Source organism: Cajanus cajan, chromosome 10, assembly GCF_000230855.2.
Source record: "Cajanus cajan strain Asha chromosome 10, NIPB_CcT2T_4, whole genome shotgun sequence".
NCBI classification, from domain to species: Eukaryota; Viridiplantae; Streptophyta; class Magnoliopsida; order Fabales; family Fabaceae; genus Cajanus; species Cajanus cajan.
In genome coordinates, this window is record NC_138526.1 from 25,094,187 (window position 1) to 25,166,275 (window position 72,089).

At 40.3% G+C, this 72,089-nt stretch overlaps 2 protein-coding genes across 2 annotated transcripts; one reads left to right on the top strand and one right to left on the bottom strand.

Moving 5' to 3' along the window:
- Positions 1-1,481: 1,481 nt before the first annotated feature.
- On the bottom strand, positions 1,482-41,056 carry LOC145952391 (uncharacterized). The gene is made up of 4 exons (XM_083064747.1): positions 41,048-41,056; positions 14,567-15,799; positions 1,694-1,751; positions 1,482-1,534 (listed from the first exon to the last, which is right to left on the bottom strand). Exons 1-4 carry the CDS (start codon positions 41,054-41,056, stop codon positions 1,482-1,484), a joined length of 1,353 nt encoding a protein of 450 aa, XP_082920873.1.
- Positions 41,057-51,639: 10,583 nt separating this feature from the next.
- On the top strand, positions 51,640-55,702 carry LOC145952392 (uncharacterized). The gene is made up of 5 exons (XM_083064748.1): positions 51,640-51,882; positions 51,973-52,263; positions 52,382-52,866; positions 53,239-55,176; positions 55,360-55,702. Exons 1-5 carry the CDS (start codon positions 51,640-51,642, stop codon positions 55,700-55,702), a joined length of 3,300 nt encoding a protein of 1,099 aa, XP_082920874.1.
- The last annotated feature ends 16,387 nt before the right edge of the window (positions 55,703-72,089 follow it).

Genomic DNA, 72,089 nt, shown 5'->3' on the forward strand with positions numbered 1-72,089 from the left:
TACTTGATATGTATAAATATGTATGAACTAGATAGATTATATTTGTCATCATCAAAAAGGGGGAGATTGTTAAGTTAGATGAAGCGCGTTCGCAATTCCCACCAAGATTTTGAATATGACAAATATAATAAATATTGTTATTTCTAACATGTGCATTAGTTAGACAAAAATTTCAAGCAATGAAGTATGATCAAGCATAATCTAGTTAGACAAAACATCAGACGATAGAAACGCCAGTATCAAGACTAAAGTTGATTCAAGCACAAATCAAAATACAAGATAAGTCAAGTCTATCAGCGGAAGCCTGAGGCATCAGACGCAAGTTGGCCAGACATCAACATGAAGTGACCATTAGAAAGAACCAAATAAACTAGAAGGCGAAGTTATCACTCCCACACCCAAACGAAAAGGGTAGTCAAGATTAGACGAAGTATCTTGTAACCAGACGATGTCAAAAATACTGAAGCTCGTCTGAAGTCCACTAATCACATTGAAAGAAATCATACAAGAAACACAAGAGGACATCAACGTGGATACAGAAAGGAGAAAAATAGGCAAGCGTGGAATCACAAGTCAAAGCTAAATACGCCAAAGAAAGGACACCTGCTTTTCAGAAAAAGACAGCAACACAATAGCTAAACTAATGAGGAAAGTACAAATATACCTAGATCATGATTGAAGTCATATATTGAAGTAATCAACTACACAAAGAGACTCTACAAATACAAGCAAATATTTAATGCAACATCAAAAACATTAAATGAGAAGATTTACATATGAACAAGCCTCCATTTGCAACTACACTCCAACGGGAAAATTTGAATTCAAATAATGGGAAGAATTATCAAATGGCTATAAGTATCAATGAAAAGAAAAAGAAGATAGAATAAAGAAGTAGAGAAAACGTGCAATACGAAAAAGAAAGCAAAGATCATAAGCTATATTTCTTCTCAAAGTATTTCCTATATATCTGTGTAAAAACTAAGATAGCTTATCTTAGTAAGTGTTGCTAATAGTCCATCCTCTCTATGAGAGTAAACAAACACTTAGACACTTATCTTTGTAAAACTAAGGTTACGCACCTTAGTGAGTGTAGAAACTACCCTATCCTCTTTGTGAGAGTTGCAAACACACTCAACACCCTCGATTGCTATAAAGCCTGAAGAGGCTGGTAGAAAGAATACTTGTGAACAAGAAGTGGTTGAGAATACTAGCGCTAGTAAGTGAAGCTAGCAGGCTAGAAGTGGTCAAGAATACTTGGAGAATTAGAAGTGGTTAAGAATACTAGCGTTGACAAGAGAGGTTGACGAGCCAGAAGTGATTGAGAATACTTGTAATCGTTTGTGATTAGTTAAACCCTTTAGTTGAAAGAGACTAGACGTAGCTCAGATTTAGTGAACCAGTATAACCATTTATGTACTCTCTTTATTTTTCAACATTACCTACTTTGTCTTTCTTCTACTTTGTTTTTCAACAAATCATTAGACAGAAACACACTTGACCTTCTGAAACAATTTTTTATTGGACGATAAACCTGTCAGAAGGAAAACCAATTTACTTAACCTGTTTCTTAAAGTAGAAGATCAGTTTTGCTAAACAAGCTTAAGTTTTTTTTTAAGATTGGAACACCCTGCTTAAAAATTGTTCTTGCGAAGCGACTTTCAAAAATATTCCTTCGAACACGAACACATACATTCAACCCCCCTTCTATGTGTATTTTCGCTAACCTCAAATATAGGGTCCATTTTCAACTGCATCCCATATAGCAATGTCAATTGCTTCAACGAAAATCCTCATTCTAATTTTCCAATAGACATAATTCTCTCCATTAAAAATAGGAGGTCTATGAATAGAAACTCCCTCACCATAGGGCAGGTTATTGTTAGCCATTTTTGAAATCTTGATTTTCTTTCAAGAACCTTGCTTTAGATGCCAATTCTTAGAAAGGAATGGAACAATCCAAGAAGAGGGGGTGAATCGGATTTATTAACACTTAAAAAATTTATCAGAGTTTAAAGATCTTAATTTCTTTAAAACTTTTCTAAAGTCAATTTCCAATGAAGTATATTGACCCTCTTAGTATATGGGAATGACTTCTATATGATTTCTTGATTAATCTTTATTTAATCAGTTTAAAAATAAGTTAACATGCAATGTTTATATTCCAATTTAAACCATTTTAATCATAAAATTACATTAATCACAAGAAACCATCTTAAAATTCAAATAAAGATTACTTAATATAAATTATAAGAGTGAGAGAAGAATGCAAATTTATTTATCCTGGTTCAGCCACTCCACATGTGACCTACATCTAGTCCTTGATCATAACCTGATCAAGATTTTTTTCCCTATCTTAATGAATAAGTTTTACAAGCATACCACACATGCACACACTTCTACACACTATACACAAGAAAGTACTTCTTGTAGAAACCCACTACAAGAACTCCTTACCACTTAAGAAACCTACTCAAGATTTTTACCACAATACACAAAAGGATTTAAGGTCAGACTGTGAATCCTTGACAAATCTTAGTTCCCCTTTCCAAGAATATAGTGATGGTGATGAATTTTCTCAAAACATCTCACAAAGTTTTTTCTTCTTCGCTCCACAAAGAAAACTCTCCAAGAAGATCACAAAGATCAAAAGTATATCACAAAGTTTTCACAATATCACTTGCTTCTTTTCTTCTCTTAGTTTCTAAATGAGAGAACCCGTTTTATAAAGTTTTCACTCAGATAATCAACTATTTTTAAGGATAATCAATTATTTTGTTCTTTAAGATTTCTGGAAATCATTCAAGAACAGAATAATCGAATATTTTTTAGGATAATCGATTATTCTAGAGAGGACATTCTGGGATAATTGATTATTTCACAGATAATCGATTATTATAGCAAGGTTTCTCAACTATTGAAAAACAGAGCATAAATAATCGATTACAGTTAGAGTGATCTTCCATAGCAATTAGCATAATAATCTTTGAAGTTCTTGAATTTCTTTTCAAGACGACATCTTTCTTACTTTCAAACTTGCTCTTAAGATTGTTTGGAAAAATTTGATTTGAACTTCACTCAAAATGTTTTTCATATCAGAAAATGTTTTATTTTTCCTAGATTTGATCTCTCTAATCATATGTGTCGTCATCCTTTTAAGTTTATGAAAAGAGTTATATTTATAGAGCAAACAAGATTTCAACACTAAAATCTTGTAACAGTATTAATTGATTACCATAGTAGGTAATATATTACCAACCTTTAATGAAATTGAAATCAAATTGAAAATAAACATTGTGGTAATCGATAACAATTTCTGGTAATCGATTAACTCGTGTTCCAAAAACTACAAAACTCAATTTTGTGCAGAGGTAATTGATTACTGATATGGGTAATTGATTAATCTGATGTTTTTTCAACATGTTTCACTTGTTTTCACTCAAAAGTAACCATGGTAATCTATTACTTCAATTGGTAATCTATTATCATAGAGAGGACTTTGAATTCCACTTTAATGCTAAGTTTCAATAATTTATTACCTCAAATGGTAATCTATTACCTAACTTAATCTTGAATTCTTTTGAATGAACCAAGTTTCATTTTATGTCAAAACACTTTGAAATCTCTTACATTATGTTTTCACATGAAATGAGAAACATTGAGTTTTATGTTTACTAAGACAAGATGTAATTTTTTAATTAATTCATCATGATAAGCAAACACATTAAAGTCTAAGTCTAATTAACAATCAATACAATATCCTTTTCACATAGACCATAAAATACAAAAATGAACCAAAGTAAATCAAAGCTAAACAAAGCTAAATCTAGATACATCAAAACTAAAACTTCTTCAATCTTCACAAAGATCTTCAAGAGGGGTTTTAAACTCAACAAGGAAAAGTAAGGACTATTTGACTGTCAATCAAGTTACCGTGTCTTTGCAAGAGGATGTCCAAGTTTACATGCTTTTAGCCTCTTTATGTTTTGAGAGTAGTGTTATAGTGAATGAACTACCAGTAGTGTGTGAATTCCCTAATGTCTTCTTTGAGGACATGTGTAGTCTACCACCTGAGAGAAAGGTATAATTTTCTATTAATCTAGTACTGAGTACGAGGCCTATTTCAACTGCACCTTATAGGATGTCACATGTAGAGCTAGTTGAGCTTAAGAAATAATTAGAGCACTTAGGAAGCACCTATTTTCTTAGTTAAGAAGAAAAATGGTAGCATGAGGTTGTGTGTAGATTGTTGAGATTCATGGAGTGGTGAATCAACTCAAACTTGGAGAAAAAAGGTTTTGATGATAACAAAGTATGGATTCTGAGAATCAAAGCTGACCAAGGACATCAACAAGTCAAAAACAAAGTCAAGAAGAAAATATGGCTATTATGTTGTGTAATAGGAGTAGCTCATAAGTTGTATTGTTTTGATTGAACTTATTTTGCATGTGTGTGCTTTGTGCATGGGTTAATATTTATCTAATATGACTAAGAGTGAGTATGATGATGAGTTAGAAACTTGAAAAGTTATTTTGAGACATAAAACAGAGTTTTGAAAACTGACTCAAAATAATCGATTATCATTAAATATAATCGATTATTTCAGCAACAGGTAAAAATGATGCCTTGCTATAATAATCGATTATTTGTGAAATAATCAATTATCCCAGGAATCACTCTCTGGAATAATCGATTATCCTACAAAATAATCGATTAATCTGTTCTTGGTTGATTTCCAGAAATCATGAAGAAAAAAATAATTGACTTTGTTGACCAATACCTATGTTGTGTTAAATCAGTTTTTGGTATTGTTCTGAGCATATAAGGAGTATGCATAAAGCTCATACTGTGTGTTGTGGACATTCATAGCTTGATTTGTTTTTGATGATGTCCAAAGAGGGAGAAAGGTTTTGTGTTGGTTTGTTTTGCAGGTTTTGAATGAAAAAAGGGGCAAAGCAAAATGGACAAAATGGCTTAGCTTAGCTTGGTTTGTCATCATCAAAAATGGGGAGATTGTTGAGATTGGGGGAGACTGAGATTGTTGAGATCACCTATGAAGATTAAAGGTTTTGATGATAACAAATGTGTTGAACAAAGCTGACCAAGGACATCAATAACTTAGAAGTCAAAAACAAAGTCAAAGGAAAATGTTATGTAATAGGAGTAGTTTATAGATTGCTTTGTTTGAGTTTATTTGTTTTGTGTGTGTGCTTTGTGCTTTGGCTAATCTGTATCTAATCTGATTAGGGAATGTATGATGATGAGTTTAAAAGGTTAAGAAGTTATTTTGAGACTTAAAATAAAGTTTTGAAAACTAACTCAAAATAATCGATTATTATTAAATATAATCGATTATTCCAGCAACAAGGCAAAAAGGATGCCTTGCTGCAATAATCGATTATTTGTGAAATAATCGATTATCCTAGAAATGACTCTCTGAAATAATCGATTATCCAGCAAAATAATCGATTAAATTGTTCTTGGTTGATTTCCAGAAATCATGAAGAACAAAATAATCGATTATTCTTTAAAATAATCGATTATCTGGTTCTGAAAAACTTATAAATAGTTTGACCATTTTGAAACTTCAGAACAGAGTTAGAATTGAGAATCAAAATTAGAAAAACGTGTTTGTGAAGTCTTTGTAACAATCTTGGAGAGTTTTCTTTGTGAATTCAAGAAGAAAAATGTTTTTGAAAAGATATGAGAAAAGATCATCATCATCACATTCTTGAAAGGAAAGAGATTAAGATTTGCTTCTGAACTCCAGGTGAATTCGTTCCTTAATTCTTTGTGAATACTTGTAAATCTTGAGTAGGTTTCTCAAGTGGTAAGGAATTCTTGTAGTGGGTTTCTACAAGGGGTGCTTTCTTGAGGTCAAGAAAGTGGTTATCTTGAATGTAGGAGTGTATGTATGTGTGGTATGCTTGTAAACCTTCTTCATTAAGATAGTGGAACAAATCTTGATCAGGTTATGATTGAGGACTGGATGTAGGTCACATGTGAAGTGGCTGAACCAGGATAAAAGACTTGTGCAATCTTCTCTTACCCTTATCTTTTACTTTGTGTAATATCTTGATTGTATATTGAAAAGATTGTTCTTGATTAACATGTTTGCATGAGCAACATTGGTTTTAACTAAGCATTACATATTGTTCTATTGGTAAATCAAGAAAGCATAGAGGATTCATTCTTCATTAACAAGTCTTTAAGAAACTTCATTGAAAATTCATTTTTAGAAAAGTTTAAATTGAAATAAAGATCCTAAAAACTCTGAAAATTTTTAAAGTGTCATAGAATCCAATTCACCCCCCTCTTGGATTGTGCCATTCTTTTCTAACAAGAAAAAGAGCCCAATATGACTATCGAGCAAAGAACATCATTACATTTGCATTGTCTATTGATGAATTTTTTAGAATTTCTCAATGCAAATCTGCTAACAATTGGTATCTAGAGCAAGGTTCTTGAGAGTTATTCAAGATTTTAAAAATGGCCAATAACAACCTACCCTATGGTGAGGGTGTGTCTATTCATAGACCTCCTATTTTCAATGGTGAAAACTATGTCTACTGGAAAATTAGGATGAGAATTTTCATTGAAGAAATTGATATTGTTGTATGGGATGCAATTGAAAATGGACCCTATATCCCAATGACAAAAGATGATGATGAGAAGAGAGAAAAACATTGGAGTGAGTGGAGTGATGATGAAAGAAAAAGAGCCCAATATGACTATAGAGCCAAAAACATTATTACATCTGCATTGTTTATTGATGAATTCTTTAGAATATCACAATGCAAATCTGCTAAAGAAATGTGGGATACTTTGCAAGTCACTCATGAAGGAACAAGTGATGTAAAGAGATCTAGAAAGCATACTCTCATAAGAGAATATGAATTGTTGAGAATGAACAATGGTGAATCTATTTCTAATTTTCAAAAGAGATTTACACACTTGATAAATCACCGTGTTGACCTTGGTAGGAAATTTGAAAAAGAAGAGTTGAATTTGAAAGTGCTGAAATGCTTGGACAGATCATGGCAAGCAAAGGTGACAGCCATAGAAGAATCAAAGGACTTGACCTCTTTGACCCTTGCTACTCTCTTTGGGAAGCTAAGAGAGCATAAGCAAAAGCTGCACATATTTGAGGAAAATGAATAGCAGGACAAGAAGGGCAAAGGAGTGTCGCTAAAGGCCTTGAAATCTGCCAAAGGCAAAGAGGTGTGTGAAGAATCAAGCTCCGATGATTCCGAAACTGAGAACTTCAACTTGCTGGTGAATAAGTTCAAAAAAATTTTAAGGAAAAAGAGGATTTCCCCCTACAAGTTCAATAAAAAGACTAATAAGAAAGAGGAAGCAAGTACATCCTCCTATAATTGCTTTGAGTGTGGAAAACCGGGACATATAAAAGCTGAGTGTCCAAACCTCTTGAAGAAGCAACAAGAGGAGAAGAAAATGAAGAAAAATGGCAAAGGGAAGAGAGCCTACATTGCTTGGGAAGACAATGACTCAAGCACAACAAGTGATGAATCTGAATTTGAAGAGAACAACTTATGTTTGATGGCTGGAGCTGACCAAGACACAATTGTAAGTGACTCTGACCTTGAATCTAATCCAGACTATGATCAACTCCAAGAAGCTTTTATACAAATTCATAAAGAGGCTGTGAAATTAGATGCCTTAAATTCAAAGCTTAAAAACAAGCTGAAATGGTATGAAAATGCTTTAATTAAAGCTGAACAAGAGCTTGAAGATTTGAAACATGAGCATGAAAATCTTCAGACTATTTTCAACTTTAGTGAAGCTCATTGTGAAACCTCCACCTCCTCAAAAGATGTTTGTGAAAATTGCAAGACTTTTGAAAAAGAAAATGCTGATTTAAAAACCACTCTTGCAAAGTTCACAAATGGAAATGCAAATTTGAATATTCTTTTGGGAAAACAAAGAAAAACTTTTGATAGGAGTGGACTTGGTTTTAATCAAAGCATGAGCATGCCATTCAAGTCAAAGAAAGGAGTTTTTAAGAAAAACCAAGATTTTAGAAAATTAAAAAGCAATTTCTCTAGACAAACAACTTGCTATTATTGTTGTAAAAGAGGTCACACAATAAGGAATTACTACTCAAGGAAATATGGAGTTCCAAATGGAGAAATGGTTTGGATTAATAAAAGCAAAAGGCTGAGAACTAACCTACAAGGACCCTTCACATGGGTACCTAAATTTTTTCTCTGAATCTTTGTTGTAGGAATGCTTGAGGGCCAAGAACTTGCTATGGTATCTTGATAGTGGCTGCTCAAGGCATATGACTGGAGATCCTTCAAAATTCTCAAGTCTGAAATTGAAGAATGAAGGGTATGTTACCTATGGTGACAACAACAAAGGGAGAATTCTTGGTCATGGTAATATTGGTAACCCCTCCTCCCAAACATTGATTGAGAATGTATTGCTTGTTGATGGGCTGAAACATAATTTGCTGAGCATAAGTCAACTTAGTGACAAAGGTTTTAAAATTGAATTTGATAATACTTGTTGCTTGATATGTGATAAAAAGACAAAGGAAATCAGAATCATTGGAAAAAGAATTGACAACATATACATGCTTGACTTAGAACACTCGATAGCAATTTCTAATACTAAGTGCTTAATAACCAAAGAAGACAATATTTGGCTTTGGCATAGGAGAGCTGCACATATTCACATGGATCATTTAAATAAAATGAGTAGGAAGGAATTAGTGGTAGGATTACCTAAACTCAAGTTTAGTAAGGACAAACTATGTGATGCTTGTCAAAAGGGCAAACAAGTGAAGGCTAGCTTTAAAAGCAAAAATCAGATTTCCACAACTAGACCTTTGCAATTGATTCACATGGATTTGTTTGGTCCTTCAAGAACCATGCATCTAGGTGGGAACTGTCGCCACCTGCCGAAACGGACCTTGGCAATCGCGACGATGGTTGGACTCTTTTTAAAGTTTTGAAAAGTGGTGGAGTGATAGAACGACTTATTCTCAAACTGAGACCTTGTCGAGCTACCAATTTTATTAAATGATTCACCAATCCATATTAATCCCAAGCGGGACCCTCTATGGATTAGTGGTTTTCGCAAAAATTAGGGTTCTTGGAGTCGCCACCAATATTTTACTCAAAACATTGGAAAAAGATTTAAGGCAATTGATTTTATAAATCAACTTTGGCCATTACAACCAGAGTTGGGTAAGGGAGTCGGTTACGTGTGGGGAAGGTGTTAGCACCCCCACAGCGCCCCATTAGGGTTCCCTATGACGGATTATTTATTAAATAATAGCGCAAAATTACTAAATTACCCCTATTTATTATAAGCGATTGTAAATTAAATATCTACATGATGATAAATTTAAATATGCAACAATCAGAAAGCGGTAAAAGAAGGGATTTTTAGAAAAGAAACCTCTTGAAGCGTGCTTTTTATATATCAATGAAGTCTAGGAGGCTTTTTGGCATTCCCTCCCTCTACAAGCTCGCTCGCTCCTTCCTAAAAAATAATTTTTGACTATGGAAATCCAAAAGATTTCCCTTCAACTAAGTTCAAATCTCCAAGCTAAATGCTCGGAATTCCAGAACTTCGTCGGATCGACTCCCAGAGAGATTTCTAGGGCAGAACACTGTCGCCACCGGCCCGAAACGGGCTTTCGGCATTCGCGAAGGATGGTTGGACTCGTTTATTTGTTTAAAAATATGGATTGCTAGAATGACGTATTCTCAAACTGAGACCTTGTCAAACGAGCAATTTTATTAAATGATTCACCAATCCATGTTAATCCCAAGCGGGACCCTCCATGGATTAGTGGTTTTCGCAAAAAGGAGGGGTTCGTGGAGTCGCCACCAATGTTTTACTCAAAACATTGGAAAAAGGGATAAGGCAATTGATTTTTACAAATCAACTTTGGCCATTACAACCAGAGTTGGGTAAGGGAGTCGGTTACGCGTGGGGAAGGTGTTAGCACCCCACAGCGCCCCTTTCGGGTTCCCTATGACAGATTATTTTCTAAAATGATAGCGTAAAATTACTAAATTACCCCTATTTATTCTAAGCAATTATAAATTAACTATCTACATGTTGACAGTTTAAATATGCACACAGAAAGCAGTAAAAGGAAGGATTTAAGAAGAAACCTCTTGAAGCGTGCTTTTATATATTGAGTGAAACTGGGAAGCTTTTTGGCGTTCCCTCGCTCTACAAGCTCGCTCGCTCCTTCCTAAAAAACTTTTAACTATGGAAATCCGGAGGATTTCCCTTCGACTAGGTTCGATCCTCAAGCAAAATGGCTCGGGGCTCAAGAACTTTGTCGGATCAACTCTCCGAGTGATTTCTAGGGCAGAACACTACTCAAAAACCCCAGAATACTCAAGGAGAGGGTTAAAACTCTGTAAAAAAGTGTGGAATGACGTCCAATTGACGTCATATTTATAGGGAATAGGCGCAATACGGCCTACAGAAGCAATACGGCCGTATTGAAATTTTTGAACTTCAATACGGTCGTATTGAGTTCAATACGGCCGTATTGAAATTCAGAAATTTCAATGCGCCCGTATTGAGTTCACTGCGGCTGTATTGAAGCTTCAATACGGCCGTATTGGTTTCAGTACGGCCGTATTGAAGTTTTAGAAACTTCAATACGCCGTATTGAGTTCACTGCGGCCGTATTGAAGCTTCAATACGGCCGTATTAAGTTCAGTACGGCCGTATTGGGCTTCATTCCCTCCACTTCCTTATTTTGAGCTATTCTAAGACCTCTAGACCTACAGAGAACCCTCCTAGGGTCTTCCAGGAGTCCTTCTGGCTGATCTTCCTTCAGTCTTCGAGAGTCTTCAAGCTTTATTTCCGACCCGGACAATTTTAGGGGTCTACAGCTGCCCCCCCTTTACTTAGTCGGACGGCCTTTTGGTGTACCGGCTGACAAGTAAAGGAGTTGACCCAATTGTCCGGGTGATGCGCCGACCTTCTGACTTGTAGCGTCTTCCGGTGGAAAATTGTCGAGTAGCCTCTCCAGGTTTTGCTTTGCTTGTTGCCCAAGCTGGAAGCTGTGAGTACCGCCTCTCCAGGCTTAGCTTCACTCTTTGTTCGAGCCGGAAGCTAAGTACCCTTGTGACAATGGTAGCAGTGTGAGTTTCGCCCCTCCAGGCTTAGTCTCGCTCTTTGTTCGAGCCGGAAACTAAGCACCTTTGTGACGACGGTGAGCAGTGTGAGTTTCGCCTCTCCAGGCTTAGTCTCGCTCTTTGTTCGAGCCGGAAACTAAGCACCTTTGTGACGACGGTGAGCAGTGTGAGTTTCGCCTCTCCTGGCTTTGCTTTGCTTGCTGCCCAAGCTGGAAGCTGTGAGTACCCGCCTCTCCAGGCTTAGCTTCACTCTTTGTTTGAGCCGGAAGCTACATACCTCCATGTTTGTGACGACGGGGTAGCGTGAATATTTCCTTTTCAGGGATTTGTGATGATTTTGTCTCCACAGTCCACGATGCTGCTTCGACGGTTGTTTTTTGATTTTTGTGCCACTGAGGGCCGGATAACGCAGGGATCCGTCTAGGGGATGTGCAGTTACTCATAGGTTTTTTGTGTCCCAACTTTCCATTGCGTAGTTGGTGCCCACTGGGGAATTTCTGATTCCTTAGGGATGCAGACACAAAGATGCTCTTTCTGATGTGAGCGGTGCCTTATGATTGGCTGACTTCCTTTCGACGTTGGTGGAGTATCCCGGTTATCCTTGTTCGGGTAACTCTTTTTGATTTTCTGATTTTTTGCTGCCTCTGTATAGGCTGTTATCCGCTGGGGATTCTGGATGTTGATTTTGATTAGCCTCTTCTGTTAGGCATATTACCTTGATGTTCAATGATTGGCTGAGAGCCTGATTCCACTTCGGGAATGATTATTGATCTTTTTATGATTTTTCCGTTTGAAGGAGTGCCTCTTATGTAGGCGATTGGGGATTTAGGGATCTTATGTATCCCAGAGTATTATTTAGGAAGCCTCTGCAGGCTTAGCCTCACTCAACGCTTGAGCTGGAGAGCTATCTTCACTGAGGAAGTTTAAGTCCTTTGACTTGGATATTCTGCTTGGGAGATCGTACTTCCATTGGGGATTTTGACGATCTTGCTTGATAGCTCTTGCTGGGGATTTTGAATCCAAGAGTATGAGCTGAGGTTCCCTCTGGGGAGTATTATTTCTGCGAGCCTCTCCAAGCTCATTTATTCTTTGATGTGGAGGATGAGGAGTATTTTGGTAAGCCTCTCCAGGCTCAGTTATTCTGTACAAACTGATGAGTATTGTTTCGGCAAGCCTCTCCAGGCTCGGTTATTCTGCGGGATCTTTTTGTTGGATTTTCTATATCCTTGCCTTTTTCATTTTCGGCTTTTTCTGTATTTTGCCTTTTCTTCTGATTTGGCTTTTTCTGTATTTTGCCTTTTTATGTTTTTGGCTTTTGCTGTACAGAAATTAAAAGTGCCAAAGAAATTAAATTCAGTTATTATGAGAGAGTATTATTTCGGCAAGCCTCTCCAGGCTCAGTTATTCTGAGAGTATTCTTTCGGCAAGCCTCTCCAGGCTCAGTTATTCTGAGAGTATTCTTTCGGCAAGCCTCTCCAGGCTCAGTTATTCTGTGAGTATTCTTTCGGCAAGCCTCTCCAGGCTCAGTTATTCTGTATGATGCTGTTGATTTTCTGAATCTTTGTATTTTGCTTGCTGCTGTCATACACAAGCAATTTTCTATTTTTCTATTTTATGTAATTGCCTCATGATAAGGTCTTTGAATGTACAACTAATGTGTGTGTGATGCACAAATGCAATACAATTTTTTATTTTTGTTCATTTATTTAGAAAAGTGAGTGGCTCTCCCTATCCTTTTCTTCTTGGAGGACTTTCTGTCATTGACGCGAGGGAGTATTTTTGTGAGCCTTTATGTAGGAGATTATGGATTTTACAGGAACCCCTCCAATTTTCTTTTATTGACCGATTATTAATGGAATTTCGTACAAGTTTATGAAAAACCAATTCAGAGGCATAATCACATGGTCAAGAAAGAAAAGAAACAAATGGATATTTTTATTGATATTCACAAGTGTTTTTACAGAAAGGTTTACAAAAGGATTTTCTGAAGAATGGCTGGCCGAGGTGGGCTATACATTTTTGGCTTAAACAATTATATCTGTGATTGCTGCTCTTCCCGTTTCCCTAGTTGTTTCGGGTGAGATGCCTGAGCCAGGAGTGTAGATACTGCAAGACGCTTGCTTCTAGAAGATTATCACTTGGACCGCCTTTCGGTTTTCGGTTCAAGTGATCGTTGCTTGCTTTACTTTTTGCATCTTATTCTTTTGCCCCTAATTTTTGCCTAGGACATGTCCTAGCGGGGATAATTTTGCCTTTGTTTTGCGTAGTACCCTTGTACTGGCGGGCTTTTTGTTTTGCCCTAACTTTTGCCTAGGATGCCCTTTTTGGGTTTTCATCCTAGCGGGCTGATGCAAGCAACGTCTTCAAGCATAATACTTCTTTACCACGTCAGCGTTGACTGGGTATCGAAGTTCTTCTCCGTCCATGTCTGTGAGAATCAATGCTCCTCCGGAGAAGGCTCGCTTCACCACGTATGGTCCTTCGTAATTTGGGGCCCACTTTCCGATTTTGTCCTTTTGAGCTGGTAGCAATTTCTTCATCACCAGCTCTCCCTCATGGTAGATTCGAGGATGGACTTTCTTGTCAAAAGCCTTTTTGATCTTCCTTTGGTAGGCTTGACCATGGCATATGGCGTTCAGTCGTTTTTCTTCGATAAGGTTCAATTGGTCGTGTCGACTTTGAACCCATTCTGCCTCGGAAAGTTTTGCTTCCATGATTACTCTCAGAGACGGTATCTCGACTTCAACCGGCAGAACTGCCTCCATTCCATAAACAAGGGAGAATGGAGTAGCTCCTGTGGATGTACGTACTGAAGTCCTATAACCATGGAGAGCGAAGGGTAGCATCTCATGCCAGTCTTTGAATGAGACAACCATCTTTTGTACTATCTTCTTGATATTCTTATTGGCTGCCTCGACCGCCCCATTCATCTTTGGTCGATATGGGGAAGAGTTATGGTGCTGAATTTTGAACTCTTTGCACAGTTCTTCCACCATCTTATTGTTCAAATTGGATCCATTATCAGTGATGATTTTGTCGGGAATACCGTATCTGCATATGATATTCTTTCTGATGAAGGATGTTACCACCTTTCGGGTCACATGAGCATACGATGCCGCTTCTACCCATTTGGTGAAATAGTCAATGGCCACAAGGATGAACCTATGTCCATTGGATGCCTTTGGCTCGATGGGTCCAATAACATCCATGCCCCATATTGCGAATGGCCATGGTGAAGCCAACACATTGAGTGGCGTTGGTGGGACATGAATGTTGTCGGCGTATGCTTGACACTTGTGGCATTTCCGGACGTATTGGTAACAATCCCTTTCAATGGTCGACCAATAATATCCTGCTCTGAGGATTTTCTTAGCCATTGCAGGCCCGGGAATATGGGTACCGAAAACCCCCTCATGTATTTCTTTGATTACATTTTGAGCTTCGACTTGGTCTATGCACCTCAACAAGACCGAGTCATAATTCTTTTTGTAGAGGGTTTCTCCAATCAACAGAAATCCCATGGCCCTTCTTCGGATATGCTTTTTATCATTATCGCTGGCCATATCAGGATATTCCCCTTTTGACAGATATTGTTTGATGTCATGGAACCATGGATGATCGTCAACAGCTTCATCTATCAGTAGGCAGAACGCTTGCTTATCGTGCCGCCGGATATTGATGATGGGCATTTCATGCTCCTTATCCAAGGCGAACATCGATGATAGTGTGGCAAGGGCGTCAGCGAACTGATTTTCCTCCCTTGGGATATATTCAAAGACGACATTTTGAAAGAATTGTATCAGGTCTTTGATATGCTCAACATATGGTATCAGCTTAGGATTTCGGACTTCCCATTCACCTCGCAGTTGGTGAATGACTAAAGCCGAATCTCCAAATACTTTGAGCTTTAGGATACCATTGTTGATTGCTGCTTGGATTCCTAACGCGCAAGCCTCGTATTCGGCCATGTTATTTGTACAGTCAAAGTTGAGTCTTGCCGTTAAGGGGATATGCTTTCCTTGTGGGGAGATTAATACTGTTCCAATCCCCTGTCCAAGCATGTTGGAGGCTCCATCGAAATACATGGTCCACGTATCATCCTTAGGATCTTCATGTTGTAAATGCATTATATCCTCATCGGGGAAATCATCCTGAAGGGATTGATAGTCATTGGTCGGTCCGTGTGCTAGGTAATCAGCTAGGGTACTACCCTTGATGGCCTTTTGTGTGACATGTATGATGTCAAATTCTGATAATTGCACTTGCCATCGGGCAATCTTCCCAGTGATTATCGGTTTGTCGAACACGTACTTAATTGGGTCCATTTTGGAAACCAACCAAGTAGTATGCCTAATCATATACTGCCTGAGCCGTTGTGTTGCCCATGCTAACGCACAGCACGTCTTTTCTAGTGGCGTGTAGCGGGTTTCATAATCAAGGAACTTTTTGCTCAGGTAGTAGATGGCTTGTTCTTTCTTCTTTGTTTCATCTTGTTGTCCTAGCACAGCTCCCATGGACTCATCAAGCACCGTTAGATAGAGGATTAATGGTCTTCCCTCGACAGGTGGCACCAACACTGGTGGATTGGCCAAACACTGTTTGATCTTATCGAAAGCTTGTTGACAATTCTCATCCCAAACTTCGGAATGATTCTTGCGCAACAGCTTGAATATTGGTTTGCACGTGTCAGTCAACTGTGCGATGAACCTTGCGACGTAGTTCACCCTGCCGAGGAATCCTCTAATTTCTTTCTCAGTTTTAGGAGGAGGCATTTCCATTATTGCCTTTACTTTATCGGGGTCCACCTCTATGCCTTTTTCACTGACGATGAACCCGAGAAGCTTACCTGACCGAACTCCGAAAGTACACTTAGCCGGGTTTAGCTTAAGCTGATACTTACGAAGCCGATTGAATAATTTTCTCAAATATTGGATGTGGTCCATCTCGTCTTTTGACTTTGCGATCATGTCATCCACGTATACTTCAATTTCTTTGTGGATCATATCGTGGAATAGCGTCACCATCGCTCGTTGGTAGGTGGCACCCGCATTTTTAAGTCCAAAAGGCATCACCCTGTAGCAGAAAGTTCCCCAGGGTGTAATGAAAGAAGTTTTCTCGCGGTCTTCTATATTCATCTTGATTTGATTATACCCCGAGTATCCATCCATAAAGGAATAGAGTGTGTTTGTGGCGGTGTGATCCACAAGTGTATCGATGTGGGGCAAGGGAAAATCGTCCTTTGGACTGGCACGATTCAAATCCCTATAATCAACACACACTCTAACCTTCCCATTCTTTTTTACGACTGGCACAATGTTAGCCAGCCATTCGGGATACTGGGATACAACCAAGAATCCCGCGTCCAATTGTTTTTCTACCTCCTCCTTAATCTTTAAGGACCATTCGGGCTTGATTCGTCGAAGCTTTTGCTTAATGGGTCGAAACCCCTCTTTTAAGGGCAACTTGTGTTCGACAATGTTGGAGTCCAACCCGGGCATATCATGGTACGACCATGCAAATACGTCCTTGTATTCCCTCAATAATTGAATCAATTGTGTTTTTATTCCATCACTGATACGGGTCCCAATGTTGACCTCTTTCAATTCTTGATCCTGCCCCAAATTCACGGTCTCCAATTCTTCTTGATTCGGTTGGAGTAGACGAGCTTCTTGATCTAGCAGTCTTTGCAGATCCGGAGAGATGGTCTCCTCATCACTGTCCAACTCAACCCATTCACCCTCGGCTTTCGGATCCCGGTCAGAGCGAGCAATCACAGACATAATTATTTATTGGTTCTGTTTAGGTTTAGAGTTTATTAATATTAATGAGAGAGAGAGAATAGAACAAAATGAGAGAATAATGTGTGAAAAAATGCCTCTTTATTGATATATGAGTGTAAAACTGTACAAAACCCTTTATTTACATGAAAAGGTCCTCATGATCTCGGGTACTGATCATGAGTCCCTAAAAGAAAAAATGTGGAGGGGCCCTATCATGGCTTGCCCTTCTCTCTACTCCTGCTGCGGTAGAGGATTCTTGCTCACGTCGGGCGCCGTCGAATCGAAAGTGACCCACCCAGCATCGATAAGGTCTTGGACCTTATACTTGAGAGCTCTGCAGTTCTCCGTTGAATGTCCCGGTGCCCCCGAATGGTATAGACATTTGTCTTGTGGATTGTACCAATCGGGGTAAGGTGGATTCACTTTCTTTGGTGGAATGTAAGCTATAAGACGCGCCTCCACTAGCTTCGGCAGGAGATCGCTATAAGTGGTCGGAAGTTTGTCAAACTTCTTCACAGAGTTGTATTGCGATTTGCCTGACTTCGAAGTGGAAGAAGATGGAGAAATGGTTACAGCGTTGACTCCTCCTTCTTTCTTCTTCCCGAAGGCCTTCTTAGCTTCATATGGTTGGGAAGGCTTAGCCAGCTTCCCACTTTTAAGTCCATGTTCCACCCTTTCTCCAATGGTGATGATGTCCGAGAAGAGTGTCGTTGTGTTCCCTATCATTTTATCGTAATAGGGACCAGTCAACGAGTTGATGAATAAGGACACCGTCTCCTTATCCGACAGCGGGGGCTCTATCTGTGCCGCCAACTCCCTCCAACGTTGGGCGTACGCTTTGAAGGATTCATCATTCTTTTTACTCAAGGCTTGAAGATCTGACCTATCGGGTGTTAGGTCGATGTTATACTTATAGCGCTTGAGAAAGGCGTCGGCCAACTGTCTCCACGTGCACACTTGATTTCCATCCAGCTGCATATACCAATTGAGTGCAGTTTCGGCTAAGCTCTCTTGAAAGCAGTGGATCAAGAGCTTTTCATTCGTGGCATATGCAGCCATCTTGCGACAGTACATGGTGAGATGACTTTTGGGGCAAGTCGATCCCACGTACTTTGGGAAATCCGGCACTTTAAATTTAGGAGGGAATTGAATGTCCCTCACTAAACACATGTCAGCGGCATCTTTGATGTCAAAATCATGCCCCTCCATAGCCCTCAACCGATCCTCTAGGGCGTGGAATTGTTCTTTTGAAACCTCGGGCTCTTTAATCATAATTCCAGCCCCAAGGGGTACAGTGTGTGGAGGATCTTTTTCATGCTCTTCCTCCTCTCCCTCATGATGGGACCCATGTTCACTGTGATGAGATCCATGGACGTTGTGGTGACGCATGAGTTCCATCATTTGCGCCATTTGCTCTTTAAGCTGTGAAAGCTCGGTTGTGAGCTTCTTGTTTTGCTCCTCCAATGCTTCCATTTTCTTGATTCTCTGTGCGCGCGTAAGGACAGAGAGATGACCAGCCACTTTCTAAAATGAATGTTTAGTTAGTTTATTTTATGGAATGAATACACTCTTTAACATGAGCTTGATAAACCTCCATCTTTAAGGCGCTGCCTTTTTAAGACGGAAGTTTACCACCCTTCTTTATCTATGATCTCTCCCCAACGGAGAATCTCTATAGTCATGGGTCTCTTTCACTCATGTCAAGAGGTATTGGTGACCCTAAAATGTATGTTTTTATGAGGATGCATGGTCTCTTATTGGTAATGATGCACATGCCCCTTACTTTTATATTTTCACACATTGGTTTTTCCTCTCATGTCATGACATTTTCATGCATGGGGATTTATTCTTAGACCTTATTACGAGGTTATTTATTAATGCACAAACAATTGCACATAAGCATTTACACAAACAATTCACTCATCCACGAACAGTCACGAACGAATCACGAGGTAGGGGTCTCCTGCAGAAAAGTGCATATTCAAGGAGGATCTAACTGTTCTCACTTGGTCAAAGGCCCCCAAGGTGCCCCCATTATAGGGACCCAATTCCTCTCGTCGTAAGTCGATGGAAAGTTCCAACGCACTGTCGGACTCGAGTTCATGGTTATCACCTTGAGTGATGTTTTTCCGACAACGGTCTCGTAGGCTCCTATAGACCCATTCAACCGGCCGTACTAACATCCACTCCCTATGGATTACCACTCATGCCCCCGGGTATAGAGGGAACTGTTGTGTGCAAAGGTTTGTGTGCAATTTATTTCAAACAATTGCGGAAATTTAAACAAACAACAGTTATTTAAAGCCAAATATATAAAGCATGTTATCATACAAGCAAGGGGTAATGAAGTAATTTTAACTATTATTTGTTAAAAATAATCTGTCACTAAATGGGACTGACTCTCGAAGCTTCCCCAGCGGAGTCGCCATCTGTCGCCACCGGCCCGAAACGGGCTTTCGGCATTCGCGAAGGATGGTTGGACTCGTTTATTTGTTTAAAAATATGGATTGCTAGAATGACGTATTCTCAAACTGAGACCTTGTCAAACGAGCAATTTTATTAAATGATTCACCAATCCATGTTAATCCCAAGCGGGACCCTCCATGGATTAGTGGTTTTCGCAAAAAGGAGGGGTTCGTGGAGTCGCCACCAATGTTTTACTCAAAACATTGGAAAAAGGGATAAGGCAATTGATTTTTACAAATCAACTTTGGCCATTACAACCAGAGTTGGGTAAGGGAGTCGGTTACGCGTGGGGAAGGTGTTAGCACCCCACAGCGCCCCTTTCGGGTTCCCTATGACAGATTATTTTCTAAAATGATAGCGTAAAATTACTAAATTACCCCTATTTATTCTAAGCAATTATAAATTAACTATCTACATGTTGACAGTTTAAATATGCACACAGAAAGCAGTAAAAGGAAGGATTTAAGAAGAAACCTCTTGAAGCGTGCTTTTATATATTGAGTGAAACTGGGAAGCTTTTTGGCGTTCCCTCGCTCTACAAGCTCGCTCGCTCCTTCCTAAAAAACTTTTAACTATGGAAATCCGGAGGATTTCCCTTCGACTAGGTTCGATCCTCAAGCAAAATGGCTCGGGGCTCAAGAACTTTGTCGGATCAACTCTCCGAGTGATTTCTAGGGCAGAACACTACTCAAAAACCCCAGAATACTCAAGGAGAGGGTTAAAACTCTGTAAAAAAGTGTGGAATGACGTCCAATTGACGTCATATTTATAGGGAATAGGCGCAATACGGCCTACAGAAGCAATACGGCCGTATTGAAATTTTTGAACTCCAATACGGTCGTATTGAGTTCAATACGGCCGTATTGAAATTCAGAAATTTCAATGCGCCCGTATTGAGTTCACTGCGGCTGTATTGAAGCTTCAATACGGCCGTATTGGTTTCAGTACGGCCGTATTGAAGTTTTAGAAACTTCAATACGCCGTTTTGAGTTCACTGCGGCCGTATTGAAGCTTCAATACGGCCGTATTAAGTTCAGTACGGCCGTATTGGGCTTCATTCCCTCCACTTCCTTATTTTGAGCTATTCTAAGACCTCTAGACCTACAGAGAACCCTCCTAGGGTCTTCCAGGAGTCCTTCTGGCTGATCTTCCTTCAGTCTTCGAGAGTCTTCAAGCTTTATTTCCGACCCGGACAATTTTAGGGGTCTACAAACACTGCTCAAAAACCCCAGAATACTCAAGGAGGGAGTCAAAACTGTGTGGAAAAGTGTGGAATGACGTCCAAATGACGTCCTATTTATAGGGATGAGGCACAGTACGGCCCCTGGGTTCAATACGGCCCGTATTGAGTTGTTGTACTTCAATACGGCCGTATTGAATTCAGTACGGCCGTATTGAAATACAGAAACTTCAATACGGCCGTATTGGTTTCAGTACGGCCGTATTGTAGTACAAAATGTGCAGTACGGCCGTACTGAACTCCAAGGAGGCCGTATTGAGCTCCAAACCTCCCACTTTCTTATTTTTGGCTACTCTAAGACCTCTAAACCTACAGATAGTCATCCTATGGTCTTCTAGGAGTCCTTCTGGCTGACTTTCCTTTGATCTTTGAGAGTCTTCGAGTCTTATTTCCGACCCGGACAATTTTAGGGGTCTACAGCTGCCCCCCCTTTACTTAGTCAAACGGCCTTTTGGTGTACCATTTGATAAGTAAAGGAGTTGACCCAATTGTCCGGGGAATAAGCCATCCTTCCGACTTGTAGTGTCTTCAGGTGGGAAAATTGTTGAGTAGCCTCTCCAGGTTGAGTTTGCCCTCTCCAGGGTGAGTATTAGTCGTCGCCTCTCCAGGCTCGTGCATACCTCCGCGCTTCTAGTTACTTTGGTAGCGTGAGTCTTGCCCTCTCCAGGGTGAGTTTGCCCTCTCCAGGGTGAGTTTGCCCTCTCCAGGGTGAGTATTAGTCGTCGCCTCTCCAGGCTTGTGCATACCTCAATGCTTCTGATCACTTTGGTAGCGTGAGTCTTGCCCTCTCCAGGGTGAGTTTGCCCTCTCCAGGGTGAGTTTGTACTCTCCAGGGTGAGTTTTCCCTCTCCAGGGTGTTGCCTCTCAACATGGGCAGCTGAGTTTGCCCTCTCCAGGGTGAGTTTGCCCTCTCCAGGGTGAGTTTGCCCTCTCCAGGGTGAGTTTGCCCTCTCCAGGGTGTTGCCTCTCAACATGGGCAGCTGAGTTTGCCCTCTCCAGGGTGAGTTTTCCCTCTCCAGGGTGAGTTTGCCTCTCCAGGGTGAGTTTGCCCTCTCCAGGGTGTTGCCTCTCAACATGGGCAGCTGAGTTTGCCCTCTCCAGGGTTTTGCCTCTCAACATGGGCAGCTGAGTTTGCCCTCTCCAGGGTTTTGCCTCTCAACATGGGCAGCTGAGTTTGCCCTCTCCAGGGTTTTGCCTCTCAACATGGGCAGCTGAGTTTGCCCTCTCCAGGGTTTTGCCTCTCAACATGGGCAGCTGAGTTTGCCCTTTCCAGGGTTTTGAGATAAGTTTGTCTCCACAGTCCACGATGCTGCTTCGACGATTGTTTTTGATTTTGTGCCGCTGAGGGCTGGATAACGCAGGGATCCGTCTAGGGGATGTGCAGTCATTCATAGGTTTTTGTGCCCCAACTTGCATTGCTTAGTTGGTACCCATGGGGAATTTCTGACTCCTTGGGGTGTAGACACAGATGCTCTCTCTCTGAGTTGAGCGATGCCTTATGTTTGGCTGACGTCCTTTTGACGTAAGTGGAGTATCCCGGTTGTCCTTATTCGGGTGTCTCTTTTGATTTTCTGATTTTTGTAGCCTCTGTGTAGGCTGTTATCCGCTGGGGGATTCTGTCGTTCAATTCTTGACTGGCCTCTTCTGTTAGGCAAATCATCTTGATGTTCGGTGTTTGGCTGGATGCCGAATTCCGCTTGGGGAATATTTATTGATATTTTTTTATTTTTCTCCTTTTGTAGGGGTGCCTCTTGAGTAGGCGACTGGGGATTTGGGGATCTTATGTATCCCAGAGTATTATTTAGGAAGCCTCTGCAGGCTTAGCCTCACTCAGCGCTTGAGTCAGAGAGCTATCTTCCACTGAGGAAGTTTCAAGTCCTTTGACTGAATATTTTGCTTGGATGATCGCGCTTCCATTGGGGATTTTGACGATTTTGCTTTGATAGCTCTCGCTGGGGATTTGTTCCATGAGCTTAAGCTGAGGTTTCTCTGGGGAGTATTATTTCTGCGAGCCTCTCCAGGCTCAGTTATTCTGAGAGAGTATTATTTCGGCGAGCCTCTCCAGGCTCAGTTATTCTGAGAGAGTATTATTTCAGCAAGCCTCTCCAGGCTCAGTTATTCTGTGGGAGTATTATTTCGGCAAGCCTCTCCAGGCTCAGTTATTCTGAGAGAGTATTATTTCGGCAAGCCTCTCCAGGCTCAATTATTCTGAGAGAGTATTATTTCGGCGAGCCTCTCCAGGCTCAGTTATTCTGAGAGAGTATTATTTCGGCAAGCCTCTCCAGGCTAAGTTATTCTGTACAATTTGTTGGGTTTTCTGTATTTTGCCTTTTTTGTTGATTTTTGGCTTTTTCTGTATTTTTGTTGTCATACACAAGCAATTTTTCTATTTTTCTATTTTATGCAATTGCCTCATGATAAGGTCTTTGAATGTGCAACTAATGTGTGTGTGATGCACAAATGCAAGTTTGATTATTTTATTAATGCCTTTCTTTTTTTTTTTTTTTTTTTTTTAAAATGAATGGCTCTCCCTATCCTCCTTTTCTTGGAGGAATTTCTGTCGTCAACGTGAGGGAATATCTTTGTGAGCCTTTTTCACAGGAGATTACGGATTTTATAGGAACCCCTCCAATTTTCTTTATTGACTGATTATTAAAGGAATTTCGTACAATTTTTATGAAATACCAATTTTAGAGGCATAATCACATGGTCAAGAGAGAAGAGAAAATGAATAGATATTTTATTGATATTCACAAGTGTTTTTACAGAAAGATATACAGAAGGAATTTCTGAAGAATGGCTGGCCAGGGTAGGCTATATACATTGGGCTTAACAATTATATATGTAATTGTTGCTCTTTACATTCCCCTAGTTGCTTCGGGTGAGATGCCTGAGCCAGGAGTGTAGATGCTGCAAGACGCTTGCTTCTAGAAGATAATCACTTGATCCGCCTTTCGGTTTTCGATTCAAGTGATCGTTGCTTGCTTTGTTTTTGCATCTTATTCTTTTGCCCCTAATTTTTGTCTAGGACGTATCCTAGCGGGGATAAATTCGCCTTTGTTTTGCCTAGTACCCTTGTACTGGCGGGCTTTTTATTTTGCCCTAACTTTTGCCTAGGACGCCCTTTTTGGGTTTTCATCCTAGCGGGCCTATGCAAGCAACGTCTTCAAGCATAGTACTTCTTTACCACGTCAGCGTTGACTGGATATCGAAGTTCTTCTCCATCCATGTCTGTGAGGATCAATGCTCCTCCTGAGAAGGCTCGTTTTACCACGTATGGTCCTCCGTGATTTGGGACACACTTTCCGATTTTGTCCTTTTGAGTTGGTAGCAATTTCTTCATTACCAACTCTCCCTCATGGTAGACTCGAGGGTGGACTTTCTTGTCAAAAGCCTTTTTGATCTTCCTCTGATAGGCTTGACTATGGCATATGGCGTTCAGCCGTTTCTTTTTGATAAGGTTCAACTGGTCGTATCGGCTTTGAACCCATTCTACCTCGGAAAGTTTTGTTTCCATGATTACCCTTAGAGAAGGTATCTCGACTTCGACGGGTAGAACTGCCTCCATCCCATAAACGAGGGAGAATGGAGTAGCTCCTGTAGATGTACGTACTGAAGTCCTATAGCCATGAGGAGCGAAGGGTAACATCTCGTGCCAGTCTTTAAATGAGACAACCATCTTTTGCACTATTTTCTTGATGTTCTTATTGGTTGCCTCGACTGCCCCATTCATCTTTGGCCGATATGGGGAAGAGTTATGGTGTTGGATCTTGAATTCTTGGCACAGTTCTTCCACCATTTTGTTGTTCAGATTAGATCCATTATCAGTGATGATTTATTTCTCCATGCTTCCACTAGATTATTCTAAAATCATTTGGGACAAGAGAGAAAAGAAGGGAAAGATACTTTTATTCTGAAGTTTGTGTTTTAGAGGGGATTTATTTTTCAAAAATGGTTTTTGTAAGAATGGTTAGCCGAGGTAGGCTTATGTGTTTAGGCTTGTTTGATTAAACACTTATGAAGTTAAGAAAATCTTTGTTTATTGACGTTGTGATTTTGACAACTTAGATAGCTTCCCTTGAACCTTTCTTGAATTCGGCTCGGGGTACCATCATGGATTTCTTTTGTTTTTTGATTGTCCTTATTTTTGCCTAAAACACCCTTTTGTGGCGTCTTAGCGGATCTTTGTTTTTGTTTATTTTTGCAACCCTAACTTTTGCCTAGGTTACCCTTTCGTGGGATTCCTAGAGGGTCTTTTGCTCTTATTTTTGCGCAGCCCCCTTTTTGGGTTTCCTGCCGAGCTTCTTTTATAGAGGATTTCTTTTTATCCATGATGGCACTTGTCGAGGCCAAGGGAAGGTGCTCCAAGTTGTCACACACACTTCCACATAAAGATGATGTGGGTTTATTATTATTAAGATGACTTTAACCTCATTCATGTTTATTCAAACAGGGTTAAAAATAATGTGGTTTAGAATTTTATTATAAGCAAGAAAAGAAGCAAAAAGAATGATTTCATTATGATCATAGCGGAAACATATGTCCTTACTTCATCACTGATATGGGTCCCAATGTTGACCTTTTTTATCTCTCGGCCCTGCCCCAAATTCACAGTCTCCAATTTCTCTTGATATGGTTGGAGTAGACGAGCTTCTTGATTTAGCAGTCTTTGCAGATCCGGAGAGATGACCTCCTCATCACTGTCCAACTCAACCCATTCATCCTCAACTTTCGGATCCCGGTCAGAGCGAACAATTACAGACATAATTATTTTATTGGTTCTGTTTAGGTTTAGAATTATTAATGTTAATAAGAGAGAGAGAGAAAAGAACTAAATGAGAGAATAATGTGTGAAAAATGCCTCTTTATTGATATATGTAAAATGTACAAAACCCTTATTTATATGAAAGGTCCTCATGATCTCGGGTACTGATCATGAGTCCCAAAAAGAAAAAGAAAATTAAGGAGGGGCCCTATCGTGGCTTGCCCTTCTCTCTACTCCTGCTTTGGCAGAGGGTTCTTGCTCACGTCGGGCGCTGTTGAATCGAAAGTGACCCACCCAGCATCAATAAGGCTTTGGACCTTGTGTTTGAGAGCTAGGCAGTTCTCTGTTGAATGCCCTGGTGCCCCCGAATGGTATAAACATTTGTCTTGTGGCTTGTACCAATCGGGGTAAGGTGGGTCGATCTTCCTTGGTGGAACATAAGCTAGAAGTTTGGCTTCTACTAGCTTCGGCAGGAGATCGCTATAAGTGGTCGGAAGTTTATCAAACTTCTTCACAGGAGTGAATTGCGATCTACCCGACTTCGAAGTGGAAGTAGCCGAGGGTATGGTTATAGCATTGACTCCTCCCTCTTTCTTCTTCCCGAAGGCCTTCTTAGCTTCATATGATTGGGAAGGCTTAGCCAGCTTCCCACTTTTAAGTCCTTGTTCCACTCTCTCCCCAATGGTGATGATGTCCGAGAAGAGTGTCGTTGTGTTCCCTATCATTTTATCGTAATAGGGACTGTCGCCACCGGCCCGAAACGGGCTTTCGGCATTCGCGAAGGATGGTTGGACTCGTTTTATTTGTTTAAAAAATAGTGGATTGCTAGAATGACTTATTCTCAAACTGAGACCTCGTCAAACGAGCAATTTTATTAAAAGGCTCACTAATCCATATTAATCCCAAGCGGGACCCTCCATGGATTAGAGGTTTTCATAAAAGGAGGGTTCGTGGAGTCGCCACCAATGTTTTACTCAAAACATTGGAAAAAGGGATAAGGCAATTGATTTAAAAATCAACTTTGGCCACTACAACCAGAGTTGGGTAAGGGAGTCGGTTACGCGTGGGGAAGGTGTTAGCACCCCACAGCGCCCCTTTCGGGTTCCCTATGACAGATTATTTTCTAAAATAACAGCGTAAAATTACTAAATTACCCCTATTTATTCTAAACAATTATGAATTGACTATCTACATGATGACAGTTTAAATATGCACACAGAAAGCAGTAAAAGGAAGGATTGAAGGGAAACCTCTTGAAGCGTGCTTTTTATAAAAAATGAACTGGGAAGCGTTTTGGCGTTCCCTCGCTCTACAAGCCCGCTCCTCACTCTCCTAGAACAAAATTTTAACTAAGGGAATCAAAAAGATTTCCCCTCGACTAGGTTCGATCCTCAAGCAAAATGGCTCGGGGCTCAAGAACTTCGTCGGATCAACTCTCCGAGTGATTTCTAGGGCAGAACACTGCTCAAAAACCCCAGAATACTCAAGGAGAGGGTTCAAACTATGTTGAAAAGTGTGGAATGACGTCCAATTGACGTCATATTTATAGGGAATAGGCGCAGTACGGCCTACAGGGCCAATACGGCCGTATTGAAATTATTGAACTTCAATACGGTCGTATTGGAGTTCAATACGGTCGTATTGAAAGTCAGAAATTTCAATACGCCCGTATTGAGTTCGCAGCGGTCGTATTGAAGTGTCAATACGGTCGTACTGACTTCAGTATGGCCGTATTGAAGCTTCAATACGGCCGTATTGAGTTCAGTACGGCCGTATTGGGCTTTTTCCCTCCACTTCTTTATTTTGAGCTATTCTAAGACCTCTGGACCTACAGAGAACCCTCCTAGGGCCTTCGAGGAGTCCTTCTGGCTGATTATCCTTCAGTCTTCGAGAGTCTTCAAGCTTTATTTCCGACCCGGACAATTTTAGGGGTCTACAGCTGCCCCCCCTTTACTTAGTCGGACGGCCTCTTGGTGTATCGGCTGACAAGTAAAGGAGTTGACCCAATTGTCCGGGTATTGTGCCGACCTTCTGACTTGTAGCGTCTTCCGGTGGGAAAATGTTGAGTAGCCTCTCCAGGTGGGTGCATACCTCGGCGCTTCTGACATCCTCGGTAGCTGAGTTTACCTTCTCCAAGGCCAACTTCACTCGACGCCCGAGCCGGAAGTTGGACATCAACGCGCCTCTGATGACGCTGATGGTTGAGTACCGCCTCTCCAGGCTTAGCTTCACTCTTTGTTCGAGCCGGAAACCAAGCACCTTTGCGACGACGGTGAGCAGTGTGAGTTTTGCCTCTCCAGGCCTTGCTTTGCTTGTTGCCCAAGCTGGAAGCTGTGAGTACCGTCTCTCCAGGCTTAACTTCACTCTTTGTTCGAGCCGGAAGCTAAGCACCTTTGTGACGACGGTGAGCAGTATGAGTTTTGCCTCTCCAGGCCTTGCTTTGCTTGTTGCCCAAGCTGGAAGCTGTAAGTACCGTCTCTCCAGGCTTAGCTTCACTCTTTGTTCGAGCCGGAAGCTAAGTACCTTTATGACAACGGTAGGCGGTGAGTACCCTTTTTCAGAGATAGCTTCGCTCATTGTCCGAGCCGGAAGCTGCATACCTCCGTGTTTGTGACGACGGGGTAGCGTGAATATCTCCTTTCCAGGGATTCGTGATGATTTTGTCTCCACAGTCCACGATGCTGCTTCGACGGTTGTTTTTTGATTTTGTGCCACTAAGGGCTGGATAACGCAGGGATCCATCTAGGGGATGTGCAGTTACTCATAGGTTCTTGTGTCCCAACTTTCCATTGCGTAGTTGGTGCCCACTGGAGAATTTCTGATTCCTTTGGGGTGTAGACACAAAGATGCTCTTTCTGATGTGAGCGGTGCCTTATGATTGGCTGACGTCCTTTCGACGTTGGTGGAGTATCCCGGTTATCCTTGTTCGGGTAACTCTTTTTGATTTTCTGATTTTTTGCTGCCTCTGTGTAGGCTGTTATCCGCTGGGGATTCTGGATGTTGATTTTGTCTCCACAGTCCACGATGCTGTTTCGACGATTGTTTTTGATTTTTGTGCCACTGAGGGCTGGATAACGCAGGGATCCGTCTAGGGGATGTGCAGTCATTCACAGGTTCCTGTGCCCCAACTTGCATTGCATTGTTGGTACCCTTGGGGAATTTCTGACTCCTTGGGGTATAGACACAGATGCTCTCTCTCTGAGTTTGAGCGATGCCTTATGATTGGCTGACGTCCTTTCGACGTTGGTGGAGTATCCCGGTTATCCTTGTTCGGGTAACTCTTTTTGATTTTCTGATTTTTTGCTGCCTCTGTGTAGGCTGTTATCCGCTAGGGATGTTGACATGTTGATTTTTTGACCGGCCTCTTCTGTTAGGCAGATAGTCTTGATGTTCGATGTTTTGGCGGGATGCCAAATTCCGCTTGGGGAATTTTATTAATCTTTTTGATTTTCTTCCCCTTTTGTGGGGATGCCTCTTGGATAGGCGATCATCCACTGGGGATTGATGTTGATTGGCCTCTTTTGTTAGGCAGATCATCTTGACGTTCATTTGTTAGGCTGAGAGCCAAATTCCACTTGGGGAATAGTTTATTGGTCTTCCTTTTGAAGAGATGCCTCTTTAGTAGGCGATTGGGTATTTGAAGTTTTTATTCATCCCAGAGTATTATTTAGAAAGCCTCTTCAGGCTTAGCTTCACTCATCGCTTTTGAGTTGAAAAGCTATCCTCTATTGGGGAAGTTTAAAGTCCTTAGACATTTTTCTTGGATGATCAGGCCTCCTTTGGGGATTTCGCTGATCGCATTCTGATAGCTTTCACTGGGGAATTTGGCCCGTGAGTGTAAGCTTGAGATATCTCTGGGGAATCGAGCCTTTCTAAGCTCAACTATTCTGAAGGAAGAGTATTGTTTCTGCGAGCCTTTCCAGGCTCAATTATTCTGAGGGAGTATTCTTTCTGCGAGCCTCTCCAGGCTCAATTATTCTGAAGGAGTATTATTTCTGCGAGCCTCTCCAGGCTCAATTATTCTGAAGGGAGTATTCTTTCTGCGAGCCTCTCCAGGCTCAATTATTCTGCGGGAGTATTATTTAGGCAAGCCTCTCCAGGCTCAATTATTTTGCGGGAGTATTATTTAGGCAAGCCTCTCCAGGCTCAATTATTTTGAGAGAGTATTATTTCGGCAAGCCTCTCCAGGCTCAGTTATTTTGAGAGAGTATTATTTCGGCGAGCCTCTCCAGGCTCAATTATTCTGTACGAGTATTTTTTCGGCAAGCCTCTCCAGGCTCAGTTATTCTGTATGATTTGTTGGATTTTCTGTATTTTGCCCTTTTTTCGATTTTGGCTTTTTCTGTGTTTTTGCCTTTTTTGTTGATTTTGGCTTTTTCTGTATTTTTGTTGATTTCTGTATTTTTGCCTTTTTTGTTGGTTTTGGCTTTTTCTGTATAGAAATGTCTCAGTTATTCTGAGAGAGTATTATTTCGGCGAGCCTCTCCAGGCTCAATTATTCTGAGAGAGTATTATTTCGGCGAGTCTCTCCAGGCTCAGTTATTATGAGAGTATTCTTTCGGCAAGCCTCTCCAGGCTCAGTTATTTTGAGAGTATTCTTTCGGCAAGCCTCTCCAGGCTCAGTTATTTTGTATGACGCTGTTGATTTTCTGAATCTTTGCATTTTGTTTGCTGCTGTCATACACAAGCAATTTTTCCTATTTTTTCTAATTTATGTAGTTGCCTCATGACGAGGTCTTTGAAAATTTCTTTATGGCCAATACGGCTGCATCCATTTCAGTACGCCCATGTTTGAGTTAAAAATTTGTTCATAACCCCAATTTTGGTACGGGTGTACTGAACATGGTACGGGCGCATTGTTTTTTCTGAAGTTTATATATTTTATTTTTTTGTTTTTTCAATAAACAGAGAATAAGTGATCTTCCAGTACACCTATCATCTGTATGCATGTATGCAGTATGATGCACCTAATTCTATTTGATTCTTTTTTCAAAAGAATTAACCGATGCGTTTTTGTGTTTGGATTTTGCCATTCCTCCAGACGGACTGTGCGCTGCCGATTTCTGTTACCGAGGAATGATGCGTATTTGATTTTGGTGTCATCAACCAAATGATTCTTCCCTTTCTTTAGAAGATGTGTCAACCCTCCTATTGATCACTATATCTCCATGTTTCCACTAGATTATTCAAAAATCGTTGGGACAAGAGAGAAAAGAAAGGAAAGGTATATATTTTTCGAAAGTTTGTGTTTTAGAGGGGTTTATTTTATTTTTGAAAAATGGTTTTTGTAAGAATGGCTGGCCATGGTAGGCTTATGTGTTTAGGTTTGTTTGTTTAAACACTTATGAGGTTAAGCACATCTTTGTTATTAATGATTGTGCTTTGACAACTTGGATAGCTTTTCTTGAGCCCCTTGTTGAATTCAATTGATGGTATCATCATGGATTTATTTTGTTTTTGTTTTTTTTTTTTTTTTTTTTTTTTCTTTTTTTGACGGCCCTAACTTTTGCCTAAAACACCCTTTTGTGATGTCTTAGCGGGCTTTTGTATTCATTTTGTAACCCTAACTTTTGCCTAGGTCACCCTTTTCGTGGGATTCCTAGCGGGTCCTTTGCTCTTATTTTTGCGCAGTCCCCTTTTTGGGTTTCCTGCCGAGCTTATTATCTTTAGGATTTCTTTTATCCATGATGGCACTTATTGATGCCAAGAAAAGGTGCTCCAAGTTGACACACACACTTCCACATAAAAATGATGTGGGTTTATTATTATTAAGATGATTTTAACCTCATTCATGTTTATTCAAACAGGGTTAAAATAATGTGGTCTAGAATTTTATTGCAAGCGAGAAAAGAAGCAATTAATGAAGAATGATTTTATTATAATCATAATGGAAACATGTGCCCTATCGAGGCTCGGGGGTCGGGCTATCCCCGAGGAGTGATCTCTAATAGTCACTGAGTCTATACATCCCTATCGGAAGGAGAAAAACATTTTGACGACAACGACCGGCCTTGACGCTTGTGAACCGGCCTTCCTAAAGATCTGGCTTAAAGAACGTCGAGAAGGATCTTGATTCCTCTTCGTTCTTTGATCTTTGTTAGGGTTGTGTCCTAACCCTTGTTTCCCCGGATTATCCTTGATAATGGGTAGCTCCGGGATTCCTTGGGAGTCCTTGCCTAATCCTTGTCCTGGCAAGTATCCGTTCTTGGTGAGCATATGAGCTACCTTCTTCATTTCTCGGGGAAACGTTTCAACATTGGCAATTTCCAATGCTTGGAAGGCGGTTTCCAAAGCTTCCTCTGCTGCATCCACATAAGGTATGTTGGATGGCTTGCTGATGAGTATGTCATCTTCAGCTTGTACAGTCACCAGTTTGTCATCCACTATGAACTTGACTTTCTGGTGGAGCGTAGAAGGAATAGCTTTCGCATCATGAATCCAAGGTCGGCCGAGGAGACAGCTGTATGCGGGAGTAATGTCCATCACTTGGAATTCGACATTAAAGATAGTGGGTCCAATTTGGATTGGAAGATTGATCTCTCCCACCACTTCTCTTTTAGAGCCATCGAAGGCTCGAACGATCATGTTGCTCGGGCGCATTTGGACTCCCTTGTTGCCAATTGCTTGAGCGTTCTTTTTGGCATCACATTCAAGGAAGATCCATTATCTACCAAGACTTTAGCGATGTGATACTCCTTGCACTTTACAGAGATGTGCAAGGGTTTGTTATGATTCGGTCCCTCGGCGGGGATTTCTTCATCGGTGAAGGTGAGGTGATCACTAGCCGTGATGTGACTAACAATCCCCTCAAACTTGTCTTGGGAGATAGTGTGCGACACATATGCCTCGTTCAAGACTTTCGACAGAGCTTGCCGATGCGGTTCGGAGCATAGGATCAATGACAACAGCGTAATCTTTGCTGTCGTCCTATGAAGTTGATCCACGATGGAGTACTCGCTCTGTCGGATAAATTTTAACAGCTTGTCAGTCTCCTCCTCGGATTCTTTTTCCTCGGTTTTCTTTTCTTCTTTTTCTTTATTCTTGGGGGCTTTGTTATGAAGATCATCGGGAGTGTAGATCCTTCCACTCCTAGTCATGCCCCCAAGTCCAGCGATGTTGGAGATATCGCCGTCGGCAGAAGAGTGGATGTCGTATATCCACGGCACAGCCTTATTTGATTTGTAAGGGAAAGGCCTTGGAACTGTGATCCTTAATGGTGTTGGACCTTCCCCTTTGTTTGTCTTGATTACCAACAACGGAGTTGACGTGTGCTCGCTTGGCGCGGTTGTTGGCTTACACTTGATAACGAACGGCGTGTGATCCATTCTTTGAATATACGCATCGATTATTTCTTTCTTTTTTATTAATGTTTATTAATGGATTACTAGGAGAGATGTATGAATGACTCCTAGATCTCTCCATGATCTATATGCATGATATGAGATGATGTTGAATATGCATGCATTGTGTTTATTGAACTAAGCATTATCATGTTTTTAGGATTTTCCTAAGATGATGCATGATATTGCTTGGTTTGGGTAAATACATATTTTTCTTTTGAATATTTTATATTTTTTTTGTATTATTTTTTTTTGGGTGAAAAGGGAAACTACCTATATGAATGCAATGAAGGTAGATGTTAACACCATGTACTAGAAGATCTTTATTTCTATTTATTCTTTTTATTTAAAAAAGAATGTTGTATGTTTAAAAGGTGCAAATGTATGCTCATACAATGTCACATAAAAATGCACAAACAATTCACTCATCCACGAACAGTCACGAGCGAATCACGAGGTAGGGGTCTCCTGCAGAAAAGTGCATATTCAAGGAGGATCTAACTGTTCTCACCGGTCTGAGGCCCCCAAGGTGCCCCCATTATAGGGACCCAATTCCTCTCGTCGTAAGTCGATGGAAAATTCCACCGCACTGTCGGACTTAAGTTCATGGTTATCACCTTGAGTGACGTTTTCCGACAACGGTCTGCGGGCACCTATAGACCCATTCGACAACCGGCCGTACTAACATCCACTCCCTATGGTTAATCACTCATGCCCCCGGGTATAGAGGGAACTGTTGTGTGCAAAGGTTTGTGTACAGTTTGTATTTCAAACAATTGCGAAAATTTAAACATACAACAGTTATTAAAAGCCAAATAGATAAAACATATTATCATACAAGCGAGGGGTAATGAAGTAATTTTAACTATTATTTGTTAAAATTAATCTGTCACTAAATGGGACTGACTCTCGAGGCTTCCCCAGTGAAGTCGCCATCTGTCGCCACCGGCCCGAAACGGGCTTTCGGCATTCGCGAAGGATGGTTGGACTCGTTTTATTTGTTTAAAAAATAGTGGATTGCTAGAATGACTTATTCTCAAACTGAGACCTCGTCAAACGAGCAATTTTATTAAAAGGCTCACTAATCCATATTAATCCCAAGCGGGACCCTCCATGGATTAGAGGTTTTCATAAAAGGAGGGTTCGTGGAGTCGCCACCAATGTTTTACTCAAAACATTGGAAAAAGGGATAAGGCAATTGATTTAAAAATCAACTTTGGCCACTACAACCAGAGTTGGGTAAGGGAGTCGGTTACGCGTGGGGAAGGTGTTAGCACCCCACAGCGCCCCTTTCGGGTTCCCTATGACAGATTATTTTCTAAAATAACAGCGTAAAATTACTAAATTACCCCTATTTATTCTAAACAATTATGAATTGACTATCTACATGATGACAGTTTAAATATGCACACAGAAAGCAGTAAAAGGAAGGATTGAAGGGAAACCTCTTGAAGCGTGCTTTTTATAAAAAATGAACTGGGAAGCGTTTTGGCGTTCCCTCGCTCTACAAGCCCGCTCCTCACTCTCCTAGAACAAAATTTTAACTAAGGGAATCAAAAAGATTTCCCCTCGACTAGGTTCGATCCTCAAGCAAAATGGCTCGGGGCTCAAGAACTTCGTCGGATCAACTCTCCGAGTGATTTCTAGGGCAGAACACTGCTCAAAAACCCCAGAATACTCAAGGAGAGGGTTCAAACTATGTTGAAAAGTGTGGAATGACGTCCAATTGACGTCATATTTATAGGGAATAGGCGCAGTACGGCCTACAGGGCCAATACGGCCGTATTGAAATTATTGAACTTCAATACGGTCGTATTGGAGTTCAATACGGTCGTATTGAAAGTCAGAAATTTCAATACGCCCGTATTGAGTTCGCAGCGGTCGTATTGAAGTGTCAATACGGTCGTACTGACTTCAGTATGGCCGTATTGAAGCTTCAATACGGCCGTATTGAGTTCAGTACGGCCGTATTGGGCTTTTTCCCTCCACTTCTTTATTTTGAGCTATTCTAAGACCTCTGGACCTACAGAGAACCCTCCTAGGGCCTTCGAGGAGTCCTTCTGGCTGATTATCCTTCAGTCTTCGAGAGTCTTCAAGCTTTATTTCCGACCCGGACAATTTTAGGGGTCTACAGGGACCAGTCAACGAGTTGATGAATAAGGACACCATCTCCTTATCCGACAGCGGGGGCTCTATCTGTGCCGCCAACTCCCTCCATCGTTGGGCGTACGCCTTGAAAGATTCATCATTTTTCTTACTCAAGGCTTGAAGATCTGACCTATCGGGTGTTAGGTCGATGTTGTATTTATAGCGCTTGAGAAAGGCGTCGGCCAACTGCCTCCATGTATGTACTAGATTTCCATCTAGCTGCATATACCAATTGAGCGCAGTATCGGCTAAGCTCTCTTGGAAGCAATGGATCAAGAGCTTTTCATTTGTGGCATTTGCAGCCATTTTGCGACAGTACATGGTGAGATGACTCTTAGGGCAAGTCGATCCCACGTACTTTGGGAAATCCGGCACTTTAAATTTAGGAGGGAATTGGATGTCCCTCACTAAACACATGTCGGCGGCATCTTTAATATCGAAGTCATGCCCCTCCATAGCCCTTAGCCGATCCTCTAGGGCGTGGAATTGTTCCTTTGAAACCTCGGGCTCTTTAATCATGATCCCCGCCCCAAGGGGTACAGCTCGTGGAGGTTCTTCCTCGTGCTCCTCCTCCTCATGATGATGGGACTCATGGTCACTGTGGTGAGACCCATGTACATTATGATGACGCATGAGCTCCATCATTTGCGCCATTTGTTCTTTGAGCTGCGAGAGCTCGGCTGTAAGCTTCTTATTTTGGTCCTCCAGCGCTTCCATCTTCTTGATTTTCTGCGCGCGTGTGAGGACAGAGAGATGACCAGCCACTTTCTAAAATGAATGTTTAATTAGTTTATTCATGGGATGAATACGCTCTTGACATGAGCTTGATAACCCTCCATTTTTAAGGCGCTGCCTTTTTAAAACGGAGTGTTACCACCCTCCTTGACTTATGATCCCTCCCCAACGGAGAATCTCGATAATTATGGGTCTCTTTTACTCATGTCAAGAGGTATTGGTGAACCTAAAATGCATGGTTTATGAGGATGCATGATGTCTTATTGGTAATGATGTACATGCTCCTCACTTTTATTATATTTCCACACATGGTCTTTCCTCTCATGTCATGGTATTTTCATGCATGGGGATTATTCTTTAGACCTTATCACGAGGTTTTATTAATGCACAAACAATATCACATAAACCTATACACAAACAATTCACTCATCCACGAACAGTCACGAGCGAATCACGAGGTAGGGGTATCCTGCAGAAAAGTGCATATTCAAGGTGGTTCTAACTGTTCTCACCGGTCTGAGGCCCCCAAGGTGCCCCCATTATAGGGACCCAATTCCTCTCGTCGTAAGTCGATGGAAAGTTCCAACGCACTGTCGGACTCGAGTTCATGGTTATCACCTTGAGTGATGCTTTCTGACAACGGTCTACGGGCACCTATAGACCCATTCGACAACCGGCCGTACTAACATCCACTCCCTATGGCTTTCCACTCATGCCCCCGGGTATAGAGGGAACTGTTGTGTGCAAAGGTTCGTGTGCAGTTTGTATTTCAAACAATTGCGGAAAATTAAACAAACAACAGTTATTAAAGCCAAATAGATAAACATGTTATCATACAAGTGAGGGGTAATGAAGTAATTTTAAACTATTATTTTAGAAATAATCCATCACTAAATGGGACTGACTCTCGAGGCTTCCCCAGTGGAGTCGCCATCTGTCGCCACCCCGCCGAAACGGACCTTGGCAATCGCGACGTGGTTGGACTCTTTTTAAAGTTTTGAAAAGTGGTGGATTGATAGAACGACTTATTCTCAAACTGAGACCTTGTCGAGCTACCAATTTTATTAAATGATTCACCAATCCATATTAATCCCAAGCGGGACCGTCTATGGATTAGTGGTTTTCGCAAAAATTAGGGTTCTTGGAGTCGCCACCAATATTTTACTCAAAACATTGGAAAAAGATTTAAGGCAATTGATTTTATAAATCAACTTTGGCCATTACAACCAGAGTTGGGTAAGGGAGTCGGTTACGTGTGGGGAAGGTGTTAGCACCCCCACAGCGCCCCATTAGGGTTCCCTATGACGGATTATTTATTAAATAATAGCGCAAAATTACTAAATTACCCCTATTTATTATAAGCGATTGTAAATTAAATATCTACATGATGATAAATTTAAATATGCAACAATCAGAAAGCGGTAAAAGAAGGGATTTTTAGAAAAGAAACCTCTTGAAGCGTGCTTTTTATATATCAATGAAGTCTAGGAGGCTTTTTGGCATTCCCTCCCTCTACAAGCTCGCTCGCTCCTTCCTAAAAAATAATTTTTGACTATGGAAATCCAAAAGATTTCCCTTCAACTAAGTTCGAATCTCCAAGCTAAATGCTCGGAATTCCAGAACTTCGTCGGATCGACTCCCAGAGAGATTTCTAGGGCAGAACACTGCTCAAAAACCCCAGAATACTCAAGGAGGGAGTCAAAACTGTGTGGAAAAGTGTGGAATGACGTCCAAATGACGTCCTATTTATAGGGATGAGGCGCAGTACGGCCCCTGGGTTCAATACGGCCCGTATTGAGTTTTTGTACTTCAATACGGCCGTATTGAATTCAGTACGGCCGTATTGAAATACAGAAACTTCAATACGGCCGTATTGGTTTCAGTACGGCCGTATTGTAGTACAAAATGTGCAGTACGGCCGTACTGAACTCCAAGGAGGCCGTATTGAGCTCCAAACCTCCCACTTTCTTATTTTTGGCTACTCTAAGACCTCTAAACCTACAGATAGTCATCCTATGGTCTTCTGGGAGTCCTTCTGGCTGACTTTCCTTTGATCTTTGAGAGTCTTCGAGTCTAATTTCCGACCCGGACAATTTTAGGGGTCTACAGGAACTACTATGGTTTAGTTATTGTAGATGACTACTCAAGATTCACATGGGTTATGTTTCTTGCTGTAGACACCCAATTTCGTTCGGGAGTATACAAACAAGGACATGGACCTCTGTTACGAAGGGAAGGAGCTCCTGAAACATGCCAACAAGAAGACAAGAATTTAGAGGGCACAAAACTACAAATTAAATATTTTTATGGGCCCGGAACGGGCCGTTCCAAAATCGGAACGGCCGTTCCAAGGTTTGGAACGGGCCGTTCCGAGGCTCCTAAAAGGCCAAAAACCCTAATTTGGAACGGCTGTTCCGAGATTGGAACGGGCCGTTCTAGATTGGAACGGGCCGTTCCAAGATTGGAACAGGCCGTTCCAAACTCCTCAAAAAAGGGGTCAAAGTTTATTTGGAACGGGGCTGGAACGGCCGTTCCTAAAATGGAACGGACCGTTCCAAGGCCGTTCCAGACCAATCATGTGTGCTTAATTTGGAATCCAGAACGGGCCATTCTGAAATCAGAACAGGCCGTTCTGGTTCCCCGATACGGGTCGTTCCGGTTTCGAAACGGGCCGTTCCAGGGTCCAAATTAACCCACAACGGCCATATCCAGAACGACCGTTCCGATTTTGGAACGGGCCGTTCTGGACCCCCTTCCCGAAGTCTATAAATAGACAGCTGGGGCTCATTTCTCAGGACTCCAAAATTTCGTCCAGAGCTCGAAATTTCTCTCTTCTTCTCTCTTTTTCTCTCTCTTTCTCTCTCTTGTATTTCTTGAGAGTTTGTGAGGTATTGTAGTGTGAAAAGGTCACCACAAAGCACCTAGAATCACCATTAACAAAGCTTGATACGAGGTATTTCAGTCAATCTTCTTCTCTCTCCTTTATTTTTATCTTTGTTTCTTATTTATGATAAACATCATTATAATAAAAATAATCATGTAGATATTTTAGAGTCAATTGTTTAATTTAAATTTCAAGCATGTAAATAGTCATCAATAAAAGGGGATTTAATATTTATATTATTATTATTTATAATGTTAACTTCGTCATAGGGTACCGATTAAGGGCGTTGTAGGGGTGCTTAATACCTTCCCTATACGTAACCGACTCCCGAACCCAATTCTGGTTATCAAGGCCATTATTGGACTTTTAAAAACCTTTCTTTTTCCAATGTTTTGAGTAAAATATTGGTGGCAACTCCATGAACCTATTTTCAAAACCATTAATTAAGGATTAGTCTGGTGTCCGGGCATTCCTTAATTGATGAGATCTTTAAAAGGATGTCTAAACCATAGGTCGCAAGATCGGAAATTTTCGGGTTGCGACAGATGGTGACTCCACTGGGGAAGTTTAAAGAGGGTCAGGCCCATTTAATTGATGAAGTTAATAAAATAAAAAATAATAATTTAAATATTTTTTCCCCTTTACCTTGTTTATTTTCTTTGTTTGACTTTAATATTTGTTTGCCTGTTTAAATTCAGCATTTGTTTGAAATAAAAATTGTACACAAACCTTTGCACACAACAGTTCCCCCTACACCCGGGGGCATGAGGGTAATAAACATAGGGAGTGGTTGACGTACGACCGGCCCAAGTTTGGCCTTGGAGCCTGCCAGCCTTGTCGGAAATCACACTCAAGGTGATAACCGGTTACTCTAGCCCGAAATACTGCGACAAACCTTAGAGTTTGCCAGGTGACGGCAACAGAGATACTGGGTCCCTATAATGGGGGCACGTTGGGGGCCTTAAGACCAGTGAGATTAGAACTGTCCTATACAATGCACTTTTCTTACAGGGACCACAGACCAAGGATTTAAACGTGACTGTTCGCGGGTGTACATTTGTTTGAGCATATGCGTGTTGCATTTGTTTTGTGTTTATTTATTTCAAATAGATAAGAATTACAAACAAACAGATATCAATAAAAAAAACTAAAACTAACGCTCTTTTGTATACCCTAACTCTAAAGCATCATATAGGGTAGTTTATTTTAAAAAAATATATATATAGCAAAAATCATGCATCATTCCCCTTTAGTAACAAAAAAAAATGATAAAATTTAGGCAAAAACAAATATCATGCATTTTTTAGTTTAGCATATGCATTCATTAGAAATGGAAGGTACATATAATAGTATGCAAAGATGTTCTCTAAACAAAAATCAATGAGAATGATATTCATTGAATCTCTCAAGTGACCTTGTATCCTATTCTAGGTTTCATATAGATAACACGCCTTCTTTGTAAATAATAAATAAGAATAAAAAGGGAAATCTAATTTGTGCGTGTTAGTCGGATAATGGAAATTACTGTAATCAAATGCGAGCCTGACACATCAAATCGGGGAACACTTATCAGTAATTGGGGGCATCACACGCCCAAATTGACGATTCAAACATCGAGACTTTCTCATGCAAAAACAACAATTGTCGGGATAAGAGGAATCGTCAAGAATGGATGAATCCTTGCTTTTTAGGGAATTACATGACAAAACCCAATTGAAGAATAAAGACATTGCATACAAAAAAACCGTTAGGATGAAAACCCGTAAAGGGCGTCCTAGGAAAAAATTAGGGTGAAAAAAAAAATCAAAATCCCGATAGGATACGTCCTATGCAAAAGTAGGGATATATAAAAATAAGAAATGTCTATCTGAGTTGGAATTGAAAGGTGGCTCGAGTATTCCCTTCGAAAGCAAGAATTCACAAAGGTTTCACTCCAAATGCAAAACACCGACGTTCAAACAAGTGGAAAGGTTTTCTTTTGGAAAATTATCAAATCATTCATGACTCTCTAGGGGGCAACTTCTGTCTATCTCTCTGTGTATGAATCACGAACACGGGGCATGCCCGGGCCTTCGAGATTTGCTAAAGGGGAACGTGTAAATTGAAAGTACTATTTTAAATGCCATAACATTCTTTCATTTCTCTTCTCCCTACAAATATTCACTCTAGACCTCATCCATCAACCCTTAATAAACAAGTTGTATTTGCGACAAAGATGTTACTCGATAATAGCATGGAAAGGATAACAAAGTAATCACATGAATCCAGACATGACTAGGGTTTGATAAAATAAATACATCCCATACCTCACAAACGCTGCAAAAATGAAAGCCTGGCAAGAAACCCACCAAGGGGGCTGCGCAAAAGTTAGGGCAAAATCTGCTAGGCAACCCACAATCAAAAAAGGGTAACCTAGGCAAAAGTAATGATCAAAAAAAATATCCGCTAGGGAACGCATCTCAAGTAACCTAGGCAAAAGTTAGGACGTCAAAGCAGTGACCTGAGTTTGAAAACTGAAAGGCAACTCAGGGGATCATCTAAACAAAGCACAAACCCAAGCCATCACTCCATTTTCCAAAAAGGCTAAAACACAATAATAGCTTCCTTGCAGCAAATACGTTTGTTTAATAACCCTAAACACCAAAGCCTACCTTGGCCAGCCCTTCTTCTAAAAACCCCTTTTTTGAAAAATCCTTTCTAACAACCCTTTTGAAAAAGATAAATAAATACAAACATCCCTTCTTTTTCTCTTAACCCTTATGGCATTAAAATGGTACCGAAAAGATACACGTAAAATGCACAGTGAATACTCACGGAGGGAAGGCCGAGATGTCCTCAAATAGAGGTTAGAGACGCTTGACCACACATCGACTGGATAGTCAAGGAGCCATTGAAGCTTGGGCTCAAAAGAACATATCCCGACGATAATCACAAACGACATGGATAAAAAGGAATCGTCACCATTAACCTTAACACGTACAGGTTAATTTCCCGACAAAAATAAATTGCATCTTTAGGAACAAACACATGAGCATAAACTACATCGCATGCATATGAGTTAGGGGCATATGGAAGGGCGTTACACAAAAAATAAAAGAATCATTCCTGTCTTGCATTTTCATTGCATCCATGCATCCATGCATTCTACTTGTTATGGGTCAGAAGGAGCCATCAGGACAAAACACTCGTCAAAGTAAAATAGCCGAGCATGAGCCAAGCAGTGGCAAATGACAACATGAAGTGATTCTATGTGCCCAATAAGCAAAGACATATCAATAGTGGAATAGAATCAACCAAATAAGCAGACTCATAAGCATGAAGAGGCCATCGCGCCCTACTCCTCAACCGAATAATGGAAGATTCATGAAAGTGCCAAGACTAGGAATGTTTTCCTACCAAAGCCAGGAGTGGCTTCCAAAATAATACTCATCAATAAAGATTCAGCAGATAACAACATCATAGGAATAGATTCCTCCATCAATGATGACAATAAAAAAAAAAGAAGCAACATGAGAAAAAGGCAAGCTTCGAAAATGTCAAAAAAGCCGAAGCATTCAAAAAATGATAGAAAAAAAGGCAAGCTTCAAACATGAAAGAGCCGAAGCTAAATAAAAATGAAATTCAGAAAAAACCCTACCACAAGCAGATGCCTGGAGAGGCATTACAATACTCACCTTGACAAGAACAAAACCAAACTCCTACCAACCATCCCACAATGAAGACGCCTGGAGAGGCATAACAATACTCAAGTGGCAGGGGCAACATTGGAATCCCTGCTGATCATCCACTTCTCTGCCCACCAACACAGGGGCACATTAAACATCTCCTGCCCATCCACCTGGGGGCAATCTTTCATCCTACAACACCAATTAGAAGATATCAAGTACAAGATCAGAAAAGGGTTGCTAGATCCCTAAAACTAGTACAAGATCAGAAAGGGTTGCTAGATCTCCAAAACTAGTACAAGAACAAAGTGGGTTACCTAACCTTAGAGGAGGCCGGCTGAAGCCTTAAATATCAGTCCAGCTTGGAGAGGCTGAGCTACGAAACTACTTCAACAAAAAAAGTGGGTTACCTGACCTTAGAGGAGGCCGGCTGAAGCCTTAAATATCAGTCTAGCTTGGAGAGGCTGAGCTATGAAACTACTTCAACAAAAAAAAGTGGGTTACCTGACCTTAGAGGAGGCCGGCTGAAGCCTTAAAATATCAGTCCAGCTTGGAGAGGCTGAGCTACGAAACTACTTCAACAACAAAGTGGGTTACCTGACCTTAGAGGAGGCCGGCTGAAGCCTTAGAATATCAGTCCAGCTTGGAGAGGTTGAGCTACGAAACTACTTCAACAAAAAAATGGGTTACCTGACCTTAGAGGAGGCCGGCTGAAGCCTCAAATATCAGTCCAGCTTGGAGAGGCTGAGCTACGAAACTACTTCAACAAAAAAAGTGGGTTACCTGACCTTAGAGGAGGCTGGCTGAAGCCTTAGAATATCAGTCCAGCTTGGAGAGGCTGAGCTACAAAACTACTTCAACAACAAAGTGGGTTGCCTGACCTTAGAGTGGGCCGGCTGAAGCCCTAAATATCAGTCCAGCCTGGAGAGGCTGAGCTCATAATATACTCCCTTTTAAATAAGCAACAAATAAAGGAATACATCTATCACAAGGGAAACAACGCAGAAGCACTAGAGAGACGAAGGGAAGACCCGGACGAAATGTCTACGTCTTTCCTTGCCTTTGGAAAAGCAACACATTACTATTCCAAAGGACAAGTAAAGAGGGGCAGCTGTAGACACCCAATTTCGTCCGGGGGTATACAAACAAGGACATGGACCTCTGTTACGAAGGGAAGGAGCTCCTGAAACATGCCAACAAGAAGACAAGACTTCAGAGGGCACAAAACTACAAATTAAATATTTTTATGGGCCCGGAACGGGCCGTTCCAAAATCGGAACGGCCGTACCAAGGTCCGGATCGGGCCGTTCCGAGGCTCCTAAAAGGCCAAAAACCCTAATTTGGAACGGCTGTTCCGAGATTGGAACGGGCCGTTCTAGATTGGAACGGGCCGTTCCAAGATTGGAACGGGCCGTTCCAAGATTGGAACAAGCCGTTCCAAACTCCTCAAAAAAGGGGTAAAAGTTTATTTTGAACGGGGCTGGAACGGCCGTTCCTAAAATGGAACGGACCGTTCCAAGGCCGTTCCAGACCAATCATGTGTGCTTAATTTGGAATCCAGAACGGGCCGTTCTGAAATCAGAACAGGCCGTTCTGGTTCCCCGAAACGGGCCGTTCCGGTTTCGAAACGGGCCGTTCCAGGGTCCAGATTAACCCACAACGGCCATATCCAGAACGGCCGTTCCGATTTTGGAACGGGCCGTTCTGGACCCCCTTCCCGAAGTCTATAAATAGACAGCTGGGGCTCATTTCTCAGGACTCCAAAATTTCGTCCAGAGCTCGAAATTTCTCTCTTCTTCTCTCTTTTTCTCTCTTTTTCTCTCTCTTGTATTTCTTGAGAGTTTGTGAGGTATTGTAGTGTGAAAAGGTCGCCACAAAGCACCTAGAATCACCATTAACAAAGCTTGATACGAGGTATTTCAGTCAATCTTCTTCTCTCTCCTTTATTTTTATCTTTGTTTCTTATTTCTGATAAACATCATTGTAATAAAAATAATCATGTAGATATTTTAGAGTCAATTGTTTAATTTAAATTTAAAGCATGTAAATAGTCATCAATAAAAGGGGATTTAATATTTATATTATTATTATTTATAATGTTAACTTCGTCATAGGGTACCGATTAAGGGCGTTGTAGGGGTGCTTAATACCTTCCCTACACGTAACCGACACCCGAACCCAATTCTGGTTATCAAGGCCATTATTGGACTTTTAAAAACCTTTCTTTTTCCAATGTTTTGAGTAAAATATTGGTGGCGACTCCATGAACCTATTTTCAAAACCATTAATTAAGGATTAGTCTGGTGTCCGGGCATTCCTTAATTGATGAGATCTTTAAAAGGATGTCTAAACCATAGGTCGCAAGATCGAAAATTTTCGGGTTGCGACACTTGCAAATAAAAATGATGCTTTTAATGCCTTTAGAAAATTTGCCAAGCTTGTTCAAAACGAAAAGAATTCAAACATTACCTCTATAAGAAGTGACCATGGAGGTGAATTCCAAAACATTTTGTTCCAAAAATTCTGTGAGGAGCATGGTATAAACCATAATTTCTCAGCACCTAGGAAACCTCAAAACAATGGGGTTGTTGAGAGGAAAAATAAGTCTCTTGAGGAACTAGCGAGGACTATGTTGAATGAGACAAAATTGCCAAAATATTTTTGTGCTGATGCTATTAACACAGCTTGTCATGTGTTGAACAAAGTTCTGATCCGGCCCATATTAAAGAAAACATCCTATGAAATTTACAATGGAAGGAAGCCTAACATTTCATACTTTAGAGTATTTGGGTGTAAGTGCTTTGTGCTAAACAATGGGAAATAGCAACTTGGAAAATTTGATGCAAAGGCAGATGAGGCAATCTTTCTAGGATATTCTACAAATAGCAAAGCCTATAGAATCTATAACAAGAGAACTCTAGTTGTTGAAGAATCAGTCCATGTTGTATTTATGAGACAAACAAACAAGAGACAAAGCAAACTGAAATAGAAGACTTGATTGATTTGCTTGATCAACCTCTATTGGAGAGTGAACCTAATGAAAAGCCTAAAGAGAGTGAATCACATGAAACCACTAAGGAAACAAGTGAACAATTGCCTAAGGAATGGAAAAATTCTAGGGACTTATCAATGGATAATATAACTGGAAATATTGGTAAGGGAGTTTCAACTAGGAGTGCCATTAAGAATATTTGCAATACTATGGCTTTTGTGTCACAAGTTGAACCTAAGAGTATTGATGAAGCACTAAAGGATGAACATTGGTTAATGGCCATGCAAGAGGAACTAAATCGATTTGAAAGAAATGAAGTATGAGATTTAGTACCATTACCAACTGATTTTCCAATTATAGGACCAAGTGGGTTTTTAGAAATAAGCTTGATGAATCAGGAATTATTATAAGAAATAAGGCAAGACTAGTGGCTAAGGGGTATAATCAAGAAGAGGGAATTAACTATGATGAGATTTTTGCCCCTATAGCAAGGACAAAAGCCATTAGATTACTTCTTGCTTATTCTTCTATAAAGAATTTCAAGCTCTATCAAATGGATGTGAAAAGTGCTTTCCTCAATGGGTTGATACAAGAGGAAGTGTATGTAGAGTAACCACCAGGTTTTGTGGATTTTAAAAATCCTAATCATGTGTACAAACTTACCAAGGGAAAGATTTAATCAATTAAGAATTGAACTAGGGATAGTCAATGAATCTTGTTTGAATTGATTGTGATTTGAAATTGATTGTGTGATTGTTTGAAATAAGTGTGAAACATTGATGCATAAAAGAGAGTGTTCAAGAAGTGAATTAGACTTGGAGTAATTTGAAAAGTTAAATTTCTGAGAAGCAAAACTTCTCTGGAATAATCGATTATCTTAAAATTTAATCGATTATTTCAAGTGAGCCCATAATATTAATTGATTATTTGGGCAATAATTGATTATCTGGTAAGGAATTCCAAGAGCCTCTGGAATAATCGATTATTTGGGGCAATAATTGATTATCTGGGAAGAAGAATATGAAAAGCCTCTGGAATAATCGATTATCTTGGAAATAATTGATTATCTGGGCAACATTGAGAAAAATAACCCTCTGGAATAATCGATTATTCTAAAAATAATCGATTATTTAGTGCAGACAGGGTTTTTAAAGGCTTTTACTGATACAAATAATCTATTATTTGTATGAATAATCGATTATCTGCGCGACGTTTAGTTTTTCTGAAGCATTTTGAACGATTTTTATGTGCGCCAAACCCTTAACTTCCCATTATTCTTCAGTTAAGTAACCTTTCCCCACTCAGAAAAGTACTAGGGAATAAGAATCTCCAAACCCTCTCATTTCTCCAAATCCTCACTTTCTTTCTCAAACCCTAACCTCTTCATCTCTCTCATTCTCTTCTTCTTCACCAAAACCCAACCATGGCTTCTTCTTCCAAAAGACCCAAGAAGCTGGAAGTGAAGGGGAGCAAGCGTCCTCTACCCTCAGGGCAACTAATTTCTAAGTGGTTTGCAGATGAGAAAACCCAGGAGTATTACTTCGAGTGGTATGCAGGTTAGAGAATCATCCCTCCCAAAACCCTGAAGTTAGAATGGTTCAAAAATGAAAGGTTTAGCTTCCCTACTCTATTGGAGCACCAAGACCTTGGGAAGTTGTTAGAGCTGGAAGGACCCTACTACCCTAAGCTAATCAGGCTATTTCTCTGCTTTGCTACCAGCCATGAAGGGATAATGCAATCAGTTGTGAAGGGCAAGCTAATAAAGCTTGACGGACCAACCTTGAAGGTGGCTGCCGGGCTGAGTGGCAATGGGAGTTCCAAACCCCAACCCTTCAACTTTGGTGATTTTGAGGAGCTGATGACCTTTAGAGATTGTCAGAGGAATCCTGAGAACACCAACTACAACAATTTCTTGGCGAGAGGTATGAAGAAAAGTTCCTATTTGATTTCTTTTATTATTGCCTGGATGATTAAACCACGTTTGCACAACCTTGCTCAAATGTCAAGGGATGACATTTTGCCGATGCATGTGATTAAAAAGAAAATTCAGATTGATTGGGTGTCAGTGGTGAATGACTGCATGTGGAAGGCGAGAAGGAAAGAGGATGGTCTCTCTCTCCCCTCTCTCTTTTGTATTTCTTGAGATCTGTGAGACACCTCTGTAGTGTGAAGGTAGCAAAAAGCACCTTCTTGATCATCATATTCGAAGATTCATCTCATTTGGTATCGTTCTTTTCTTAACTTTTTTTTTCTTTTATTTATTTGTTTATTTTATTTATTTATTTTTGTTTATTGTTTGTACATAGTGAATATGATTTTTTTACCTTTAAGATTATTATTTATAAAAATATTTAATATACGACCAATAATAATGTTAAGTGAATAACATTTTTATCTTTAATATTATTAGGTCCTAGGAGTTTAATGACTAGTCATTTGCTAGCTTAAACTCTCCTTAACAAATTTGTTCTTTTAAAAAAATAAAGATATGTTGCAAACAATAACGTTAATTAAGTAGCACTTCTATTTTTAACGTTATTGGAGGGATTTATTGATTAGCCATTTGCTAACTTAAATCCTTATGCAAAATCTATTTCTTTAGATAAAAATATAAAAATATAAACATAATTTTGCTTTACGTATACATTATTTTTATGGTTAATGATATTAATTGAGTAGCATTTCTACCCTTTAATATCATGTAAATCTTTTATTATCAACAAATAAAGATCAATAACATTTATTGATTGAATAGCAATTCTATCTTTCATGTTATTGGGAGGGTTTATTGATTAGCCATTTGCTAACCTAAATCCTTATGATATTTTTTTTTATAAAAAAATATACAAAAGAAACATCTCTCATATTTAAAAAAAAAAAGATATATATATATGTATACACCTTTTTGAGGAATAAAATAAATGTTTATAAATTTATATAATTTTGCGCAATTAATTAAAGGTACTGTTTTTACGGGCGTTGTAGGGTGCTAATACCTTCCCTACACGTAATCGACTCCCGAACCCAACTTTAATTTTAAAGATTATCTTTTAAAGGGTTTTCCAATGTTTTTCCCTTGAAATAAAATATTGGTGGCGGCTCCATTGAAAATAATTGCTAGCGTCATCCCGTCGTGATCCCGGTTACGACAGATGGCGACTTCACTGGGAAAGTTTGAGAGTCAGGCCTTGTTAAATTAATTGCGCAAAATTATGACTTTATAAATATTATTTTTTCCTTTCCTTTTATTTTATTTATTTATTTATTTGTTTGTTTTATTTATTTGTTTTATTATTTTTGTTTGCTATGCATGCTTTGTTTGGATTTAAGTTTAAATTAGAGTTTTGTTTATTTTATTTGCATGTTTGTTTGTTATCTCACACACCCATTAACACTTGTACCTCACACACTTTGGGCTCTATACCCGAGCTTGTGCGAGCCTAAGAAGAGAAGGTGGCTTGATGACTGTTATTGAGGGGCTTGATGCTCACTTGACCGTTGTTGAGTTACCGCCCAGGTTGTTACTAGTAGCATGGGTTAATCATATTGAGAGGGTATGTTCCCGACTTGTGATTAATTCATGCGCTAGGTCCTTATTTATATGATAAAGGCAACCTGGGGACCAATAAATCTTGAGGATTTTTTAGATCCACCCACAAAACCATGCACTAATAGGTGGACTTAATGATTCTCCAAAGTAGGGTGTTAACCTTAGAAATTTCCTACCCTAGGTTTACCGTAATAAGTCACATTGTACTACTCTTTATCCCTCTTCTTATATATATTCATACTAACAAAAAAAAATGTTAATACATTCATGCATCATACATTTATATCCAATATCATTTTTTTGTTAGGTTGCTTTTCTTGCCTAAAATAAATTTTTTCTTAATAAAGGATAAATGATAACAAGTCATGCATACATGCATATTAGGGGCATAGTAAGTCACATTTTAATTAAGTCTTTATCTCATTTTTTTTCCTTCTTTTCATTTAATTAAGTCTTTATCTCATTCATTTTTTAAAACCTTAAAATAATTGATAGTATTCAATATGGAGGGGATTCAAAATCATGCTAGCAATGCATCAGGGTTAAGCAAGAGTATCAGGATAAATGTGCTAAAAAATGATCTCCAAAGGGTAGGTAAGATCTGCCAGAAAATGAGTAAGGAGGTTCGTTCGAACTTTCAAAAGAAATATGGACAGATTCTGGATTTTCTATTGGTCTCAATAGAAACTAATATGCTAAGTGCATTAGCCCAATATTGGAATTCAGATTTTAGGTGCTTTGAGTTGCCTCATATGGATTTGGTTCCCACAATTGAAGAATATGAGATAATACTAAGGTTACCTCTCAAAGAAGAAGCTGATGTTTATCTATATAAAGGGAACTATGTATCAAAAGGGAAAATTGCTGGTTTAATTGGCTTGTCATCACAACAAACAGAATTGGTGAGCAAAGGCACGACCCAAGGATGGAATAAAGATCTTCTAGAAGATCATATGATATCTCTAGCTGAGAAAGGTGATTGGGAACATTTCAACAAGACTCTAGCTCTACTTATTTATGGGTTAGTTTTGTTCCCATTCACAATGGGCTTAATCGATCAAGCAACTATGGATGTGTTTTTCGCTTACGAAACACAAAAAAAGAATCTTGTTCCAGCCATTCTTGCAGATAGTCTCCTCTCTCTGGAAGTATGCCATCAAAAGAAAAGAGGAATGCTACGATGTTGTAATCATTTACTATATGTTTGGATCATGACCCATTTATATGCTTCCAATCATATGGCATATATGCCAGATCCTCTAAGAAGCTTCCATCGTATTCCAATGAAGAAATTAGAAGCATCAGAGTGGAAAAGAGATCTTTCGACATTAGAAGAAGAGCATGTTACATAGGTATGTCCTTGGTACCATCCTAGAAATACAATCTTTAATTGTGGAGATTTCTTGAATGTTCCATTAATGGGGTCGAGAGGATGTGTAGCATACACCCCAAAAATCGCTCTTAGACAACTCAAATGGACTCAATTTGTGCCTCAGAGCAAAGAGTTAGGAGGTTTGAGCTTTCAATATGCTTAAGATAATATGAGGCAACAGGCAGAAGTTAGAGCTGTTTGGGGCAAGATCAAAAAGAAAGGGGAAGCAAAGCTTGGAAAACCTCGTGTGACAGCCTCTTCAGAATATAAAGAATGGAGGAAGGCCAGAAGAATTTCCATTCCGATTCTCAAAGAAGTCCAACATGAAGAGAGTCAATCTCATGAAACTAACCAAGCATTAGCTTCTTTAACCTCTCAGTTAGAAGTCATGAAAGCTCAAATGAGATTGATGGAAGAAAAAGAAGAACGTGCTCAAACTGAAATAGAGATTCTTAAGAGGCAATGTCAAAAGAAGGACATGGAAATTGAACACTTAAAAAATGAATGTGCTGATGCATATGAAAGTTCAACCCATGTGAAAAAAGTAAAGAGAATGGCAGAAAAAGAGTCAGAAATCCTTTTGAAAAATATGGAAAGAGAGATCGAAACAATGAAAAAAGAGATGGCAAAAATCCAAGAAGAAAAAAAGCGTTCAGAAATAGGTGATCGTGAGAAAGAACAAAAAATAGAACGCATGCAAGAGGAGCTAATAGATGCACACCAAGAGGTAGAAAAATGGTGGAATGTGGCCATAGAATACACTGAGTCACTCAAGATGGTTAGTCAAAATGAAGAACAACTGTTGAGAAGAATTGACGATTTAACGTTAGAGCATGACCAGCTAAAATCTGATGTCAATGGGTTACATTTAATTGCAAAACACCATCGTGAGAAGGTGAAAGAGTGGATGAAGACGTGAAGAGACATGACTGATGCTGTCCAAAAACAAGTAGAAAGCTTGCAGATTCATGTGCGCGAAGTAAATGACGAGATCAACTCAAGTCCTGGAATAAAGCTTCCTTGGAAGATCTTCAAGCTCGTGAAATTTTGTCAAAATTTAGCTAGGAGTCTCATGTAAAATGAGATAATACAATTATTGTAACCTATTTTGATTTGGAGTATAATAATAGCACATTTGACTTGATATATTATTTGTTTCAAACATCATTTATTGAGGAGAGAATTCTCCCTTGAATGATTGTTAATCACATTTTTATCTTGAGATGATTGATCCTTGTTTGAAAATGTGTGGTTCGTACTCTTGCATTGCTAGTAAGATGACCTTACCCATTGAGGAGTGAATGCTCCCTTGAAATAAGTGTCAACTGGTGTATAACCTAAGGGGTTTTGCCTCTAGCGTTAAGATATGGGGAGTCGCTCTTTAATTTGAATACAAAATCAATATTTTCAAAAAAATAAATAAATAAATAAATAATAATAATAAAAATTTGTGTATTCTTTTTCTTTTATACTCATAAAATTTACCTTGTATTCAGAAAGTAATAAAGCAAAAAAAAACAAAGTGTTTCCTTGGCATCGCTATAGAACACGCTCTCAGGCCAAGATCATGGATGAGATGGAGGAACGCAACGAAGAAATGAGGAATGATGTCAATCAATTGAAGGAACAAATGGCCCAAATTATAGAGATGTTGCAATCTATACAAGTGAAAAACATGGAAGGGACCCCTCCAGTAGCTAGAGGAGAATCGTCAACCTCTCCTACGTATCCACCTGGCTTTACCCCAACCCCAGCACAACCATTAACTCTACATCTTAACAATCCCGGCCAACATGTTGACCCTCCAGAGGTCCAATGGCCATAATATGGCCTTCCGCCCAACTACACACCTCCAACAATCATGGATCCTCCGGATAAGCACTAACCATTGGTGAACCAGCCGCCTAAACAGATGCAACCTACCCAACCTGAGGTTTCACTCATGAATTCCACCTCTCATAAACATCAAGTTCCCTACCAAGCCCAAAATTCTAATTTCCTCAACCAAGGGAATCCTCACCAAACTTCTGGGGGATATCAACCAACCTCAGGAATTGAGCATGTTCAGTCTAGCAAAAAGTTACAAATGCTAAAAGAGAGGCTAAAGGTTATGGAAGGGGGTAATTATGATATTGGTGACGCTGTCGATCTTTGTTTGGTTCCAGATATAGAGTTCCCCCCAAAGTTCAAAGTGCTTGAATTTGATAAATATAAAGGAACAAGTTGTCCAAAGAATCACATGACCATGTACTGCAGAAAGATGGCAGCGTATGCTCGCAATGATAAGTTTGCTTATTCATTGTTTTCAGGATTCTTTAACTGGGGCAGCTTTGAATTGGTATATGCATCTTGAACGGGCCTATATTCGCTCCTGGAAGGATCTAGCTGATGCTTTCCTTAAACAATACAAATACAATATTGACATGGTTCCAGATAGATTTGAACTACACAACATGTCCAAAAAGGATGGTGAGACATTTAAGGAATATGCTCAGAGGTGGAGAGAAGTGGCAGCACAAGTGGAACCTCCTTTGTCTGATAGAGAAACGGTAGCCCTGTTCATTGATACTTTACGAGCACCGTTCTATGATAAGATGATTGGGAATATTTCATCAAATTTCTCTGATATAGTTATCATTGGGGAAAGGATTGATAATGGCATGAGGAGTGGGAAGATTGTGGTTGACCCTGTTGGAGTAGCTGGTTCAAGGAAATTTTCAAGTGGTGCAGGAAAGAAAAAGGAAGGAGATACAAACACAATGACATTCAACTCTCCTGGGATACCTAACAACAAGTCTCCTCGCTTCTATACCCCTCACATGGCCTGCCCAAATATTACCACCATCTCACAATATCCTCAATAATCGGTCCATCAAGCTCTGCAAGCTGCACCCGCAACACCTACCATACGACCATCTCAATCTACCCAACCATGGAACCAAAATCCTAGTCATACAAGGTCACAAAACACCCAAGACCGAAAACGAATTGAGTTTGACCCTATCCCTATGTCCTATACTGAGTTGTTCCCTCTCCTACTACAAAATTTCTTGGTAGTACCTTGCCTGATGAAGCCCGTAGAACCACCGTATCCCAGAGGATACGATGCTAATTCTAAATGTGACTATCATGCATGAGCTATTGGTCACTCCCTCGAGAATTATAGAGCTTTGAAATTTAAGGTGCAAAGCTTGATTAAGGCCGGATGGTTAAACTTCAAAGAGGATAATCCTAATATCGGGAACAATCCTCTACCAGGGCATGGAGGGCCTACAATTAATTCTATTGAGGAGAATAAAGATCAGCTCATGATAAGGAGATTGAAGGATGTAAAAACTCCCTTAAACCTCATTTTTGAGGAGATGTGTAAGTTCGGAATGTTGGAAGGAAGTTATGGTAAAGAGGAGGGGTGTGGATTACATCCTGGTAAGAGTCACAAGATTGATGAATGTGACGAGTTTAAACAAATTCTACAAGATTTAATGGATAAGCAACTTATACAGGTCGACTGTTTTGAAAGTTATGTGTGGGCTGTGGATTCAAATGTAGGTTGCCCAAAACCCCTGGTTGTCCATTATACCAGGGGTACGAACATTTTGAATGTTGACAGACCAAAGCCTATCACAATACAAGTACCAAGAGCTTTTCCTTACAGAGATAACAAAGCAGTGCCATGGAGATATGGTGCAAAGGTTTGCATTGATGTCTCTGAAGAGGGATTAGAAACCACCGACATTACAAATGTTGCTGGGGTTGGTGGAATGACTCGAAGCGGTCGAATTTACACTCCTGAAGAGTTGAAAATCAAACAAGCTAAAGAGGTAGAGAAGAGTCACGAGAAAGGAAAGGAAGTGGTGGATGAAAGGATAATCAAAGAGCAAGAAGAGGAGAAAAAGGAAGTCTCCGACGAAGAGGCACATGAGTTTCTAAAACTCATACGACAAAGTGAGTACATGGTGATTGATCAGTTGAATCGAATCCCTGCCAGAATATCACTTTTGTCATTGATGATGAATTCTGAATCCCATAGAAGAATATTGTTGAAGATATTGAATGAAGTGCATGTCGTTCATGACATTTCTGAGGAAAAATTTGAAGGTATTGTTGGAAACATCACTGCCAATAACTACCTTACCTTTAGTGATGATGAGATACCAAAGGAAGGAGCAGGGCACAATAAAGCTTTGCATATATCAGTAAAATGCACGGACCATATCTTGGCAAGAGTTTTGGTTGACAACGGTTCTTCGTTGAATGTGATGCCAAAAGCAACATTGGCAAAAATTCCTTTTAATGGATCATACATTAGGCCAAGCACTATGATAGTGAGAGCTTTTGATGGGTCTCGTAGAGAAGTGATCGGCGAGATAAGCTTACCTATCCAAATTGGTCCCGTTACTTTTGAGGTAGTATTTCATGTGATGGACATTGTGCCAGCTTACAGTTGCCTTTTGGGAAGACCTTGGATTCATTGTGCAAGGGCTGTACCCTCCAAACTTCACCAAAAGCTTAAATTTATTGTGGATGACAAGTTAATCATTATATTGGCTGAAGAGGACCTATTGGTTAGTAAACCTTCATCCACTTCTTATATTGAAGTTGCTGAAGAAGCTTTGGAGACTTCATTTCAAGGGCTTGAAATTGCAAATGTAAGTTATGGAAAGAACATCGTGAAGCCACAACCATTTGGTGCCTCCATGATGGTAGCTAAAACCATGTTAGGGAGTGGATATCAACATGGTTGCGGACTAGGAAGAGATGCACAAGGACCAAGCCAATTCCTTGAATTGATAGATAATAAAGATCGATTTGGTTTGGGCTACAAACCCTTAAAAGTTGATAAATGGAGGGTTGTGTATGAGAAAAGAGAAAGGAGGCTAGCCAGGCTAGAAAATAGGGAGGCAAGAATTGATGGGGTCCCTATCTGTGATCTACGAGAAAGCTTTTGGAGTGCCGGGTTCGAGTTTCCAAACTTAATAGCTATTGTTGAGCAAGACTTTCATGAGGACGAACAGGCTAGTCTGGTTCGCGCTTGTCCACCGAACATGGAGCTTAATAATTGGGAGATTGTCAAGCTGCCTGTTGTTTTTAATTCAAATTTAAAGTAATTTTCTTGTAATGCTAATCTTATTGCTCTGCCCAAGGCTTTAAGATTTATTTCATTGAATAAGGGCTCATGTATTTCCTTTCAATATTAAATAAAATGCATTCATTCTTCTTTCATTTGTTGCCTTTTCCTTTCTCATTAATCTCTTTATCAATCTTATCCTAACTTTAAATAATGCAGATTTGAGAAAAATTCGCTTGAAAGTGACAATGCTAGTGTTGAATCAAATAATTTTGATTATCCCGTTAATCAAACTTGTGAGGAAATAGAGGATGACTTAGAGCCTTCCCCTGAGTTATCAAGATTAGTGGCACAAGAGGTCAAAGAGATTCAACCACATGAAGAGCTAACTGAGACAATTAATTTGGGCGACGAAGATGAAAAGAAAGAAGTCAAGATTGGCACGCTCATGAAAGAAGCTGAACGTAATAAGCTGATAAGGCTTTTACATGATTACAAGGATGTCTTCGCTTGGTCGTATCAGGATATGCCAGGGCTTGATACTAGCATAGTGGAACACTGATGGAAGAGCATGGGCTAAAGGCCCAACCACTAGAGCTATGGCCAGGAGGTTACTTGAAGATTTGACTGCTTCAGAGCTTAGTGGGCCCAATGGGCTTGGTGGGCCTAGGGTGCTTCTTACTTGGGCTTAAATGATTATACACCATGTTTAATTGTACTTTCTTAGTTTAGGAATCTATTTTCATGTTGGTCTTGTATTTTGACCATAGATTAGGGTTTAGGCTAGTTGGGCCTAGTTTTGGGTTTCATGGGCCTTTGGGCTTTTGGTACCCAATATTGGGCTCATTATTTTCCTTGTAATATTTCCTATTGATTGTATTCATTAGACCATTGTATTTTGGTCATTAGTTTAGGGTTTAAGGAGGTTTAATAGTTCATTTGAATTAGGACAAATTAGGTTAAATTTAGGATGAATTTAAGTTGCATTTAGGTCACACTTTTGGCACCACCTTGGTTGCACAAGTGTGACACCGAAATGCAACCCTAAATTCACTCTAAATTCAACCTAATCTATCATTTAGCTCTACATGACCGATCATGAGCATGTGACACAAGGTTTGAATTCAAATTTGAATTTGTATTCAAATCTTGGCGCCAACATGTGACCAATCATGTGGCGCCAAGTGTTCTCCTCAAATTCGGATGCTATATGTTTCCCTACTCTCATCTATTGTACTCACTTTGAATATTGAATAGAAATTTGAGAGCCTTTGGCCGAGTTTCTCCCCTTCAAAGCCACCAAGATTACTCACCTCAAAACCTTAGGAGTTCATCTTCTTCTTCTCTTTGAAGTGAGTAATCCATTTCTTCTTGAGCTTGGATACTTCCCTCCATAGCTTAGGAAACCTAGATCCGATTTTCTATTGTCTTCAAGTGTTCTTCATCACGGTTTCTAATCTCCTTTGAAGAAGATCCTAGCATTGGCGGATTCAAGGAGGAGGCCTTACTTCACTTCTCCTAGTCTTCTCCATCAATTTTGGTATCAAGAGCAAGGTCTTCAAGGAGATAAGTGTTCTTCAAAATTTTGTGTCCGTTTTGTGTTTGTATGTTCTTGTCTTGTCTTGTTTGAGTTTTTCAATTTTCGGATCTATATTTTGAAGTTCTTGTGTTCATAGATCCATTGGTTGATTGTCTTGAATTTCTTCCTCAATCAACTTGTTTAGGAACTATTTGCTTGTGCTATTTTGCTTTTATTTTGAGTCTCTCCATTCTTGTATGTGTCCGTGATTGGACCTCATGCATTGCATTTAGATTTTGGTTTTGAATCTATGTTTTTTCTTAGAAGTTTGTGTTTAATCCTTACATGTTGCCAATTCCTTGAATAGCATGTTTAACCTAGTTTTATTTTGAATTTTGTATCTACATATTGCTCTCGGTTTTGCTTCTCTTTGTGCCTACCTATATGTACTTTTTCTTTACCTTTTTGTGCTCATAATTTGCTATTAGTCCTAGCAAGTTTCTTTAGAGTTAGGTTTCTATTATGTTCTTAAGTTTTCAAATCACATTCCATTGAAAATCTTATAAAAAATTTTGTGACTCAAAATTTCAAGTGTAAACCTACTTCTAGTGCACTCTTCTTGTGGATTCAAATTTTAAAAAAATTAGAGGCTGAAAACAGAGATAAAACAGAGCCTAAAGTGTTCAAAAGATCAAAAAGAAAAGAGTTCAAAAGGAATCCAAACCAAAAACCTAAAGACTAGTGCACTAGTTATTCAAGTTACTTGAAATTTGACCTAATTTTTGGCTGATTTGTATTCTCGGTTTCTATAGCTTGGAATCATTGAAAATTTTGAAACAAAAGGCAAATATACTCTCTGGACTCTTAATTTGATACTGGAAAAAGAAAGAATTAAAAAAAAAATAGAGAAAGAAAATTAAAAGGAAAAAGCCGAGAGGTATACAAGTTGAAAAACCTACTTGATTCCTTGTTATTGTTTTGGCTACTACTTTTGCTATACTTGTCCAATTGTCTTCAAATCCTTGCTCAAGGATCAAGCATTGCTCAACAAAGATTAGGAAAAGTTTGGACACTAAGACCTAAAAATTTGACCTAATTTAGTGGCCAAAACTTATCCTAAACTTCCTTCACTTGAGTGACCTTTTCCTTCACCTTGTGAGGCAGCCACCCTTAACCTCTTGTTGTGTATCTTTTGCAGGTCCATTAGCATCCATTTGAAGGATTAGTGGCGGATTAAGACACTTAAACAAGTGTTAGAAAAGTTGAACACAAAACCGCCACTAATTGGTTACCAAAGCCGCCACTTTATTGCTTTTTAAGCTAGTTTAATTTTTGTCAATTCTCTTATATTTTTAAACCAATTTGTAAAGCTTGGAGGGAGTATTAAGAAGCTGGTCAGGTATATCTACATCCTTGATAGACTTTCACGTGTAGTACTAGTGGAAGTGGCTTGGAAATTTCATATGTTTCAAGCTTCCACTTAGGATATCCGACTAGTTGCTTAACTTGCTTCTTTTAAGTTTTCTTGTACTTAATTGCTTTATTTTGTTGCCTATAAATGTCTAGAATTGTGTAGTCTTATTTGCTCACGCTTAGTTAAGTGTCAAAAACAAACAAAGTTGTAAAAAGCATACAAAAATTTTTGTGAAAAGTTTTGGGGAATTGGAAATACCACAAAGGAGTTTAGTGATTTCCACTTGAAAAGGCTTGGTTATTAAGTGGCTCTTTGTAGCTCACCTCCCTTGATAGTGTAACTTGTACACTTAGACTTCCAAGTGCTATTTTCATTCCTAGAAAATACCAAAAACATTTTATAACTTTTTGCATAGCATACAAATTTTTTTTGCTTAACCATGAGTCATCATTCTCAAGGTAGTAGTGACTTTGATACTCCTAAAAGTTTTGAAAGAATTGTCAAGGAGGTTGAAGCACTAAAACTTTGGAAAAATGATGAGATGCTTCAAAAACAAAAAGAGAAACTTGAAAAAGAAGTACAAATCATGGCTTTGGAACAAGAAATCCAAAAGATTAAGCAAAGGGAAGAAAAACTTTTAAAAAGATTAAATAAAAATAAAAGTCCAAAAGGTTCTTCTAGGAGCTCAACCAAGAGCTCCAATGATTCTCAAAGCCAAAATAATGATGGTAGTATGCATATGGATGCTTACTATCAACCAACACCTAGGAGAGTCATTAGAGGGAATCAAGGGTTGATCTCCCTTACTTTCATGGAAAAGATAATGTGGACACCTACTTAGATTGGGAGATGAAAGTGGAGCAAATCTTCACTTGTCATAAAGTAGGTGAGGAAAGAAAAGTTCCCTTAGCCACCCTAGCTTTTCAAGGACAAGCCATGTATTGGTGGACATCCTTGGAAAGAGAGAGAAGACTTCATAATGATCCTCCCATCACTTATTGGAATGAGTTAAGGAGTGCTATGAGAAGAAGGCATATACCTTCCTATTATAGTAGGGAGCTTATGGATAAGCTCCAAAGGCTCCAACAAAAGGGTATGAGTGTTGAGGAGTATAGGCAAAAGATGGAGTTATATCTCATGAGGGCTGGGATAAGGGAAGAAGAAAGATTGACCATTGCTAGATTTCTAAGTGGTCTTAATTTTGACATAAGAGATAGAGTTGAGTTACTCCCTTATAGGGACCTTGATGACTTGGTCCAACTTTGTATAAGGGTGGAACAACAAAATTTAAGAAAATCCTCTTTTAAAAGTAAAACTCAATCTAGCTCTTATGTTAAGAAAGACTACAAGAGGGAGGGTCACTTTGATTCCTCTAAGAAATTTGGCAAAGAAAAAGAAAAAGAAAAAGAAAAAGAAAAAGAAAATGAGAAAAATAAAAATATTGTCATTTCTAGTAGCAAAACTAGTGATATCAAATGCTTTAAGTGTCTTGGGAGAGGACACATAGCCTCTCAATGCCCAACTAAAAAGGTGATGATTTTGAAGGGGCAAGACATTTATAGTAGTGTTGATGAATCTAGTTCCACTACTTCAAGTGATAGTGAATCAAGTGAGGAAGACCATTCCATTGAAAGTGCATATCCTTGTGATGGTCAACTTCTCATGATTAGAAGGCTTCTAGGAAGCCAACCTCATGAGTCTCATCTTTCACAAAGGGAGAACATTTTTCACACAAGGTGTAAAATTTTAAACAATGCTTGTTCTCTCATTGTGGATAGTGGGTCTTGTTGCAACTGTTGTAGCACAAGGTTGGTGGAGAAGCTTGGTCTTACTATTATTCCTCATCCGAAACCATATCAACTTCATTGGATTAATGAAGATGGGGATATTAATGTTAATCAACAAGTGAAAGTCAAGTTCTCTATTGGTAACTATGAAGACCAAGTGGTTTGTGACATAGTTCCAATGGAAGCTTGCCATATTTTGTTGGGAAGGCCATGGCAATTTGACAAGAAACCATGCACAATGGCCTTACCAATGAAATTACTTTCACTCATAAAGAAAAGAAATTTGTACTTCATCCTTTGTCTCCTTCACAAGTGATAGAGGATCAAGTACAAATGAAAAAGAAAAGAGAAGAAGAAAAAAAAAACTTGAATAAAAAAAAAGAAAAGAAGGAAAAGAAGCATAAGTTTTCAAAGAAGGATGAAGAGAAATCTTTTCTAAAAGAAGGAATTCAACAAGAACCTTTAAAAGAAACTTTAATTGTTGAAAAACCTTCTTACATTCTTCTTTGTAAAGGTATGCTTCAGTGTCATAATTTAAGCATTGAAATTAGTTCTTTATCTCCTCAAGTTTCTCATGTATTAAAAGAATTTGATGATATATTCCCTAGTGAAGGTCCACAAAGCCTTCCTCCTTTTAGGGGTATAGAACATCAAATTGATTTTGTACCTGGGGCTAGTCTACCCAATAGACCAGCCTATAGGACAAATCCTCAAGAAACTAAGGAGATCGAGAATCAAGTCAATGAATTATTGAATAAGGGTTGGGTACAAAAGAGTTTGAGTCCCTGTGCTGTGCCTGTATTGTTAGTGCCCAAGAAAGATGGAAAATGGTGAATGTGTTGTGATTGTAGGGCCATTAACAATATCACAATCAAGTACAGGCACCCAATCCCTAGACTTGATGATATGCTTGATGAGTTACATGGTGCTTCCATATTTTCTAAAATTGATCTTAAAAGTGGTGTCGCCACCGGCCCCTTAAGGGCTTTCGGCATTCGCGAAGGATGGTTGGACTCTTTTATTTGTTTAAAAATGTAGATTGCTAGAATGACTTATTCTCAAACTGAGACCTCGTCAAACGAGCAATTTTATTAAAAGGCTCACCAATCCATGTTAATCCCAAGCGGGACCCTCCATAGATTAGCGGTTTTCATAAAAAGGAAGGGTTCATGGAGTCGCCACCAATGTTTTACTCAAAACATTGGAAAAAGGGATAAGGCAATTGATTTTATAAATCAACTTCGGCCATTACAACCAGAGTTGGGTAAGGGAGTCGGTTACGCGTGGGGAAGGTGTTAGCACCCCACAGCGCCCCTTTCGGGTTCCCTATGACAGATTATTTCTAAAATAATAGCGCAAAAATTACTAAATTACCCCTATTTATTATAAGCGATTATAAATTAACTATCTACATGATGACAGTTTAATATGCACACAGAAAGCAGTAAAAGAAGGGATTTTTAGAAAAGAAACCTCTTGAAGCGTGCTTTTTATATATCAAGTAAAACTGGGAAGCTTTTTGGCGTTCCCTCGCTCTACAAGCCCGCTCACTCCTTCCTAAAAATAATTTTTGACTTGGAAATCCAATGGATTTCCCTTCGACTTAGTTCGAGACTCAAGCAAAATGCTCAGAACTCAAAAACTTCGTCGGATCAACTCTCCGAGTGATTTCTAGGCAGAGCACTGCTCAAAAAAACCCAGAATACTCAAGAAGAGGGTTAAAACTGTGTGTAAAAGTGTCCAATGACGTCAAAATGACGCCATATTTATAGGGAACAGGCGCAATACGGGCTATGGAATCAATACGGCCGTATTGAAATTTTTGAACTTCAATACGGTCGTATTGAGTTCAATACGGCTGTATTGAAATTCAGAAATTTCAATACGCCCGTATTGAGTTCACTACGGCTGTATTGAAGCTTCAATACGGCCGTATTGATTTCAGTACAGCCGTATTGAAGTTTCAGAAACTTCAATACGCCGTATTGAGTTCACTGCGGCCGTATTGAAGCTTCAATACGGCCGTATTAAGTTTAGTACGGCCGTATTGGGCTTCATTCCCTCCACTTCCTTATTTTAAGCTACTCTAAGACCTCTAAACCTACAGATAGCCATCCTATGGTCTTCTAGGAGTCCTTCTGGCTGACTTTCCTTCGATCTTTGAGGGTCTTCGAGTTTTATTTCCGACCCGGACAATTTTAGGGGTCTACAGCTGCCCCCCCTTTACTTAGTCAAACGGCCTTTTGGTGTACCGTTTGACAAGTAAAGGAGTTGACCCAATTGTCCGGGGAATAAGCCATCCTTCCGACTTGTAGTGTCTTCAGGTGGGAAAATTGTTGAGTAGCCTCTCCAGGTTGGTGCATACCTCCGCGCTTCTAGTCACTTTGGTAGCATGAGTCTTGCCCTCTCCAGGGTGAATTTGCCCTCTCCAGGGTGGCTGAGTTTGCCCTCTCCAGGGTGAGTTTGCCCTCTCCAGGGTGGCTGAGTTTGCCCTCTCCAGGGTGGCCGAGTTTGCCCTCTCCAGGGTGAGTTTTCCCTCTCCAGGGTGGCTGAGTTTGCCCTTTCCAGGGTGAGTTTGCCCTCTCCAGGGTGGCCGAGTTTTCCCTCTCCAGGGTGAGTTTGCCCTCTCCGGGGTGGCTGAGTTTGCCCTCTCCAGGGTGAGTTTGCCCTCTCCAGGGTCTGCGGTTTGCCCTCCCCAGGGTCTGCGTACCTCCGTGCATCTGATCACTTTGGTAGCGTGAGTTTGCCCTCTCCAGGGTCTGCGGTTTGCCCTCCCCAGGGTCTGCGTACCTCCGTGCTTCTAGTCACTTTGGTAGCGTGAGTCTTGCCCTCTCCAGGGTCTGCGGTTTGCCCTCCCCAGGGTCTGCCTCCGTGTTCTTGACGACATTGGCAATGTGAGTTTGCCCTCTCCAGGGATCTGAGATGGTTTTTTGTCTCCACAGTCCACTATGCTGCTTTGACGTTTTTTCTGATTTTGTGCCACTGAGGGCTGGATAACGCAGGGATCCGTCTAGGGGATGTGCAGTTACTCATAGGTTCTTGTGTCCCAACTTTCCTTTGCGTAGTTGGTACCCATTGAGGAATTTCTGTTTCCTTGGGGTGTAGACACGAAGATGCTCTTTCTGATGTGAGCGATGCCTTATGATTGGCTGACGTCCTTTGACGTTGGTTGAGTATCCCGGTTATCCTTATTCGGGTATCTCTTTTGGATTTTCTGATTTTTGCTGCCTCTGTGTAGGCTGTTATCCGCTGGGGGATTTTGTCATTGATTTTGATTAGCCTCTTCTGTTAGGCAGATCATCTTGACGCTTGATGTTTGGCTGAAAAGCCAGATTCCGCTTGGGGAATTGTTATTGATCTTTTGGATTTTTGCTTTTTGTAGGAATGCCTCTGTGTAGGCAAATTATCTTGATGTTTGGTGTTCGGCTGAGTGCCGGATTCCGCTTGGGGAATGATTATTTGTCTTTTGTGATTTTTCTTGAGGGGGTGCCTCTGAGTAGGCGAGTGGGGATTTAAAGTTTATATATCCCAGAGTATTATTTAGAAAGCCTCTTCAGGCTTAGCTTCACTCATCGCTTGAGTTGGAAAGCTACCTTCCACTGAGGAAGTCTAAGTCCTTTGACATGGATATTTTGTTTGGATCATGCTTCCGTTGGGGAATTTTGCTGATCTCGTTTTGATAGCTTTCACTGGGGAATTTGGCCTGTGAGTGGAAGCTGAGATATCTCTGGGGAGTATTATTTCAGCGAGCCTCTCCAGGCTCAGTTATTCTGAAAGAGTATTATTTCGGCAAGCCTCTCCAGGCTTAGTTATTCTGAAAGAGTATTATTTCGGCAAGCCTCTCCAGGCTTAGTTATTCTGTACGAGTATTATTTCGGCAAGCCTCTCCAGGCTCAGTTATTTTGTACGAGTATTATTTCGGCAAGCCTCTCCAGGCTCAGTTATTCTGAGAGTATTATTTCGGTGAGCCTTTCCAGGCTCAATTATTCTGAGAGTATTATTTCGGCGAGCCTCTCCAGGCTCAGTTATTCTGAGAGTATTATTTCGGCGAGCCTCTCCAGGCTCAGTTATTCTGTATGGTGAGAGAGTATTGTTTCTGCAAGCCTCTCCAGGCTTAATTATTCTGAGGAAGTATTTTTTCAGCAAGCCTCTCCAGGCTCAATCATTCTGTACAAACTGAGGAGTATTGTTTGTATCCTTGCCTTTTTTCGTTTTCGGCTTTTGTTGACTGCTGTCATACACAAGCAATTTTCTATTTTTTCTATTTTATGCAATTGCCTCATGATGAGGTCTTTGAATGTGCAATTTAATGTGCGCGATGCACAAAATGCAAGTTTAATTATTTTATTTTTGGAAAAAATGAATGGCTCCCCCTATCCTCTTCTTCTTGGAGGAATTTTGTCATTGATGTGAGGGAGGATTTCTGTCATTGCCAATACGGCCGTTATTCATTTCAGTATGCCCGTATTGAATTGAAAATTTGTTCATAACCCTAATTTTGGTACGGGCGTACTGAACATGATACGGGCGTATTGTTTTTTCTGAAGTTTATATTTTTTGTTTTTTTTCAATAAACAGAGAATAAGTGATCTTCCATTACACCTATCATCTGTATGCATGTATGCAGTATGATGCACCTAATTCTATTTGATTTATCTTTCAAAAGAATTAACCGATGCGTTTTTGTTTGGATTTTTGCCATTCCTCTAGACGGGCTGTGTGCTGCCGATTTCTGTAACCGAGGAATGATGCATGTTATATTGAGATTTGGTGTCATCAACCAAATGATTTTCCTTTCCTTTAGAAGATGTGTCAACCCTCCTATTGACTACTATATCTCCATGTTTCCACTAGATTATTCAAAAATCGTTTGGGACAAGAGAGAAAAGAAGGAAAGGATATATTTTCAAAAGTTTGTGTTTTAGAAGGGATTATTTTATTTTCGAAAAATGGATTTTGAAAGAATGGCTGGCCAATGGTAGGCTCAAGTGTTTAGGTTAGTTTGATTAAACACTTATGAAGTTAAACACATCTTTGTTATTAATGATTGTGCTTTGACAACTTGGATAGCTTTTCTTGAGCCCCCCTTGTTGAATTCGATTGATGGTACCATCATGGATTTATTATTATTCTTTTTCTTTTTGATGGCCCTTACTTTTGCCTAAAACACCCATTTGTGGTGTCTTAGCGGGCTTTTTCTTTTTGTTTATTATTTTGTAACCCTAATTTTTGCCTAGGTCACCCTTTTGTGGGATTCCTAGCGGGTCTTTTGCTCTTATTTTGCGCAGCCCCCTTTTTGGGTTTCCTGCCGAGTTTTTTTTTTTTTTTTTTTTTTTTTTTTTTTTTTATATTTTTTAGGATTTTTTTTTATCCATGATGGCACTTATTGAAGCCAAGAAAAGGTGCTCCAAGTTGTCGTGCACACTTCCACGCAAAATGATGTGGGTTTATTTTTTTAAGACGATTTTAACCTCATTCATGTTTATTCAAACAGGGTTAAATAACGCGGTCTAGAATTTTATTGCAAGCGAGAAAAGAAGCAATAAGAAATAATAATGAATGATTTTATTATAATCATAGTGGAAACATGTGCCCTATCGAGGCTCGGGGGTCGGGCTGTCCCCGAGGAGTGATCTCTAATAGTCATCAGGTTTACACATCCCTATTAGAAGGAAAAGAACACTTGATGACGACAGCTGGCCTTGACGTTTGTGAACCAGCCTTCTTAAAGATCTGGCTTAAAGAACGTCGAGAAGGATCTTGATTCCTCTTCGTCCTTTGATCTTTGCTAGGGTTGTATCCTAACCCTTGTTTCCCTGGATTGTCCTTGATAATAGGTAGCTCCTGGATCCCTTGGGAGTCCTTGCCTAATCCTTGTCCTGGCAAGTATCCGTTCTTTGTGAGCATATGAGCTACCTTCTTCATTTCTCGGGGAAATATCTCAACATTGGCGATTTCCAATGCTTGGAAGGCGGTTTCCAAAGCTTCCTCTGCTGCATCCACATAAGGTATGTTGGATGGCTTACTGATGAGTATGTCATCTTCAGCTTGCACGGTCACCAGTTTGTCACCCACGATGAACTTGACTTTCTGGTGGAGCGTAGAGGGTACAGCTTTCGCATCATGAATCCAAGGTCGGCCGAGGAGACAGCTGTATGCAGGAGTAATGTCCATTATTTGAAATTCGACGTTAAAGATAGTGGGTCCGATTTGGATTGGAAGACTGACTTCTCCCACCACTTCTCTTTTAGAGCCGTCGAAAGCTCGAACGATCATGTTGCTTGGGCGCATTTGGACTCCCTTGATTGCCATCTGATCGAACGTTCTTTTTGGCATCACGTTCAAGGAAGATCCATTATCCACCAAGACCTTCGCGATGTGATACTCCTTGCACTTTACAGAGATGTGCAAGGGCTTGTTATGGTGCGGTCCCTCGGTGGGGATCTCTTCATCTGTGAAGGTGAGGTGATCATTAGCCGTGATGTGACTAACAATCCCCTCAAATTTGTCTTGGGATATGGTGTGTGATACATACGCCTCGTTCAAGACTTTCAACAGAGCTTGCCGATGCGGTTCGGAGCTTAGGATCAACGACAACAAAGTGATCTTCGCTGGTGTCTTGTGAAGTTGATCCACAATGGAGTACTCGCTCTGTCTGATGAATTTTAACAGCTCATCAGTCTCCTCCTCGGATTCTTTTTCCTCGGTTTTATCTTTTCCTTTTTCTTTATTCTTTGGGAGCTTTATCATGAAGATCTTCGGGAGTGTAGATCCTGCCACTCCTAGTCATGCCCCCAAGTCCAGCGATATTGGAGATATCACTGTCGACAGAAGTATGGATGTCGTATATCCATGGCACAGCCTTATTCGATTCGTAAGGGAAAGGTCTTGGAGCGACAATCCTTAACGGCGTGGGACCTTCCCCTTTTTCTGTCTTGATTACCAACAACGGCGTCGTCGTGTGTTCGCTTTGCGCAGTTGTTGGTTTGCATTTTATCACAAATGGCGTGCGATCCATTCTGAACATACGCATCGATTAATTCTTTCCTTTTATTAATCTTTATTATTAATTACCAGGAGAGATAAATGCAAAATGAATGACTAATGAGATGCAAAGGCAATAAATCTCAAAAATACGATTTTATTCATTAAAGAAAGTGTACAACTTTTATACAATGCTTTGAAGCAATTTTTTACAATAAGAGAAAAGCCGGTAAAAACCCACAGGCGGGTTCATATTTCTTTGCCATTCATCTTCGGCTTCCTCGACATGACGACCCATTGCTTCAATCTGCGTATGGACCGCTTGGCTCATATCGTCACTGATTTTCTGAGCCTCCTTCGCTTTCTGAGTATAGTAGTTGATCATGGCCTGTAGCTCATTAAGCTCGTCTTCGGCTCGATCCTTCTCCTCTTGGAGTTTGGCCATTTGTGCCAATCCTTCCCTTTCCTTTCTGCGGAAATCGGAAAGGTTTGCGGCTTGTCGTTGAGCGACTTCCCGCCATTGCTGTGCGTCGGATCGAGTTAGAAACAAATCATCTTGCATGTCCTTGATCAACTGTGCCTGCTTTGCATGCTCGGCTTCAAGGCGTGCTATCTTCACATTGACTTCTTGGAGTTGACTACTCGGTTCAACCTTTGGCATTTTGGATGCCCGAGTAGTCTCCTCGTTGAGGTTAGCACACTCATCCTTGAGCCGCTCTATCTCATGGTCCTTCTTCTTGCATTGCCTTTGAAGACCATCAATGGTGAAACTGGATTCTTCGTTTTTCTCTTCAAGAACTCTCATCTGAGCTCCCATGATTTCCAGTTTCTTGGTCAAGGCATCGACCTGTTCTTGCAACACCCTCCTTGTAGTCGTGGTTGCACAAGAGGTGGATGGTTGTGACACCTCCCTCTCATTCCTCCATTTCTCGTAATCAATGGAAACGGACACCCGAGGCTTTTCAAGCTCGAGATCTCCCTCATAGATTGGTCTCTCCCACGCTCTTATAACAGCGTGCATATCTCTCTGATGCTCGGGATCGAAAGAGAAACACAACCCTCCCAGCTCCTCTATGGTAGGAATGATTTGGGTCCTCATTAGTTGCCTCATAACCAATTTAGGTGAGTAGGTTATGCAACCTCTGAGGCCCATCAATGGTATGCTCGAATAACTGCCGCATCTTGTCAATACATGGCTCGGACGGAACCAAGGGCAAACCCACGTGAAGTGCTCGATACTCCACTGTTCCATCTCATCCTTCCACTCGGAAGCATATCGGCGGCAGACGGGGATCTTTGAGAAGCTTCTCAACGGATCGGGCAAAGTCCCCATGTGACTAGAGGCGTAGAAATGTGTGATGCCCCACACATATAACAAGGAGGTGCAGCATCGGATGATCTTCCCTTGCTTCTGTTGAGATAGATGAACAGATAGCAAGGTGTCGGCAAGAATAGCGGGCACGGGACTCTTCATATGCACGTCCTAAGCAAAGAAAGCGTCCATCGCAGCATGGTCCACTGTGTTAGCGTGAAAGGGGAATAGGATCGTCCCAAACACGGCTAACGCAAGAGTCTTGTTGAAAGCTAACCAATCTCCCTCACCAGCCAAGGAAGAAAGGTGGTCTTCGATCATAGCAAGCTTCCAACCCTTGATACTGCCGTTCCCTACTAAGGCAGCTGATCGTAGTGGTAGTTTGACCTGAGTGGCTACTCTCTCTACGGCCACATGGTTCCCCTGAAAAAGGTAGACCCCAGCTGATTTAGGCCACCGTAACATGAGCTCGTACTCCTCTAGAGTAGGAACCAGGTCAAACTGGGGGAACTCAAAACAGTGCAGATCGGGACTCCAGAAGTGAACCAATGCCCTCAGAAAAGCTGGATCCACACAAATCCTCATCAAATCGAGAACTCGCCCATAAGATTTCTCAAACTCGACGCGAGCCTCTCTTGACATCAAGGTACAGAGGTGATCCAACCTCTCAGCACGGTATAATAGGAAGTCCACTTTCTTTAATGGCCTTTGCACCTCCCTAGACCTCTCCATAATCTACAATACAATGCATGATATGAGATGATGGCGATGAATATGCATGCATAGTGTTTATTCAACTAAGCATTATCATGTTTTCGGGATATTCCTAAGATGATGCATGATATTGCTTGGTTTGGATGAATAACCCTTTTTTCTTTTTTGGGTATTTTTTATTTTATATATTTTTTTGTATTTTTGGGTGAAAAGGGAAACTACCTATATGAATGTGATGAAGGTAGATGTTAACACCATGTAATGGAAGATTCTTATTCCTATTCATTCTTATTTTAAAAGAATAGAAATGTTGTATGTTTAAATAATGCAATGTATGCTCAAACAATGTCACATAAACAATGCACACACAATTCACTCATCCATGAACAGTCACGAGCGAATCACGAGGTAGGGGTATCCTGCAGAAAAGTGCATATTCAAGGTGGATCTAACTGTTCTCACCGGTCTGAGGCCCCCAAGGTGCCCCCATTATAGGGACCCAATTCCTCTCGTCGTAAGCCGATGGAAAGCTCCAACGCACTGTCGGACTCGAGTTCATGGTTATCACCTTGAGTGATGTTTTCCGACAACGGTCTACGGGCACCTATAGACCCATTCGACAACCGGTCGTACTAACATCCACTCCCTATGGTTAATCACTCATGCCCCCGGGTATAGAGGGAACTGTTGTGTGCAAAGGTTTGTGTACAGTTTGTATTTCAAACAATTGCGGAATTTAAACATACAACAGTTATTTAAAGCCATATAATAAATCATGTTATCATACAAGCAAGGGGTAACGAAGTAATTTTTAACTATTATTTGTTAAAAACAATCTGTCACTAAATGGGACTGACTCTCGAAGCTTCCCCAGTGGAGTCGCCATCTGTCGCCACCGGCCCCTTAAGGGCTTTCGGCATTCGCGAAGGATGGTTGGACTCTTTTATTTGTTTAAAAATGTAGATTGCTAGAATCACTTATTCTCAAACTGAGACCTCGTCAAACGAGCAATTTTATTAAAAGGCTCACCAATCCATGTTAATCCCAAGCGGGACCCTCCATAGATTAGCGGTTTTCATAAAAAGGAAGGGTTCATGGAGTCGCCACCAATGTTTTACTCAAAACATTGGAAAAAGGGATAAGGCAATTGATTTTATAAATCAACTTCGGCCATTACAACCAGAGTTGGGTAAGGGAGTCGGTTACGCGTGGGGAAGGTGTTAGCACCCCACAGCGCCCCTTTCGGGTTCCCTATGACAGATTATTTCTAAAATAATAGCGCAAAAATTACTAAATTACCCCTATTTATTATAAGCGATTATAAATTAACTATCTACATGATGACAGTTTAATATGCACACAGAAAGCAGTAAAAGAAGGGATTTTTAGAAAAGAAACCTCTTGAAGCGTGCTTTTTATATATCAAGTAAAACTGGGAAGCTTTTTGGCGTTCCCTCGCTCTACAAGCCCGCTCACTCCTTCCTAAAAATAATTTTTGACTTGGAAATCCGATGGATTTCCCTTTGACTTAGTTCGAGACTCAAGCAAAATGCTCAGAACTCAAAAACTTCGTCAGATCAACTCTCCGAGTGATTTCTAGGCAGAGCACTGCTCAAAAAAACCCAGAATACTCAAGAAGAGGGTTAAAACTGTGTGTTGTCGCCACCGGCCCGAAGCGGGCTTTCGGCATTCGCGAAGGATGGTTGGACTCGTTATTTGTTTTAAAAAAATGTGGATTGCTAGTATGACTTGTTCTCAAACTGAGACCTCGTCAAACGAGCAATTTTATTAAAAGGCTCACTAATCCATATTAATCCCAAGCGGGACCCTCCATGGATTAGTGGTTTTCATAAAAGGAGGGTTCGTGGAGTCGCCACCAATGTTTTACTCAAAACATTGGAAAAAGGGATAAGGCAATTGATTTTATAAATCAACTTTGGCCATTACAACCAGAGTCGGGTAAGGGAGTCGGTTACGCGTGGGGAAGGTGTTAGCACCCCACAGCGCCCCTTTCGGGTTCCCTATGACAGATTATTTCTAAAATAATAGCGTAAAATTACTAAATTACCCCTATTTATTATAAGCGATTATAAATTAACTATCTACATGGTGATAGTTTAAATATGCACACAGAAAGCAGTAAAAGGAAGGATTTAAGAAGAAACCTCTTGAAGCGTGCTTTTATATATTGAGTAAGACTGGGAAGCTTTTTGGCGTTCCCTCGCTCTACAAGCTCGCTCGCTCCTTCCTAAAAACTTTTGACTATGGAAATCCGGAGGATTTCCCTTCGACTAGGTTCGAATCTCCAAGCTAAGTGCTCGGAATTCCGGAACTTCGTCGGATCGACTCCCAGAGAGATTTCTAGGGCAGAACACTGCTCAAAAACCCCAGAATACTCAAGGAGGGAGTCAAAACTCAGTGAAAAAGTGTGGAATGACGTCCAATTGACGTCATATTTATAGGGAATAGGCGCAATACGGCCTACAGGGGCAATACGGCCGTATTGAAATTTTTGAACTTCAATACGGTCGTATTGAAGTTCAATACGGTCGTATTGAAATTCAGAAATTTCAATACGCCCGTATTGAGTTCGCTGCGGTTGTATTGAAGTGTCAATACGGTCGTATTGACTTCAGTACGACCGTATTGAAGTGTCAATACGGTCGTATTGACTTCAGTACGGCCGTATTGAAGTTTCAGAAACTTCAATACGCCGTATTGAGTTTCGCTGCGGCCGTATTGAAGCTTCAATACGGCCGTATTAAGTTCAGTACGGCCGTATTGGGCTTTTTCCCTCCACTTCCTTATTTTGAGCTATTCTAAGACCTCTAGACCTACAGATAACCCTCCTAGGGCCTTCGAGGAGTCCTTCTGGCTGATTATCCTTCAGTCTTCGAGAGTCTTCAAGCTTTATTTCCGACCCGGACAATTTTAGGGGTCTACAGCTGCCCCCCCCTTTACTTAGTCGGTCGGCCTTTTGGTGTACCGGCTGACAAGTAAAGGAGTTGACCCAATTGTCCGGGTGATGTGCCGACCTTCTGACTTGTAATGTCTTCCGGCGGAAAATTGTTGAGTAGCCTCTCCAGGTGGGTGCATACCTCGGCGCTTCTGACATCCTCGGTAGCTGAGTTTAACACCAACGTGCTTCTGACGACGCTGATGGCTGAGTATTGTCTCTCCAGACCTTGAGTATTGTCTCTCCAGACCTTGAGTACTGTC

Coding starts and splice junctions, on each gene's coding strand:
- LOC145952391 (XM_083064747.1), bottom strand. Junction 1,752..14,566: donor ACCAAGTCGAAGCTCAAAAT/GTAATCAAAGAA, acceptor TATGGGATGCAG/TTGAAAATGGACCCTATATT. Junction 1,535..1,693: donor ACATAGAAGGGGGGTTGAAT/GTATGTGTTCGT, acceptor TCCTTCTGACAG/GTTTATCGTCCAATAAAAAA.
- LOC145952392 (XM_083064748.1), top strand. CDS start 51,640: ATGGATGAGATGGAGGAACGCAACGAAGAAATGAGGAATGATGTCAAT. Junction 51,883..51,972: donor AACATGTTGACCCTCCAGAG/GTCCAATGGCCA, acceptor TTGGTGAACCAG/CCGCCTAAACAGATGCAACC. Junction 52,264..52,381: donor AGTTCCCCCCAAAGTTCAAA/GTGCTTGAATTT, acceptor CATTGTTTTCAG/GATTCTTTAACTGGGGCAGC.